The sequence below is a fragment of the Erpetoichthys calabaricus genome, chromosome 12 (assembly GCF_900747795.2).
Source record: "Erpetoichthys calabaricus chromosome 12, fErpCal1.3, whole genome shotgun sequence".
Taxonomy (NCBI): domain Eukaryota; kingdom Metazoa; phylum Chordata; class Cladistia; order Polypteriformes; family Polypteridae; genus Erpetoichthys; species Erpetoichthys calabaricus.
In genome coordinates this window covers 107,612,629-107,684,717 of record NC_041405.2, presented here as the reverse complement: position 1 = coordinate 107,684,717, position 72,089 = coordinate 107,612,629, and the positions used below count along the sequence as shown (strand labels likewise).

Genomic DNA, 72,089 nt, shown 5'->3' with positions numbered 1-72,089 from the left:
GAGCAATTTTAGCCACAGGCTTATTCCACCACAGTGTGCTAAGAAGCACCTCGGGGGGGTCTTTTCTGCTATCAGGCAATTCAATGCTTCCTCCCGATGTCCCAGACTAAATTCTTATGTGGTTTCATTTGCTATTTATGAACAATATACATTTATTATTCATTAATTTATCCATCAATTGATTGGCTGTATTATTTGTCTTGTGAGAACATATCCTTTTTAAGGTTCTACTGCAGTATGCATCTGAATTTATTCTTGGCATTAATAAAGTATATCAGAATTAATCTTGTGTAAAAGTTTTATATTAGTCTAACTTTTATTGCCACTTTATTCTCTTATATTATTATAAACCTGACATATTGCTCATACAAGGATCAGCACAAAGCTTTCTTTCAAAATTTGGGAAGAATTCATTATCACTGTTCTAAAATAGCCTGCTGGTTCTTTTGCCTGTCTTGTTTTGTATTAGGTGTACAGTATATGGTTTTTTGAACTGGGTAGGACTGGGGTGTTCAGTGTTGAATATTGTGAATGGGCAAAGGAGCAGGGGAGTCCTTGAGAATCATTGGGATGCCAATCAGGTTAATGACGAAGTCCAAAAGGCAGAACTTAAACAGGTGCTCGAAGGGCGCGATGAAAGAAATAAGGTGAGTCAGTTGCCCGATAAGCCAATGGGGCTTCTCAGTAGGATGATCTCTATCAAGAGGGTCAAGATCGGGGATGTCCAACATAGAGAGTGTCCTGTTCCAAACCGACACAGCTTCTTCTGTATTTAAAAGGTCTGACCCGAAGGAATGTTGTAGCCATGGCTGAGTTGCCCTCACGGGGTGTCTTCTCAGTATTGTGGAGAGAAAAAGAGACGATACTGTTAGCGACAGCTCCACCTCTCGCCCCAAGGTGGTCCCACATGCCTAAGCAGAGTCTGGCAGGTGATCCTCAGATGCCCATTAATGACAATATGCATTAATATATGGCAATTTCAGAGTTAATTTCCTGGCTTAGGTGTATTTTCTATTTTATTGCTTTATCATTGTTTTTGAATGATTATTTTTCATGTCTTTATGAAATTTCTATTAAGTCTGATTTTTACTGTAAAAATTCCACCATTCCTTGCAACATCACTGGGGCAGTGTTTTGCCTCTGCCTTTATTTTGTGTCCACAGAGTCTTTTACATGTTTTTTGTGAGTGTTTTTTGTTCTTACATTTTTCCTGGTTTCTGAGTTCTTCTTTTCTGCTCTTTGTTATGATATGTTCACTTTGAGAATTTTTTTTTCTCTTAAAATAATTTTTTACAACAAAAATATACGTGGAAATATAGGTTTCTATTTCTCTAGAATTTTTTCCTGTGGTTTTCTTGCGTTATAATGTTTTCTGGATATTAATTAACTCAAGGTGCCACATTATTTTGTTTTGCAATTGGACACAGCCATGTTATGATTCCCGTCACCAGAACGTTGCTCCAGACTGCTATGAAACAACATGCGCCTTGGAGGATTATTGGGAAAAAGTTTCCAGTTCTGGAGGACATTTATAGCACATGCTGCAGCCTTAAGGAAGACCACCAGCATTTGCATGGATTCCACTCAGCCATACACACAGTCTATTTGAACTTCTCCTATCCGGCAAACACTTCAGAGCCTTTCCAGCACGGACCTCGGGGCTAGGAAACAGTTTCATCCCAAGAGCTGTAAATGCCCTCAGTCAGTCTATTAAGTGCTCCTGGTAGAAATGTTTGTACTTGTAATTACACTACCTCACCGTAAACACTACAAGTGTACTATTGCACAACCTGAGACACTTTATGAAACATTTGCACTACCTGAACTATATGCACATTGAATATTGTATATTGCATGGTGGCACAGCGGTAGTGATAAACTAGCACCCTGTCCAGGGCTTGTTCCCGTCTCATATTCTATGCTTGCTGGTACTGGCATGACCCAGGATGGAAGGACGGAATAATTAAATATGTATAATGAAGATTTTACACTGTTTTTCTTAAAGGTTTTGAAGAACCAGCATTCTAAGCTTAAGTTTTACATTTATTACAGATGCTTATTGTGCAGCGATTGGTTGCATGGAGAGAGAAAATGGAAGGACAGGAATTGGGGGTTGGTATGTTTGTCAGAGACAGTACTGCTGCAATAAATTATTCCATTATCCTTCATTCCTCATTGGTACTGCTGTGCCACCATGCCCCCACATTTTTAATGCATGCTTTAATGTATTTCATCATGAGAATGATATCAAGTATAAATCTTAGTATTCTAAAATGTAATATCATGAATGTAATGTATTCTATGTGGTGATCACTGCCTGCACACTCCTGTCAGCATAAGAGAAAGCCCATTTAAGAAGCATGTAGTGATTAACGATGGTTTTTGCTTTTGTCTTTACTATTGGGACTTGTTTTGTACTGGATTGTCATTTTAGGCAATTCCTTTTTGCCCTGTGATACTGTTTTTGTCATTTTTCCTTTAAACATTATTACATTGAACTTATCTCATCTAGACAAAGGTTTTAAAAGCACTTCCTCTCCCTAGGAAGTTATTCTTGTATATTTTGAGACTTTAAAGCCAGCTCTCCATTTTTGGGCATTTGTTAGCACACCCACATAGAAACACATTGAATAAACAGGGTTTGGTTCGCATCTGGGACCCCTATTCTTCATGTATTTCCTTTGTTTTCTTTCACAAACCCATGGAAGGCTGTCACTGGTGCACTGAGAAGGTAGAACATTAAGTAAGATTTACATGTCTCTTCCACACTAACTTCCCCTTCCATTAGGAAAATATTAAGAGGTATCCCAGTGGTAATCCTCAGTTATGCTTACTGCCTTATATTTATCACAATTAACCACCTAAATTCACAAAGTGATGTCAGTCTTGAAACAGTACCTTTGGACCAAGTGCTCAAGTTTGACAGTCACCTGTCTGTCTGTGTCTCTCCAGTCTGGAGTCTCCTCTTGTCTCCCACTGTCTCCACAGAGAAACTGTCAGAGAGCCCCTTCATTTCTTTATTGCAATGCAGCCCAGCTATGCCCTCCTCCCTATTTAAAGTTTTATTTATCTGCTGGTGTCACTCAGAAATTCAGTCTTCTAGTAAATGAATTTCCACCAATCCAGACACCTAGTGGGATTACATTGTTCTGATTTTTAACATGCTTTTGGCTTAAAATGCGTTACCACCTCCCCTTCTTTAATTGAAATAACTTACATTTTCAGTATTTTACACCTGTCACTATTGCTGATTGAATTTTATCCAAGTATTATGTGCTTTTATTTTGTACTGAATTTAATTAAAATATGAGCATGCCATTCATCTTGCTTACAGATTAAACTTCAGATAGCCAATAGGTTTTTCTACCTTGCCATTTTACTCATCCTTGCCTGTCTTTCTGGTGTATTTATGTGATCTCCCTAGATTTCCTTGACTGAAGATGAATTAACTTAATTGCTTAGAAAACACTTTCAAGCCTTTTTACTCTTTCCCATGCTTTTGTCGTCACCTTTGATTGGTTTTAGTACTGTGAATGTGAACAAGATTTAATTTATTACCACACAATCTTTTCAGCCAACTCTCCACATAGGCATTATTTTCTCCCATTTTTTTGTCAGTAGATATGTACTCCATTGTATTCATCTGTAAAGAATTCTAACCTACTCCCTCTCATGTGTAAGATTTGCTCCTGAAAAAATGAAAAAGAACTGTTTAAGAAGCAAAACACTCAATCTACAATAAATGCAACTGCTGAAAATTCTGAAAATTAATGTCATCCCTGATCCTAATGACTAAAGAGTGATGTCCTGTGTCAACATCTCCATGAATGTTAGTAATACACAAATCAAATCCTTGAATTAGTGTTATTCACATCCATTTTAAAGTGATACAGTAACTATACAAACTGTGAAAGAATTTGAGGAAAGACCTTGAGAAGGCTGATAGTCAGGATAAAGGACAACACAAGAATGAAAGGGCAGGTCTTCAGGTCCTGGATTTCACTTCATTTAACCCCTTACTCCCTGGGTGCATTTTTAAGCAATATCCACCTGGGGTGGGTTCACTAAAATAAAGCCTTATTATTTAAAAAATAAAGGCAGGATAGTCAATTTTTCACTAAAACCTGACAGATAACTTCTCAAATGTGATAGAATCTGTGTTTGTGTCAAATTTAAATATTTCAGACTGCTGCTAAACTAGAATAAGAGGCACACATAGTAATATTTTCACATTTTTGTTTTCTAATACAATGTATCTCATGTACAAGTAAGGCAATTTTTTCACCTCTGAGGTGTTCCCAGACATGTCAATTCTACCTGTATAAAGTTTCTTGTTGGTAATACAAAGAAATAAATAGTTACAGCATTTGACACCATGGGTCCCACTTCCCTATCCAAAAGCTCTCTTAACGGGGATCCAGGTTCAGATCAATTTTATTGCGCATAAAACAGTAAAATATATAAAAACTGTAAACCCTGTCCCCAGGGAGCATTAAGCTTTGACAATTTATGGAAAAGATATCAATTAGACACCCAACAATGACATTTCTATTCCAGGTGGGCTGAATACCTTTTCAACATCTAGTTCAAAACATAGAATATTCCATTAAGGCTCTTAGTGAATGGAGTGAATTTGTAGTGCAATTATCTGAATGTAATGTACATGGGACATTTAAGAAGGTAAAGATGGTGATTACATCTTATCAATAAAACTTTTCTCAGATCAGCTAACTCCGTAATTGACAGATATTGTCTGTAATGATCATTGCCCTGTGCTACTTTATTTTTGATGTTAATAAATGCTTAGAAATACAGTGCCCTCCATAATGTATGGGAGGAACACATTTTTCATTGATTTCCCTCCTCAGTCTATAATTACAAATTAAACAATTCAGATGTAATTGAAATGCAGATTACAGACTTTAATTTAAGGGTATTTGCATACATTTTGGACACACTATGTACAAATCCCAACACTTTCTCTACATGCTACACCCATTTCAGGGCACCATAATATTTGGGACAATTCGTGTCACAGGTGTTTGTGATTCCCCAGGTGCATTTCATGACTTCTTAAGACTCCCAGGCTTGATACTATCCTTTAGAATCTGTAGTTTCATTGTTAACATGAGGACAAGAGCTGTGTCAATCAAAGTCAATAAAAGCCATTGTGAGGCTGAAAACTGACAATAAAATCAATAGAGATATCAGTAAAACCAGAGAATTACCTAAATCAGCTGCCTGGCATATCATTAAGAAGAAAGAAAGGTCTGGTGAGTACAATAACCATCAAGGAACTGGTAGGGGCTGGGGCTGTATTTGTTCACTTTGAGGGTTTTTCCTCTTAAAATACATTTTTTAGATCAAATATAAATGTAGGAATATGGGTTGCTTTTTCTTCTAGAACTTTCCTGTGTGTTTTCCTTACATTATAATGCTTTCTGAATATAATTAATTAACGAGTGGCACTGCATCATTATTTTGTTTTGCAATTTGGCCTTGACATGTTATAATTCCTGTTACTGGCACACCATGGAATGTTGTTCTGGACATCACTGTGCCCTGTGTCACAAAATGTTTTATTCTGAATCCAACATCAAGAGTGGCAAACCACCATCTTAAATACCCATTGAGTAATGATGTCACAACACGTCACTTCTGGGCATCAGAAGGTAGCAATAGGAATGTCTTGCCAACAACCTGGCCATATGACTTGAAAATATAAAAAAAGGTGACAACCATGATAATCAAAATGGTGGCAAAAATGTGAAGACAATTAACAATAAAAATAATAACAACACGAAAATAATCAAATCAAAAGTAGACTGGTCTTTTGTTGTATAAGTTATACTTGACTGGTTGCAATGTTACTCTCTCGAAATAAAATCTCTCTATTATATAAAAAAAAAATCCTGGGACTAGACGAGACTTTTTAGCCTGGGACAAGTCATGACTTTTTCAGAGAGATACTTTCATGTCCCACGAGACGAGACTTTGTGCCAATAGATTTAACCACGTCCGGGGTCAGATATAAAAGACAAAGAGTAGATGACAAAGTAGAATGTCATAAAGAGGTTTAAAAACATTGGTGTGATACACATGCAGAGCAGGTTAGAGATAATGAAAGTACTAAAATTCAAAAGTCTCAAAAAAAGGATAGTAAAGAACAAATGGAAATTATTACTCGGTGAAATAACAGAACAGCAAAAAGAGATTGAATATATTGTTCAGATTTAAACTTTAAGTTGGAGACTTGTAGATCGTCTAATTCATGTTGCCTTCAGGGAAAAGTAGTGTTTCTTCCAAATGAAGAGGCGTATCTACGAGAATTAAAAGATTTGTTGTTTGGTGAAAGTGAAATCCACATACGCGAGCAGCAGAGATGCGAAGTGGCTGGCGCGTAGCGCAGGTCGGGGGGATGGTAGTTAATAAATAAAAATTAGAAAAAAAATGTAGAAAGGTACAAAATTAGAAACTAAATTGTTCAAAAGCCCAAAATCATCACAGGAAAGGCTAGCAAGTATTTTCATTGACACCTTGACCACCATTTCATCAATCAAGTTACTGTACATACGTAATGGATTGATCTGGGGACAAGCATTGCTCTGAAACACGCAATGTCTATGCTGGGCTTTTTTACTGAATACAGTGCTGCTTCAAATGCAGTTTTTCCTTCAAGTTAAAACTTAAAAATGAATGCTGGATTTCCTAAAGTGCAGACCAAAATATTGATGCCTCAGATTCCTCAGGTTGCAGACTGAAGGTCAATATTGAAGAATCAACACTGAAGTCACACTGAACAAAGCTCAAGAGTACTGCCATTTCCCGAACCACACAATTTAATTATGAGATGAAAAAAAATAAACTGTTGAAACTTATAAATATGAAGAGGAAGAATATCTTGTGACATCCACACAAAAAGTGTGAAGATTTATGTCAAAGGCTGCTAAAATAATAGAAACAGATAAAGTCTCTCAGAACACAAAGCTGTTTAGTCAAGCAGGTGTGCAATAAAATAAAAGATGAGAGTAACAGGTCACATAGTTAGGGCACCCTAATTGTCTGGTGCTATCATTTAATACCAGGACTGTCAAATCTTGTAACTTTTTTGACCTAGATCCATTGTGCTATTTCCCTTCATTATTTTAACAGCTTCAATCATGTTTCAATCTCCTTTTGCGTAAACAGAAAACGCTCAGCTCTTTTCAGCTTTTCTCTTAATTCATCCCCTGTAGCCCTGGAATCAGCCTAGTTGCTCTTCTCTGGACTTTTTTTGAGTGCTGCTATGTCCTTTTTGTAGCCTGGTGACCAAAACGGCACACAGTACTCCAGATGAGGCCTTACCAGTGAGTTATAAAGCTTAAGCAGAACCTCCTTGGACATATCCTCTACACATCAGGGCACTATATAACCTAACATTCTGTTTGCCTTCTTAATGGCTTCTGAACACTGTCAGGAAGTTAATAGCTTAGAGTCCACTGTGACTCCTAAATCCTTCTCATAAGGTGTACTTTCAATTTTCAGATCTCCCATTGTGTATTCAAACCTAACCTTTCTACTTTTTATGTGTAATACTTTACATTTATTTAAATTAAATTTCATTTGCCCAAGTAAACACACAGGACAAGATAAAGGTTTGGAGTTCCATTGTGTAAAGCCCCACTTTTATTTGTTGGTGGAAGCTTCTTATAAGGCACAGCGGCGTTTTTTCATTCTTGCATTGTCAAGCCTATCTTGAGGCTTTTAAAAAAGCAGGGTGGTGCAGAAATCAAACTTGGTATCCCATTTAAATTCACTGAAGGGAGCACACCCCAGGAAGTGTTTAGGAGGCTTATCTTTTAAAAGTCAACCAATGGAAAATGCCTCATAATTGTAGGGGTACCCAAAGGGTACAGTGGACTTTACTGGTCGATTCCTCACCTGACAGGTCAGTAATGGAATATCACGGAAGTAAACGCAAACAAAAGGGTATAAATGGCTATATTCATTGAACATTCAAAAATAAGCAAAGATTCCTTCCTCAAAAAAGCATAACCAGAGAAGGAAAGTGATGAAAGGGGCATCAAGATTCTGTTTCGATGGACCCCAGAGGGTCTGACTGCGATTTTTTGACTTTTGGCTGCTCTTTGCTGTTAGAGTAGAGCTTGCTACCATGAAATGTCTGACTTTTGATGTCATCTGTCCTAAAAGAAATGAATCAACAGAAATTGCTGCTGACACAATGAACTCTGTGACTGTAATTCAGTCTTGGTATTCTTCAGAATACAGATTGTATTGTAGAAATGTACGCATGCAGGTCTGCACTTATCTTTAAGATCTTAAATCCCATTTAGAATTGTAAAGAGTCACTTTCCCAGTATTATGATTCTTAATATTTTGATGCTATTTGCATGTATCTGTCATGATTGCATGCTAAAATTTCATATTTCTGTTTTATTTTAATGATTATGATGGTGATGTCAAGATACTGTAATTCTGATTGGCCTTTCTTTTTTTTTTTTTTTTTTTTTTGTTGGGGCTCTGCCATTTTGATGTTTTGATTTTCAGCAATGGAGGCATCCATCTTGTTTATGGTTACTGCACTTGTTGTCAGCCAAACCGACATGAAGATCAGGTTTATTGTGATTTGGAGTTCCAGACATAGCAGATGGATGTGAGGCCTCCAAAAAGTTGCACAAAGGGCGGTCAAGAAACCATTACTGGCCTGCCCAGAAAAGGCTCATTTTAGACACCATTTGCATTCTGACCTAGTGGGCCCCGAAATGCCAAGCTGACTTTGAAAGTTCAAAAAGACTATAATAGTCCAAGAACATACAAAAGAGAGATACAACCATGAAAACTTTGTCTTGACAGACAATTCCAACCTATAATCCTTATAAATGAAGAAATTTATTTATAAATAGAGCACAAAAGGTCAAAAGAGCAATATGGATGTGCCTAAAAAGGCAATCTGATGCAAAGAAGTTTCAATATACAGTATAATCTGTGAGCTACAAACCAAAGCCAAAACAGAAATAAAGAAAATCTAGTAAATCCATAAAAAAAACATTACTTACTATAAAGTTTCTCACACCTACATGCAGAGCTGCTGGCTGTTGTCCTGTGGGTCACTTATCAAGCAAGAAGGAGAACACCGCACCAGCGGCCCCGCCTCCTGTGGCTCCACCCACAAAGAATAAAGAATGGAGGCATATATAAAAGTACTGTATATAATTGCAAACATAACAGAAAATATACAGAAATATGAACAATAATAATTAAAAAAAAACAACAAAACAAGAAATAAATATGATCCAGGGAGAAAAATATGTAACACAACAATATTACTCCCTCCCATAATTCACTGTCTTTTTAAGATGACTTTGCACAGCTGCACACGTCCACAAGTGTTCAAATAAATTGAAAGGATCTTCTTTGCATGCTTTAAAATCTGGTTTTTGGTTAGAGGTTGCTGTCATGTCTCACCCAGGGTTCCTTCTTTGGCTGGAGTTCAAATTCGTGTTTTATGTCTCTTTTGTTAATTTTTTATGCTTTGATTCATGTTGATTATGTTCTTTTTATGTTTCTCGATTATGTGCATTATTCTTTGTTTGTGATATTGTTTATGTATGTAAACTGCTTGTGTTATATTCCATGTGTTTTGTGTCATTAACCAGTAGGATCTGCCCTCCACCCTATACATTTGGAGGGTCTCCAACAGTTCCTGGTGGTTCATTGTGGATACACTAGAGAGTTGGTGAGTGTACTTATGTTTATTAAGCTTTTTAACTTTTGCTCTGTTTTTGAACTTGCTTTAGGAATCTGTATTAGGACTAGTTTGATTTGGATTGCCTTTGTGTTTCTGGAGATTCCATTTTGCTTTTGTGCTTCATTGTGTTTGGAATACCATTTGTGAAGAATAAATCTTTTATCTGAATGAAAATTCTGCGCTTGCCCTTTTCAGAAGCTGGAGTCTGATGGTGATATCCCCCTCTAGTGGGCATTATTGGAAATGTTTTGAACTAAATGCTTGGGACAGCTAGTTGATAGATAGATAGATAGATAGATAGATAGATAGATAGATAGATAGATAGATAGATAGATAGATAGATAGATAGATAGATAGATAGATAGATAGATAGATAGATAGATAGATAGATAGATACTTTATTAATCCCAAGGGGAAATTCACATACTCCAGCAAAAGCATACTGATACAAAAAAACAGTATTAAATTAAAGAGTAATAAAAAATGCAGGTAAAAAACAGACAATAACTTTGAATAATGTTAACGTTTACCTGAAGGTGGAATTGAAGAGTCACATAGTTTGGGGGAGGAACGATCTCCTCAGTCTGACACTCATCTACTGTTTTTGCCTTTTAAAAATTGATAGTATTAAATTGCTTTTGTTTTGCTAGTTTGCCTTTACATTTATAAACCCAGCCTGAATTTTGACCATACTCTTTAATACACAGTTATACTGATTAGTGATTATATTTGGCCCATCAACGCTTCTGCTTCTTTTTCATTTGCTTACAGTATACCACGCTTTCAGTGCAGTGCACAGCATGTGCATTAGCATAATATTAATAAAAAAACTGCTGACAAATAAAAAAACACAGGTCAGCTAATATTCTTTTTTTTATAATGTCACCAAATTTAAATCATTTTTAAGATTTTGAGGTATTTAGGTTTTCCATTGGTGGTGGTGGTTGAGGGAGGGGTTACATATATGTGGCAATGCGCTGTATCAGTGTATACCAATATATATAGATAGATAGTGGCATGGAGGATGGACGGGCATCCAGGCTGTGATGAAGACTGACTTCTTGCCAAACTGGTATGCTACAATGTATGGACTGCAGGAATGGAGACACAACCCAGCTGGAAAGTCCCTTACACTTTGTCCCAGCTAGGATCACGGTATAATGAATGAACTGATTGAATGTGCATACAGGGATATTTTATACATCCACACAAAAGGTGATAGTGTTCCTCTAGGCTGATCCAAATCAGGACACCCACAGGACTGCATGGGAATTGGAGTATGGAACTGTAACCCTGTAGAGGTCCTTGGGTGCAGCCAGTGGGCGCTGCTGGAGGAGGGACAGCATTGGTTTCCACATGACCTCCAAGTGCGTCTGACATGCAGTGCAGAGACACCAGAAGGATTCCCGGGTCTCAAGTGAAAAGGAGCTGAAGAATAACAGATCACTTTCATTGACCAATGCAAAAGAGGTGTTGCTTTCAGTGAATGCTTAACACCCATTTCTCTCACTTGTCTTTCAATTTTGATCATATTTTCTCTCATTTCAACCATTTCTAATAACTGTCTACCCTGCTTGCTACTTATCTCCATCTATGGTTGTTTTCCTGTCAGTTTAAAATCTGATAGGCTTCCCTGTGTTGGGTTGTCTGCTGAATATTAGACAGATGTTTGGGAATGGTGGCTGAGAAAGGTGTGGTTCACTTTAGTTTTCCACTCCCCAGAAACATAATCCTGGTTTGCTGTAATAATTCCATAATTAAGACAGGATTGTCTGGTTGGTTACATTGGTAAAACACACAATTAAGTGTTTTCAGCCAAGTCCCTCTGTCATGTCGAAAATGTACTAATCAAAGGTTTTAGATCATTGCACTATTTATTAACATGCACGCATTTGAATATCTTAAGGTTTCATCATTTAAAGGCATACAACAAAGACCGACTGGTAAGTGATAAAATAAGTCAACGAATCACTATGTGGACAACATTTTATTGGAGCTTTTCACTCATCAACTTTTTGTGGAGCGAGAAGAGACTTTCTACTAACTACACCTCAGGCTGGCAACAGCTATGCAGTATTGCATATTTTTAATTTTTTGGTCATGAGCATGCATATGATTGTTTTCCTGTCAGTTTAATATGTAATAGGTTTTCTTGGGTTGGTTTGTCTGCGGAATATTATACAGATGTTTGGGAATGGTGGCTGAGAGAGGGGCAGTTCATTTCAGTTTTCCGCTCCCCAGAAACATAATCCTGGTTATCTCAGCTTCCAGAAGTAGTTCCAAAATTAAGACAGCATTGCCTGGTTGGTTATGTTGGTAAAACGCAACAATTCAGTGTTTTCAGCCAAGTTCCTCTGTCACGTCGAAAATGTACTTTGTGGGATATGGCTCGGACACAGACAGGCGGACACCATAGGTTTAAAACCCAACACACGTTTATTATACATTATATATACAAGTGACAGCACACAACCCAGTACTTCCGTATTTTCACCCACAAAGTCCAGGCCTCTCAATAATGCCTCTCTCCTCTGGTCCGCCTCCACTCCACTCCTCCTGAGCTTGTCCTACTTCCTCCCAACTCCAGCTATTGAATGGAGAGAGGCGGCCCCTTTTATATCCACCCGGACGTGCTCCAGGTTCCTCCCAACGACCTCCTGCCGGCACTCCCTGGTGTGGCGGAAGCACTCCGGGTGTCCCTGGTCTTCATCCCCCCAGAACTTCTGGGGGAGGCGGAAGTGCTGAGGGCCAGGGCTCCTCAGGCATCTGGGCATCCCCTGGCGGTGACCACGGGCCTCTATAGGGTTGAGCTTCCATGCTCCTTTCCCATGGTCCCCATAGCCACCAGGGTGGTCGTCCCCTCGTGGTCTGGAGGAGACGTAATCCCTCCTCTGGTCCTTCTGGGCATCCCGGCTGGGTACCACCACCAGCCACTCGCCACAACTTATTAAAAGTTTTAGATCATTGAAGTATTTATTAATGTGCACACATTTTAATATCTTAAGGTTTCATCATTTCAAGGCATGCAACAAAGACCAACTGGTAAGTTAAAAAATACGTCAACGAATCACTATATGTACAAAATTTTATTTGAGCTTTTAAGTTTCTTTCTCTTTCCCAGGACTTATGTTTATCATTGTTCAGTTCACCCACTCGATTTGTTTTCTTCCTTTCCTACTCTTTACTTCATTCCGAGACCACTGTGGGAAACTTGTGTCTTCCATCTATCTTATCATGAATCTCACATGAACGCAGTGCCATTTGCCTTCCTCTTTTTATTTCTTGCCCTTTTGCTCAAGTCACCTACCCTGTCATCGTATCCTTTATGTCCCCAAAGTGTCATGTTTTTAGAAAACTGAGTAGTCCTGACACATGGAAGCGAGTATCCTCCCAGTCAACTACAGCTTTATTATTCAGCAGGAAGATCCAGTGCAATGCACTTAGAAGACAGTTCTTTAGATCAATACCTTTAAAGGTGCATTCTTACCACAAAAGAGTGACACCGATTGAATTACTTGAACGGCCCTCAGGTGTCCAAAACATGTGGTGTGTCATTGTGCTTATTACAGTATATATTCACCGATGGGTCATAAAGGAATAAAGATGAAAAAAAAGAAAAAAACAACAACAACTCATGGTAAATGTGTCTTTTTATTTCAGCATCCCCTGTGAACAGGCGATTCGTGGGCTGGGATTGCAAGCCAGCACTTCGGTACTGCACCTGTGGCAGCCTACCCAATGACAAATTTAAAAAAATGTCTTATTAGTCCAATAATAAACGAAGCAGTGCCTAGTTGGTTACATGGGTAAAATACACAATTGAGTGTTTTCAGCCAAGTACCTTTGTCAGGTGGAAAATGTACCAATCAAAAGTTTTAGATCACTTCACTTTTCACAAACATGCACGCCTTTGAATACATTAATGTTTCATCATTTCAAGGCATATAACAAGTAGCGACTGGTAAGTGAAAAAATAAGTAAACAGATCATTATGTGTACAAATTTTTTTTCAAGCGTTTCACTCATCAAAGCAGCCAAGTTATATAATAATGGTCAGTCTCATTTCGTTTGCTAATTGCCATTTTCTTGCCATTATCAGTGGAATTTACAACTTTCAACTGTGCAATATTGTCCTGGTATTATTACAGAGGGTGTTCTCATCCAACTCTGTTTCAATACAGGCAGACAGTTTTTGAGTAATCAACAGAGGTTGGGGCTCCTGTGCATATTATTGACTTCTACTTGAAAGGCTTATTTGACTTTAATTGCTGCAGAATATCTGTTTACCCCACCGTCCCGTGACAGGAACAGAAAGTGCCTTAAACCTATGGAGTAAGTATCTCTGTCAAAAATAACTCGTAATAGTTTAAGTCAAATTTACATTTCACACGTGAAAATTACGCTTGCACTTCTGGAAATTACATTTGCTTCTAAAAAATATGCTTGCGGTTCTGAAAGTTACACTTGCTTCTGAAAATTTTGAGTATAATTCTCAAGCGTTCCTGTATGACACTGGACGCACAAGGTCTTCTCTATCAAAGAAGAAACAATCGAGTTTTGTTACGACCCATGTGCCACATAACGAGAATCAATGGGAGTTATTTTTGACAGTGATTCAACTTCATCCCATCTGTCACTACCCGATCTGCATTCCTGTCCGATTCTTGCATGCATGTGTATTGAAAGCCTAACATACCATAAAGTGTTTCTTTCCGGCATCACAGGCAGTTGGAGTTGCTGTAACAGACAGCTGAATTGCAGGGGGGCACCACTGCAATAAACTGGAAAATGAAAACAGAGAAAAACAGCAGAAGTTACTGCCCAGTTCAGATCTTACAAAATGTATACAGTACTATTTCTAATCTACTACAACCAATGCGAGTAATTAAGAAAAAGGCAAACTAGAAAAGTGGGCTTGTTGAAAGCTTTTTGAAATGCTTGACATTTGTAGCCTGGTACTTCTCTATTGGCAAAGCATTCCAGTTTTTTTTTTGCATGAGTACAGAAAGCTGCCGGTTTTTATGGTTGATCTTGGAATAAAAAGAAAAGCAATTTTTGTGAAAAGAATTATTGGGAGCAGACACTCCAAAATAAAAATAAAATACTCAGAGCCTTCTATATATTTAATAGAACCTTGAAATCAATCCTACATGAGACAGGCAGCCAGTGTAATGAGACTGAGACAGTTTTCTGAAGTTGGAAAAAACAAAACAGGCCAATACCCCCTGATCACTTGGCAAAGGCTCAGCAGATCAGACCAGAGATACAGATGGAGGATTCTAGAAGTGCCAGACAGGAGGGCCACCCACTACTTCAACATGGTACACACTGCTTCCTTGTTCTTCAATTGCTGCCCCATAACCTCACTCACTGTAACTGTTAAAAACATAAATGATGTTTATTCACTGTGTTCAAACATTAATAAATTGAACCCTTACTTCTTGTTCTGCCTCCTCTCTTGGTACACCTGTACAGCAATCATTACCAAAGTAAACCATCACAATTTATAAAGTTCTGCTTAGAGTAAAGTCTAACTAATAATATATATATATATTTTTAAATTACTGTGGTTTTGTGTTGGATTTGAAAGAACCCCAACTTAATTGTCATTACCCTGTATATGTAGCATCATTTCGTTTTGTTTTACATATACAGTAGATACTGTGTTACAATCTCTGTATATCTGAACTTCTAATGTGAAGTGTTCAGATGTCATTATTTACATGAAAACATCTTCATTTTTCTCTCCTGCCTTAGTTTTGTTTAAAATTAAGTCTTAGTTCTTTCAAAATCCAACAACAAAGCATAGTAACATAAAAAAATAAGTGTTATTTTGCAACATGGAATAACATCCCTGTTTAGTGAGTTGGCACTAATGTTCCTCAGTCTCTGTGTTTGTGAGGATTCACACTCTGAGGCTTTCCTGTCTAAAATTAAATAGCTTGTGTTAGTTACTGGACAGAGTGAGCAATCATAGATGACAGTATTCAAGCTATCAAAATATTATAGATCAAGCAATAAATATGAGGATTCTTTGCAGGAATTGTGCACAAATCACTTCTAAAACTGAAAGCCTCAGTAATCTTTCCTGTAGAAATAGCAAATCTCACATGAACTGCACATTATCTCGTACTGGGAATCTTAAAAGCAGAAGAAAAGGACATCCAGTTGAGTCTCAGAATTCGAGTACACTGGCATCTGTTCAGCCACATGGAAGGCTGATTACCACTGGGCATCCTGTAGGGTCAAGAAAAAAAATACAACAAAGGGGCATTGTTTTTCTAACTGCAGCAATAAGAAATAAGTTATTTCTAAGGAGCAAGTCTTCTCCATTATATTCAGTTAAATGTATGTGTGTGTACGTCTCCTAAACCAACAGCTTAAATGATAAGCTAATGACATGTGACAACAGCAGGTGCCCAGCCTGTCACTGAGGCACATCAAATGCACACCATACTTCACTGATACCTTTGAATATAAATTTTAAAATTGCCTGCTTTGTGCCATAGAAGTTTTTTCTACCAAACAAGGTTAAAGAAATCCATTTTAAAATTATGAATAAATAGTAGCCAACTAACAAATTAATTCATAAATATAATAATAATTCTTTGCATTTATATAGCGCTTTTCTCACTACTCAAAGCGCTCAGCAATTGCAGGTTAAGGGCCTTGCTGAAGGGCCCAACAGAGCGGTGTCCTTTTTGGCATTTACGGGATTCGAACCGGCAACCTTCCGATTGCCAGGGCATATCCCTAGCCTCAGAGCCACCACTCCATCCAATATGGTATTAATATATTCCCAAAATGTAGTTTTTGTGCAAATGAAGACAAATCCTCTCTCACATTTCTTTTACTTCTGCTCCTATTCTAAAATGTTTTAGAAAGATTTATTTCTGTTGCTGTCTTGAATGACAAAACAATATCTCACTGTTTAATTATTGTTCTTTTTAAAGACAAATGACTAAGACTAAATTTTGAAGACTAAATGTTAGAAAATGTAGTAACTGTGGTTTCCTTGCTTGGTAAATTTCATATACATAAGTGTTGTAGCAGTTGAGGCATGGAGCCACCTCTAACACCCTCAGGTACCACTCTAGACACGAGGTAAAAGTATAACAACTATTTATTTTGTAAATATACTGTGCACAAAGCACTCTCCACACCACACTCATATAAATCACAATTCTCTCAATAAACCAATCCAATCCTCCACTCCCAGACACTTCGCCCTCCTACCTCCCAGCTCAGCTCAGTGTACTGGGCTTCCCACAGTCCTTTTATAGCCCCTGACCTGGAAGTGGTTCCTGGCACAACCCACAAGTCCGTTTCCTTCTGAGTCAGGGCAAACAGTCCTCTTCTTCATCTCGGGAGCACGTCGTTCCTTCCGGACACGTGATGCTGATGCACTCCCGGGTTACAGGGCACACAAGAGCCCACTAGCCTCCCTACAGCGACTCCCGGTGGTTCCCAAGGTATCCAGCAGGGCTGTGTATAGAAACTACAAAGTTCATGAGGCCCTGCTGGAACTCGGGGCACCATCATGCTGTCCGGAGGGCTCCTCCTAGCGGCCTGGGGGTGGAGACCGGAGTCCGTAGCCGGTTGTCCATCACAGTGTAAAGTTCAGAATGTTAGACCCTCTATTACATCTTTGTGTATAGAAATTAATATGCTAGAAATAGCTTTAAAAAATAGAAAAAACACTAAAGTAATTAAAACATGTAAGATTCTGAGCTGCTGCATTAACAATTTGTAATGCTATTATCTGCATCCCGCTTTCTTGTAATAATTTAGCTGCTGCTACACTTGTATGTAATTTAGCCTTCATTATTTATCGTTATTTATTTGTTAACTTTATTATGGATATACTCTTGTATTCATGTAATCTGATATCAACATAATAAAAAAACACGAGTAGTGTCAGATGTGCACTCCTAATTCTATTCCTAATTAGACAACTAGATTACATTGTTTTTCTTAATTATTAGCATGCCGTTCACTGTTTATGATAAAAATATTTTGACAAATTGTAAAAAAAAACACACCACCAAATGCTAATAGGGTGTTACAAAAAGAATCACATACATCCATTAATCCATTAACCCTAATATGGAAAATGCTGTAACCTTTACGTTTAAACCACAAGATTACGAAGGTCATATTGCAACTGAAAATGAAAATCCTTATTGCCTTTTTCATCAATATGATGTACTTACAAGAAGCTGTAAGTATCCATTATAAAGTTCATAGACACATGTCGCATTTCATTTCGCTCTCTTTTTATTCGACTGGAGTTACATTTTTCAGGTGACAAATATTCTTTCAAGACGTTATAAAATTCAATAGTGCCCTCTTTTCCAGTAAAAAGTCCACTTATAGACGGAGATAAACGGCAGCAATTCAAACCTGACGAGTGACATGTGTCGTAAAACATTAGACATGCGCAGTACAAATTGGTCAGCATTGTGAAATCAATTTTTATTAAGCAGAGAGCGTGTGCGCAAGACAAATCAGAATGGGACTCATGTCGCAAAATAAAAAAATCGGGCATGGTTGTAATAGTAAAGTTCTGCATATTGCGCGCTCCTCGGCTTGTCTTTGTGCGCATGCTTGCACAGATCAGGTAGTTACACCATCTTTCCACCTTTGAGGCCCATGCATAGTAACAAAAATTGATTGTTAGATCAGAGAATGCCTCGTACATCCAGTGACGTATTTTTGACAGTTTGTTCACGCTTGAGAAATGTACTCATAATTTTTAGAAGCAAGTGTAACTTTCAAAAGTGGGTGGGGCTGGGTTTCTAGGTGTTGGCACTGGCCAATCATTGATCACCTTCATTGATATACAGTATGCAAATCATGTGTTGGATTTAGTGAATGCTTATTACCCATTTCATTCCCGTGTCTCTCCTTTTTGATGTTATTTTTCCTAATTTCAAGCAGCCATCTTTCTAGCCTGCTTGCTGCTTTCTTCCTAAGGGTTTCTCCAACCTGGCAAGGAGCCAGGCGCGAGAAGCCACTTTCCCCGAGTGACCCCTCCAGGCTGGTCCCTGTTATGCAGTGTTGCATAGTGGCAATTATTTTGCAAATAAATGTGTTTTTGGGTATTTTTTTTTTGCCAGTTTAGTATCTGTGCCATTCTTGTACCAGTGTTCAATGTGATGTATGCAATACTTTAAATTTCTTTTGTAGAAGGCTTTTGCAATAGATCTGTTACTTAGAAGCTGATATTGTTTTGATTTTGGTTTCATGCTGTAGTTTTCTTTTAAGAACATCACTTTTTTGTTGTTTTCCTGTACTTAGTTTTTATTGTTCAATTTTTAATCTTCATTTTGCCATTTTCTTTTTATTCTGAGAGCACCTTAGGAAGCAACCTACAATATTTCCCATTTGTCTCTTAAACCTTTTGTATTGTTTTGGTGGACTTTTCACGTTCTTTTCATGTCTGTGAGGCTTCCCACAGGTCACTGCTTTTTGTGTTTTTTTTTGTTTTTTTGCTTGCATATCCTCAAGATATACAACACTGTTTCTGCCTCTCACCTAAGCTGAATGCAGTGAAATTCTCCTTCCAGTTCTTATTGCTTGCTGTTTGGCTCATTTCACTAACCCATTAATCCCATTAACAGCATTGTTTATTTGGAACACCGAGTGGTTCTTATATGTGAGCAGTCATACAGTAAACTACTGCTTTGGTCTTCAGCTTAAAGATGCAATACACTTAGCTGACACTTCTTCAGATGAATAAGCTTACAGTTGAAATGTAGGCCGTCCTTTCTATTAAACGGTAACACTGTTTGTATTACTTGACCCAAGTCGAGGAGGGTGAGTGGGTGGTGCCCATGCCCATAGGCAAGTTTTGCTGACATCAGGAAAACGTATAAAATCCACACAGACATTGATCAGATCGGCCTGAGTCTGCCAGGTCGTCAAAACATCAGGGGCCTCATGTATAAACGGTGTGTACGCACAAAAATGTTGTGTACTCCCATTTCCACACTCAAATTGCAAAGTATAAAACCCAAACTTGGTGTAAAGCCACGTACATTTTCACGGCAGTTAAATGCTTGGCTTATGCAACTTCTCCGCTCGGTTTTGCAAACTGGTGGCACCCAGCGTCAAAGCAGTGCTTTTGTTCAAGTGTGGTTTCCCTTTCTTTTTTAGATGCACATCCCTGAAGCGGCTTTATAAATACAGTGAAATTAACCGCATATTGTTTATTAGTTTAAGGCATCTGATTGTAATTAACCTGTAACAATATAATGGTCCACGCAATAGCCAAACTATTCCAAATACCATAGGTGCTTTAGCGTTGTTCCTCTCAAGTATTTATCCCACTCTATCTGAGTCTGAAATCACAGCTCTACAGCAGCTGATCGGAAAGAGAATTATGGGTATACAGCATTAAGCACACTCTGCCTCAGCCATGTGCACTGTCTATTGAACTGCTCTCAAACGGCAAATGCTTCAGAGCCTTCCTCTAGGGACATTGCAGTTCAGAAACAGTTTCATCCCAAGAACCATAAACGCACTCAATCAGTCCATCAAGTGCTCCTTGTAGAACTGTTTGTATTTTTTAGTACAATTACCTCACTGTAAACTTGCACTACAGTTATAATATTGCACAACCTGAGCCACTTTATAAAGCATGTATTTACATATGATAACGATATCATTTTTAAGATGAAAATGGAGCAAAACATGTTTATTACATTATAGAGATAAAATGTTAACATCATTTAAATATTCTATATTGTTAATAATTAAACATGTGAGGACATGGTGTCGCAGCGCTAGCTAGTTCAGGGATTGTTCCTGCCTCGCACTGTATTCTTGCTGGGCTGGCACAACACTGGATGGATAGATGGATAGAATAATTAAACATGTACTACGAAGATATTTCAATGTTCCTTAAAAGTTTTGAAGAATCAGCGTTCTAAGCTTACAGATGGCTTAACATCTATAACAGAGCTGATTGTGTGGCGGTTACTTGGAGAAAGAAGAGGAAGGAAAGGAGTTTGAGGTTAATACATTTGAAAGAGACAGTACTGCTGCAATAAATTATTTCATCAAAGGTCGCACACAGCACAGCAAGCATCTTGCGGGAGGCAGGAACAATCTCTGGACACGGCGCCAGCTCATCACTATCACTGCGCCAACATGTTCCCATGTTTAATATATGCTTTAACTCCTATCATCTTGAAAATGATATCAAGTATATATATCAGTATGTTAATTATTCAGAGAGCTGTAATATCACGAATGTAATGGATTCTGTGTCCTGTTGGAGGAAGAGATAGCTCGTTTAAGAAGCACGTAGTGATTCACACACATAGAGCACATAGAAGAACACATACAAAACAAAGCATTTAACGTGCTACTTTAGTTTCGATGGTATTTGAGAAACTAGTAAATTAAACGATTTAAAGATGAAGTTTATGATGTTCTACTTTAATGACAAAATAAACTACATGATTAAAGTGGAAATTTCGAGTTTAAAGTTGACATTTCTAGCTTTTTTCCAACTGTGTCCCTATTTTTTTTCTTTTCTCTGTACCCTAATAAGCTTTCATATAACACTCAGACGGTGGGCTACAACTCACCTTTTCACTGTGACTTTGATATCTGACAACTTCTTTTTTATTTCAGGCACTGTGCAACTTTGTGAACTTCAGCTTTCGAGTTTCTCCGACACTCTATGTCACTCGATCAACTTCCTTTTGTTGATTATACCACTGTTTAAACCAACAAATAGTACGTTTTTCCTTGCCTCCACTTGGTATTCGCTGAAATTCTTCTATTGCCCCCCGTGCTTTTGCCATTGCCTTTTCACAGAATGCTGAGCTTAAGGGCTATTTATACTGATTTGCATATTCAAAGAGGAGTAATTCTAGGAGGATTTGGGGTGGAGCAGCAGGCACGTGCACGTGTGTTACTTTTCACGCTGACTGGGATTTATGGAGTAGAAGAATGTGGAAGTTGGTTGAACGCACAGATTTATGCATGTGGTTTTTTTTGTGCGTAAGCACATTTCCACTTTTGTCCTTACACCATGTTTTAGTGTGAATTCTACGCACGGCATTATACATGAGGCCCCAGGTGAACTTTTTATATATGAATCAAAAGATTATCAAAGAATAACAATAGAATAAACATGATCAAAGTGTTTATTTATTTCAGCATACTCATTAGGATTTTACAACATTGCCTGGGCAGTCTTCTCTGGTTCAGATGTTGGTAAATAATTTGAAACTTTGAGGTCTGAGTTATCTTTTCTAATGTAAGGACAATGAAATTAAGTTCCTTTATTTATTGGTTAGTATGTTTAAAGAGTTTTGTAAATTGACTGTAAACTTGTATTGGCAAGGACAAGTTAAAATCCCTTTTCTTAGATTTACAGTGTGCAATTTTTCTGTTGAAATGTTAAATTGGATAATTGTTAATTGTATGATGTTTTGTGCTATGTTTTACTTAAAGGTATAAACAAGTAGCCATAACATATAACACTGGAATCGATTTTGCATGTTCTCACCACTTATGCAAGAAGTCCTGAAAAGAAAAAAGGAGTAAACAACCCTGGTAGTGGATACGTGGTGGCTATACATGAACTACTAAAGGATGCAGCTAAATAAGGAGTCAGAATGGGGCACAAACTTTGGATACGTGAAAATGAAATTTCAGTAAACATCATAAATGCTTCACACCTTTCACATTTTCAGACCATTATGCATGTTTCATTATTGTAATGTTTAAAACATTAATAGTTCATATATGTATTACATTTTATGATATTCTGCACTCTTCCATTTTTGAATAACTATTTCTTATATTACTTTGACAGGAATCATCAATGCTAAAGGACATGACAAGTGCAAGTCATTGGGTCAACTAAAATAAAGACATTTTTTTCTGGAATAATATGTGAGTCTTTAAGTTAGACGATTCCAAAAACTGTGGGGCTGAGGAACAAAGGGAAGAGAGTTTAGAGCCTTTTATATTTACTTCTATAACTCTATAGATATGAAGACATTTCTAGCACATATATAAGAGACAAACTAAGACTTTGTGTTTTTACATTATTAATCACATGAAACAAAATAATGTGTTATTTTCAGAAATGTATATACTACATGAGTAAATAGTTGATTTATGAATCATTAAAAATGTAGTTTACAACTAAATGTTTATGAAAAATGAAACATAGATGGTATTTTGACTTAAATCAATGCATTTTTTTGACAAATTTTCAAAACCAATTGAACAATCTACCTTGCAATGAGCTGGGCAATATTCAAGTGGAATTTAATAAAAGAATCCATCTTTTGTCAAAACTCTGAACATTAGAGTGTCCCAAAGGCTTTTAACCTTTTACAGTGCTCATCAAACTTCAGAGATAATCCCATTCATTAGATCGGATATTATACCAACTTTGCCAGTCCATTTAACCCTTACACTCACATTGGACAGTGTAAGACTACAATTAAATAACGGTATCCGCGTTTTGTCAAAATTGTGAAAATTAAGTTGGCCTAACAACATTTAACCCTTTGCAGTGTCCATTAAACTTCATACTAAATATTATTCATTAGATTTGAAAGTATAGCAACTTTGCCAGTCCATTCGACTAATATACTGCCTTGGGCGGGGCAAAACCCAACTGCAATTTAACAAAGGCATATGTGTTTTGTCAAAACTGAAAATTCAGATGGCCTAATGGCTTTTAAGCCTTTAGAGTAAGATTTTACTTTGAGACCAATGACATCTCCAATAGCAGAAAAAACAGCAATATTCCTATGTACGTTTGTGAGTAAAGCGTACACACATTTAAGAGACTTATGTCAGCCCACCAAACTGTCTCAGCTCACTTTTTCTCAAATCATCAAGTGACGTACAGATCATTTTGCCTCCAAGCGCAGAATGATTGTTACGTTGATTTGATACAAATTTCACTCTAAAATGAGGAAATCAGGCCAATCTGTGTCAGATTTCTGCAATGGCCGTCTGAGTTTTGGAATTTTGGTGGAAGCTTAAAGGACATGGTAAGAGACAGACTTATATGCAGCATAGATGATGATTGAATGCAATGTTGGTTGCTTGCAGAAGTGGAACCTCCATTGAAAAAGGCCGTGGAGATTGCACTGGCTATAAATACAACAGACATAAATGTAGGAAAGTTATAAAAGTAACAGCAGGAGACTTTAAAGTCCCTAAACTTCAAGCATCCCAGGCCAAGGAGAAGGATACAGTTTCCTGATTTCGTTGTGGGGGTAAGCACAACATTGTTTCGTGCCTTTTCATAACTGTAGTATGTCATTTATGTCACAAGAGGGGGAACTTAGCAAGGAAATGTTTAACCAGAGCACTACACACAGGCAAACAGGATGGCAGAAAAAAAAAAATAGAGCAAGTTTTCTGGAAGATGAAAATAATGAAAGTGAGGATGAAAAGGAATTTACACTGTTTACAAAAGACAAAGACATCCCATTTGACAGAGGAAAACACCAGGTTATTTGAAAGACTACTTCTGATCATGGATAGGATTATTTTATTTTTATAGGAGGTTAGCAAAGTCAGTGCACTCATTAGAGCACAGGAAGTTAATAAAATGTTATTATTTTTTACATTTTTGGTTTTCTTGGAAGTTTTTTTTTTCTTTCTCCTATTCAGCATTACTGTATTACTGGGGGATTGCAGTGGGCTGGTGCCCTGCCCGGGGTTTGTTTCCTGCCTTGCGTCCTGTGTTGGCTGGGATTGACTCCAGCAGACCCCCGTGACCCTGTAGTTAGGATATAGCGGGTTAGATAATGGATGGATGGATGGATGTATTACTGGGAGGGTAAAGTCAGTTAAACGGGGGAGGTGTTGGATTATTAATCAGGCAGCTATGGAAACAAACTAGGCAGCAGGGGTCCTAGTGGTGAGATGAACAAAAAGAAATCCAGTCAATTCAGGATTCAAGGAGTAATTATGTGTAGCGCCTGTTGTTTCAATAAAGTTTAAAATATATTAATAGCTTAAGAATTATTCCAACTGGTCATTGAAATGTTACACTGTCCATGCAATCAGTGGTGATACTAGCCGTTTTGAAAGGGCAATGCAACATGTGTTCTTGAGGCCCTTTTTCTGCATGCACTTTATAACAAAATATTTGTAGTAGTCAAAACCTGGACAGCTTGTTATCAACATGGGGGGTTTGGGCAAAAACAATTAAGGCTACATCATAGACAATGATTCAAAAACAATAATGGTAAAAGTGGCTTAGCAAAAGAGTCACAAATGCAGCAAATGAAAGTTAAACGATCAGCAGGGCAACAGGTCTGCAGCTCTCTTTGACGCTATTCCCCAATGTTGGTGGAATTGAAACATCTTACACAAAATACTAGCATATATGCTGTACAAAAAAATTGTCCTCCAGTGTTCATCTCTATATATGACTTGAGTGATGCACTTCTCACTCCTGGCCCGCTTAAAAAAATGAACCTGTTTGTGTTGGTATGAGTGCACATTACACATACAGTACAGTACTATTCCGCACAGCAGCTGTGAAAAAAACAAACCTCAAAGCGCACCACTTGGAAAAAGCTTTTGCAGGCATGCAGGCAAACATGAATTTTGACATCCAACAGAAAGCACGGTTCTGCAAAATTAATCTATTAAAAACTGTTTTAATTGTAAATTGTTATGGTTACTTGTGTTCATTAACACAACAAAAAATATATAATTGGAATGCTTCCATCATGTCACTTTTAAGTACTAAATTGAAAAGTACTTAGATCATAAACTTGGGTACAAAATATTAAATTCAAGTAAATTATTAAAGTATTGATATTTAATAAGTATACTGGTAAAAGAGTATATATATATATATATATATATATATATATATATATATATATATATATATATATTGTCACAAGAATGACAAAGAGTCATTGGAAAGGTTTGGGGCAGCCACCCGTATAATATTTCCTGGCTGCAAAATTGATTAAATAGAACAGACATGTTCACACGACTGAGTCCAAAACCAAACTGATTTGCTGCCTTAAAATGGCAGCCTTTAAATGCAAGTAGAGGAAGTGATGTCATTGGCTGCCCTGGAACCAGGCGGGATTTCCCAAGAATGGCCTGTAAGGAATTGAGAGAGAGGATTAATGAACCCTGCCAGGCATGGAATTAGGCTATTATCCAGGGCCTTTAGTTGTCTCCTAATCACACGTGAGTGACAATATACTGTATATATCATATAAATTATATATATATATATATATATATACAGTAATAAGCGCTATATAGCGCCCGACCTGGCACAGACTGACGCAGAGGAACGTGTACAATAAACAGACCTTTTTTATTTCTCTTCAGCCGTGGGGCACTCCTTCCCCGTGTCCCACAGGCCCAACACAGTCCCACAAGCACTTTAACTGGCACAAACAATAAACAAGTCCTTCTTCTGGCACCACCACTCCTCCCAGGCAACCTCGTCCTCTTCCTCCTGATTCTGGCTCCTGAGTGCTGGATGCTGGACCTTTTTATAGCCCACCCGGAATTGCTCCAGGTGTTTGATCACCTGTGGCTAATTGCACTTCCGGGTGAGGCTGCAGAGATGTCCAGGTGGGTTCCTGGCTCTATGTAGCACCCCTTGGCGGCCACCCCAGATCCCCAAAGGGTTGTGGAGAACTCCATCTCCCATGAAACCCTGCAGGAAACTGAGGCACCACAAAGCGTCCCGGGGGAGGTAGTGAGATGTCCATGGCTGCTCCCCCGGAACATATGTAGAAGGGGCGTCCTGGCCGGGCATGGGACCCGGCCACCCGCCACAGTGCCCCTCACCCAGATGAGCCTTGTAGGGCTCATCGGCATGCCCCGCGAGGGCCGGTCCTCTCCGGGACAGGGAGTCGCCGTCCTTGGCTCCATGGCTCCGCCCTGTGGAAACATAAGAAACAGGTCTGGGGGTGCTGTTCCGACACCTCTGCCACTCAGACGTCCTCTCCGGACAATACCTCCAGACATGGCCACCACAGTTGTAGCACGGCCGACTCCCTCCAGCTCGACCCTTGCGGGAGCGGAAGCAGGCAGGAAACTCCTGCCCCTTCACCCGCTCAGTTGAGGGCACATGACGTTTCCGCCCCACGACAGCGTAGCCCTGCTGTGCCCTCACACTAACAGGCTTTCGCTGTGTACTGTTAGGAAACCCCCATTTCTCTCCTCGGGTCCTCCTCTTTCTCTGGGGCGCACTGCCGGTCTGGGTCCCTATATGGGAAGAAGATGGACCCCTCACCGTCTGCACCCCTTTAAACGGCCGCAAGACCGGCGCAGGCAGTCGGGCAGAGTTATTTGGCAGCCGACATCCACCAGCTGCCTTTCCGGACACTCCTCTGCCACACTGTCGGTCATTGCAGCAGCCGTTGTGCTCCGCCCCCTTTCCTCTACGGCCCAGGTTTCACCTACCTGTGCCGCTGTGTCCTGCAGGCTGGAGGACGCCCCACGTGTGCGAAGCCACTCGGTAAGGGCTCCTAACGGGGCACCGAGTTTCTTCTTGAGTTCCTCCTTCATCTCCTGCAGGACCTGAAAATGTTTCAACAAAGACTGCAGAGGCAGAAGGACGGATTCCACCTCCCGTGCAGCCCAAGAAAAATTAGAAGTTTCGGTTGGCGGTGGACTTGGGCTCTCCTTGTCCCCTCCCGCTGACCATGAGCCATCGAGACCCTGCGGCTTCTCCACAGGCCCCTTCAGGCATTCCGGAGGTGTGGGGAGAAGGTCCTTCGTCCCCGCCTGCCAACCTTCATCGGCGGGTGACTGACACCTGCCCTCCCCCCTGTTCCCTGTTGTAAGGAGCTGCTCCTGCTCCACTTGCGGGGACACCGCGCTGGGAAGCTCGTCCGGGCTCTTCTCCCCCAGCCGCTGGATCAGGCTGAAGGGAAGTCACAACTCCACCTCGCTCTCTCCCGAGCTGGCTCCGCCGTTACGCCATGGACACATGTCCCCCTGCCCGCATCAGGTGCTTCGCCCCTTGGTGTCTAGGAGGTAGGATGACCCGCATGTAGAAAAACAGACCCGCGGCCCTTCAGCCTTGGGTCCATCACCTACCTCCTGCTGTAACCCGTGCGGCGGACTAGCATGGCGGCATCTGCCAGTTGGCCTCTGTGTCCGCCCGGCTTTTTTCTTCCCCATTCAAAGTGGTGTCTGCAGCAGCTCCTTGGCGGCCTCAGTCGCTTCGCGCCTTCCTCACACTGAGCCGCGCGTGCCGGCTTGCGGCCCCTGCCATGTGTGCGCGCTTCGTTGCGCTGTGCTGTGCTCTCCACTCTGGGCCATGCGTGCTTGCCTGTAGCTGCGACGGGAGCGTGCTCTCCGCGCAGCTTGAGTCTAGCACGTGCCTCGCGCTGTTGGGCTTCGCTATGCCGGGTCTCCACACAAATTTTACTGCAGGTTCCGGTCCAAATGGACAGACCGGGATCCTGCCGACTATGCCAAATATAAAAGGCACTATATAGCGCCTGACCCGGCACAGACTGACGCAGAGGCACGTACTTAAATAAACAGACTTTTATTATTTCTCTTCAGCCATGGGGCACGCCTTCCCTGTGTCCCACAGGCCCAACACAGTCCCACAAGCACTTTAACTGGCACAAACAATAAACAAGTCCTTCCTCTGGCACCACCACTCCTCCCAGGCAACCTCGTCCTCTTCCTCCCGATTCTGGCTCCTGAGTGGTGGATGCTGGACCTTTTTATAGCCCACCCAGAAGTGCTCCAGGTGTTTGATCACCTGTGGATAATTGCACTTCCGGGTGGTGCAGCAGAGATGTCCAGGTGGGTTCCTGGCTCCATGCAGCACCCCCTGGCAACCACCCCAGATCCCCGCAGGGTTGTGGAGAACTCCATCTCCCATGAAGCCCTGCAGGAAACTGAGGCACCATCGTCAGCCAGGGAGGCTGCCACCAAGCGTCCCGGGGGAGGTAGTGAGATGTCCATGGCTGCTCCCCCGGAACATATGTAGAAGGGGCGTCCCGGCCAGGCATGGGACCTGGCCGCCCGCCACAATATATATATAATATATATATATACTTGTATATATATATATTATATATATATACAAGTATATAAATAAATAATGTATATAATATATATAAATATAAATATTGTGAGACCCAGTGGCCCATTTAGACTGAACCAAAGAAAACCCAATTCAAAAATATGGGTGGGACACCCACCAGACAACGGCAGGCTTACCGCAGCACCAATGACCTGGCCCACTTTTTGTCTGTCCTCTTTCCTCCAGAGCAAAAGGATTTGATTTTCTGGGAACAGTTTTCATCCAGCACTCTTAAAGGTGTCTGCCAGAACCTCAGTGAATTGTTATCCAGTTGACAAATATCACATTTTACACTTTTCACCAAATACTAATTTTTTTCAGGTTATTTTCAGTATGTGCAATTTGTTCTTTTTTAAGGATACAGTTGGATGGAGTGGGGGGGGGGGGGGGGGGGGGGGGGGTGGGTGCAAACACTTTTTGGATTCCAGGCTAGAAACCCTATTCCTGTGACCTAACACCCTTCATAACACCACACGTCTCCCCACCTCCACAACCACTGACACATGGGGTTTCAACTTGTGTTGCTATGTTGCCATTCAAAAACATGCTTTAATTACTTGTCTTCCTTCTACTTTTTCTCAATTTGTTTTGACTCTGCTTACAGAAACACATTTTGTGAGCATTCAGAAATTCCTCTAGTAGTACAGACAATGAATGCAGCACTCCACATAGATGAGCAACATTCAACTCACAGTGCAGTATGTTGTTGTGTGTCTAGAAGTGGTGGTGGTAGTCTATGATACTGTGATGACCTGTTGAGTAAGACACACAGGAGCTGCTTCTCCAGGGGAATTCAAAATGTCAACAGTCTTTTTATTTCTTGTGCCATGCTTTAAATGGTGCCCTACCACACCTTGTCAGAGTTCTGGGGACACCTCCAAAATAAAAAAAAAAGATAGCCCTCTGCTTTTCTGCCTCTTCCTGCTCTTTTTACATCTCTAAGGAGGTGCTCTGAGCCATCACAAAGTGCTTTCCCCCAAGACTCCAACCTCCACAGCCCAGGCAGTAGCGAGACACATCACAATATCAACATGATGTGAGCTGTGAAACAAAGCCATACCTATTCACACATGTGTTGATTCACACACTATTCACACACTGTTCACACATGTGGTGCGTTAAGACAGAGCTCTGTTCCCTCAGTGTGCAGTTGATGTTGTATTCATGTGTGTTAGTTACTGTTTTCACTTGTTACAGGTTTGTGCACTGTTAGCTTTGATGGCATTAATATTTCTTTTTAATTCTGTTAAACACACTTTGTGATGTGCCTGGGTCAGATGTGAACATTTTTTTTATTTCAAAAAGGAAACAAATGTTATTGCTAATACTGTACACTATTTTGTTTTTATATACTTTGAGATGTGCCTAGGTCAGATATGACCAAAATGTTTATTTTTTTTATTTCAAAAGTGGAAAACAAGTATTGCAACTACATACCTCAGATTATCATCAGTTATAGCTTTGTATTTTTTATGCACTTTTTGATGTGACCAAATTTTAAAGGGACACAATGGAAAACATTACTTGGTTTTCAATACATGTATTTTCGTTGGTTTAAAATTTATTACCTGCTGCTTACCAGCAGCTGAAAATGTCTGGCTCAGCTAAATGTCTTTGTTCAATAATCTAATCCAACTAAATTTGTAATTGAATAGGCCTGATCTATATATTCCTATTGGCGCAGCGGAAGATCACTCACAGGGCCTTTGATTTAGTGGTACGTAAAATTTTGAAGTTGACGTGGCATGCGGGTATTGACTGAAGGGTTTATTTTTGTCATGTGACACATCTTGTTCTTTTGTATTGAGTCTATTTAGTTGTGCGACTCTTTTATTGATGCACTCCTATTGTTTGAATTGGGTTCTGTGTCATCTCAGTATAAGAGCTGGATGCTTGAATACCTTCCCACAGCAAGAGGTGCTGAGAATGAGAGTGTCAGGATTGTGAAGCCCGACTGTGTTGTTGTTGCTTGGCCTTGTGAAATTGGCCTTTGAGAAGGATTTGACGAGCCCTCCAGGTTATTGAAGAAGAGCACTGCTTTATGTTAGGGCTATGGGTTCGACTTACCAGAAACACATTGATTAGGAAGCCAAGCAGTTTTAAAAAAGGCGCTATGTGATGACACCAAGGATCAAACCCAAATCAGCAGATGGAAACTGCAGCACCAATCGGACAAGCCCCTAGTCAGTGCAGCTGCACCCACCAGACGGTGTTTTATTGGGCTTTCCCACGTGTTCAGAGTGAGAAGAAGTTAAGCACAGGAGCACTAGATTTTCACAATGGGCTGGGATGCACTATTACAGTACACATAGAGCCCACATTACTTGGTAAACAGTAAGACATACAAAATATAGGTAGCATTATGTCAGTATTTCACTTCACGAGAGTGACTTGAACAGGCAGAGACAGCCACAGTTGATATTCTTGTAGCTAGTTAATGAGTGTAGAATACAGACCACAAGTTCATCTAATAGACACATCTATGATGGTGTTTTTAATAAAATGTAGCAATATACGATACAAACTATGATCTAGCAATCATCACATTCTATCACATTTTTTTTCCTCTGTTGACTTTAACATGGACGGAAGAAAAATATGATGGCTAGCAAATTAGGATGCACCAGCAAATTTCAGATTGGGTAGGCAAAGTTGATGGAAAATATAATTTATTTAGAAAGGGACTGATTGCTGATTCAGAGATTACTGAGCTTAGAGACCAACTTAGAGGTGATAATTGTATTGCACAGCAAACTGACATCAAACTAAGGTCAATAAACAGGATCTTCACCTAGCTATTGCTGTTATGCAGTGTCAGGCCTGAGTGAAATTCACTTAAGACAGCATCATCAGTTGACCTGTTTGGATGATGTCCAAACTGATAGGGATCCAATGTAGGATGCAGATAGGCTTTGAGGTGGGCCAGGAACAACTTCACAAAGCACTTCAGAACATTGGGGGTGAGTGCAATGGCTTGAAAACTAATTGATGCCCATTGCAACATATTGTTTTGGTACAGGCATGATGACCGCTGCTTTGAGGCATGTGGGAACTAATGTCTGGGCTAAAGATAAATTGAAAATGTTAGTGAAAACCTCAGCCAGCTGCCCAGTGCAAGTTCTGAGAACATACCCTGGGATGCCATCATGGCCAGCAGCCTTGCAAGTGTTCACCCTATGCAGAATAAACACCACTGACAGGGAGCATAAGAAACAGGTCATCAAGGGGTGGTTCGGCTTCATTAGTATCACATTCTTATGCTTATCAATGAGAGCATAGAAGAAATATGTGGGCTGGTGGAGAAGTGCACTATTAGCTTTATCATCTGTACTATAATAGCCTGAATACCTTGCTACACAAGTCAGGGGGCAAAATTATTATAAAAGTGTTCCTTGAGTCACAATTTATAGTCATATTTGGCCTTGATGGTGCCCTGTTCAAGTTAGCTCTGGATGCACTGTAGGCCTTATAGTATATCTCAGACCTAAAAGCAGCATCACAATGCTTTAGCAGTAGGCAGACCTCCATGTTCATCAACCGTTTTTGATTAGAAAAAGTTCTTATATGGTTGAGTGCCCTAACAATATCAACACAATCATTAATGCTACAATCCATCACTGAGCAGACATACAGTATGTATCAAGGTCTGTGTAGGCATCCAAGGTATCCTGATCAGAAAATGTGCTCCAGTATGTGTGTTGAAAATGGTGGTGCAGTGTGATCTTGTTGCTCATATTGCGCTGTTTGTGAGTGATTCACACTGCTTATTCCTTCAGTCATTGTTGCTGGTATTACATGGTTGGTATATAAGCCAGACTGATGTGTCTTAGGCCACATTTCTATGGTCTATAAAATATTGGTAACAATGGTGTGGCAGTTAGGACTTGCACTTATAACCTGTTGACTTGGGCTCAAATCCCAATGTGGGAAGAAGCTGTGTTGCCTTTAAGCTTTCAAGTACCTAATGGATGTTCTTCTAACATACTTAACCTGCTCATGGGAACTAAAATCACCCCTGCTAGTGTCATGGCAGTGACTTAATGCAATCCTGGTCATGTAAGGCTTAGCAATGTTTCTTTAGAAGTTCTCCAGGATCCTGACTTCTCCGACTATTGGAGCAGGAAATATTTGGGTGAAATTTGAGCAATATAGTTTGCAGGGTATTTTAAACACTTCAATCTGAAACCATAAAAGCTCTGTCTGGAGAAGAAGTTTGTTGCTTACTAATATTAGCATACAGATCATTTATCAGTTACTACAATAGAAATAAACTCTCCTGAGAAATAAATTAGTTAATACAGATTAGCAGAATAGTGATTGTCAGTCATAATAGTGTCCTTACACCAAGCATGTGTGTTTCCAGTAAAAAAAGAGCAAGATTATTTGTTATCTCTGATTTGTAATTAACCTTTGAAAACTTTCAAAATGTCTGTAAGCAAAGTAAAATGAATGTTCTTCAGTAATGCAAATGTTTCTACTTAATATGCAAGTTATTTTATAATGATGATCTTATGCATGAGCACATCTTGAGCAAATTCACCTCAGGACATTTGTTACAATCTGAAAATACATTTTGAAGCCAATGTTTTCAAGCTAGTGTTGTGCAGGAGCGATTTGAAATCAATTACTGACTTCAATAAATCATAAATTCATGGCAGCCCCCATAACCTTAGTTGTTTCTCAGGACATAGACTTAGCTATTGTGATGGACGGCCAGCGTTTCAGTTTGGCCGGGATGTCCCTCAACTAAGAGAGAGAGCCTTTTTAGGACACATCTACATCCCCCAGGACGCTAGATGGCAGCTCCCCTGGAGGGAAATGGTTCCCCGGATTCCCGCAGGGCAGCATGGGACATGGAGTCCGGTTCTTCAGCCCTGTTGGGTGCCATGGGTGCCGCCAGGGGGAGCTCACCAAGAACCTGGGGACTATTATGGTGACGTTAACCTGGAAGTACTTAGGAGTCACGAGGACGGAAACCCGCAGTACTTCTGGGACACCTGAAGAAGGCATTTGATCCGGAGATGGAATACTTCTGGGTCAGAGACTTTAAAAGGACAATGGGAAACCCCAGCAGAGGGAGCCGGAGTTGGGTGGGAGTGTGACGGAGCTGCTGGGAGTTGAAGGAGTGATTGTTGATTGTTATTGTATTATTGATTTATTATTGGAGACTTGTGGAGTGTGCGGTGCTTTGTGCACTTTATAGAAGAGAAAATATTAGTAATTATGAATGTAGTGAGAAGTCGAGTAATCATTAATTACATCTTGCCTGAAGAAGGGGCCTGAGTTCCCTCGAAAGCTTGCATATTGTAATCTTTTAAGTTAGCCAATAAAAGGTGTCATTTTGCTTGACTTCTCACTGTCAACAAAATTGGAATACTCAAGATGTTTTTTCTCACTTTTTGCTTTGACTTTTGTTGTGCACTACCAAGCATTCACTAAAGTAGTAAGTCAAATTCATTATTTTCAGAACTCGACAGCCAGGGTCATGACTTGCACTACAAGATAGCACATTGCAAACTTTTTTCATTGTCTACCTGTGAAATAATGTACTCATCCCTCCATTATCAAGCCCACTTAATACTGTTCAGAGTGGCTGATTTGAGGGAACATATTGATAATATTGGGTAGAAGACTGTTGGCCTGTCCTGAAAGGGATCTCAAATACCATGCATCTTTCAAAATTCTTCTGTTCACATATGAATTCCTAATGGCCTTGAAAATAATGTCGTTTTGTAATAATGGTGTCATCTGGTGAATATGTAAAGTATTACAACTGACTGACTTATAATTGATTTTATAAATGCCATTAATCAATTTGATTTGTACTGTTTTTGTTGAGTATTGATAAAACTGTATTTTTTTTATAGTTCACCACACACATCTCTATGCAGCATATAAATACCAAAAACCAAATGTACTAATTTGTATTTATTGTGGATTAACTTCACATTAAAGGCTTAGACAGAATTCTTTATCAGAGGGTCCTCACTAATATGCAGCTGCAAATTCCAGCTATTCTTGTGGGACCAGTCAGAGTCATTTAAAGGCTTCCTTCCGTGAGCTACCTGAAAGCCTCTTGCCTAGACCACCACAATTACATTGCACATGTGATTTTATGAAATAAAGTGCAATCTGTAAGCAGTGGCCATACAAAGCAAATATCTTATACTGGAGCTTAAGGTATATATTGGAGATGAACACAATAATGTTAGGGATGCTTGATATCCACAAGATATTAATGTTTTATAACATACTGAGTCCAGACTTTCCTGAGGTATGGACACTTCCCTCATAATATCCCTTTTTTTCTTCAGGGAACATTGCAGTAATGACATCACAATTAGTTTTAAAAGAGCAAATGCACTCTAAAAATACAACAAAAAAAAAACAGATATCAGACTTAATTTTTTTATTCACAACAAACACTAGCTCATTTTGGTAATTTGTTTTCTATGTTTGTTTCATGATCTGATCTTTTAATTTCAGATGGTGGCATCCTTTATTAGAATCATTCTTTTATTCAGAGTATGGGACCCTATTGTTTGAAGAACAACAGTTTAAAAGTAGAAGATGCTAACCTCAAGGAAATATTGTGTCAGTCTTTTGGCCTAAACAGGAATCCGTCAGTACTGGGCTGCCCGCCTTTCTTGTGTAAGAAGGTAAATATAATTAGAACTCAAAGACATTATCCCATGAGAAAACCCTGAGCGAGACTGAATTCATCAGAACATTAAAAAAAGTTTGACCAGAGCATATTGGTCCTTCCAGGTATCTGCCACAGGAGACAAAAGGTACAACTGAGGTAAAAGGAGTCAAAATTGAGAATTTGGTCTGAAACATATGTTAGGTTTTGCGAGATCTCTTTCTAGTCTTGTTTTCATCTCTACCAAGACATCACATTTTTGTACTTATTATTGGACTGATTAATTTATCCAAGGTGACTTTTATTTTGCTTTATCAATTGGAACAGCAGGCTTGTGATCATACAGTGTCAGTAGAAGGATTTGAACCCACAACCTCAGGGCTCAAAACCTAAAAGTCTGAGCCACAATTCCACACTATTCTTACGGAATGATTTAATCTAATTGGAGCACAGCAATCTAAATTACAGCAACTAATGTTGTTATTCAAAAGCAAAGACTACAGTTTTGTAAAGCATTTTATTTCCAAACATTGGCCCATACATTTCATCATATATTACTGAGCACACAATGCAAATACTTTCAAATTGCAAAACAATATCAATACATTATTTGGAAAATCTAAACCCATCATGTGACTTTGCTGAGATCTCTGCTGAAATTCAAGAGGAGACAAAGGTGAGAATACTGGGGTGCTTTTTTCTTTTCTGAGAAGAATGAAGCATTTTATTTCTTTTTGATCTCCATTGATGTCCAGGAGAAATGTAAAGATATTAATGAGATCTTTTTTTTTGTTTTTGATTTTTCATTTCTATGGTAAGACTATAAACTGAACCTCGGTTTTCCATTTATGATGTCATCACCCCAAATGTAGTTCAAAAATGCTGTTGTGTTACAGGTCTAAGGCCTAAACTGGAAATGTTCCAAAAGAGGTTGGAAACCATCAAAATCCTGGCCTAAGAAAAACCTATTAAAAGAATTTCATGGAACTTTTTTTTTATTAAAAATTTCAAAAAAACAAAAAAGGAACAAGAATGAAAAAATCCAGGGGTCAAAATAACAGTCTAAAATGCAAAGAAAGAAAATAAGAATTTCAAGAAATATGCACATGTGAAGTTTGGAAACTTACAAAAGAATTTGGGAAGAAATCAGTCTAAAACTAATGGCACTCTATTTACAGAGTAGCCAAAAGATCTTTAAGTAGTCCCTGGGTGCTGTGAAAAGGCAAGTTAAAGCACCTGGGGTTTGTTAAGTTAAATAGGTTCTTGCCCCTCCTGCATTAAACACAATTATATTATTAACAAGTGACTAAGCAGACAAAAGCAATCAAACACCAGAAAGAAGAAAGAAAACGATTAACAATATTATGGGGAGTATTGTGGTGTTGAAGATGTTTGACCGTAGCATCACGTTATTCATCTTCTTCAGGACATCCCCAATGATGGTGAAGGGAGACTGAGCCACCTGTGCTCATCTCTTCATAGCTCCATAGAGATCACTGAGCATTGTGAGGTGCTATCTAAGATAGATGTATTCCTCGTTGCTTCAAATGTTATCATCTCCCAGTATTATTGAATTGGAATCGATAAAGTATTTCATAATTGTTTGTGTCTTGGTGCAGTTAATTCAGAGTTCTCAAAGGGAGTTTGCATGCCTAAGTTGTGAGAGCACTGTTGAAGTGCATTCTTTAGATATCCTACTGATGAAGACAATGTGTTTGGCAAAGTGTAGATGGTTCCCCTTCTACCCATTGACGTTGCCGCCAAAGTCATTCCATTCGAGCTCCCAGATGTCTTTCAGGCATGCCAAGAAGATTTGGGGGCTGATGCTCCTTGCCTTTGATGTGCCTGGATGATTTCTCTACGCTCAAAGCCCTCACAAAGTCAATGAAAATGAATAGCAATTCATCCTGCTCTTCAGTCCTTGGGAGTTCAGTAGTGTCCTCATTTGATAATAAGTTAGTACAGAATTCCTCAACTGTTTTTTCCATGTCTCACCTTGTTGTTATCAAGACAACAGAACTGCATTGACCTCAATCAGGTCTGCCTTCTTCTTTTGGATGCTTGAGTCTCTTGCTGCAGTAGCTCTCCATGTACACCTCCATGTCTCTTTGAATGCCAGAGTTCAGTGAGAAAACAAAACTTTAGGTGTCCTGACAGATCTTTAGAAAATAGATGGAATTGGTGTAAATGATGCAGGTTGCCTCAAATACCCTCATTTATTGGAGGCTTGGTATGCACATCATTTTCTGTCAGAATTTGTTTAAACAGAACATGACATACTTTTTTAGGTGCAGTGTCATATCTGCTCTTAATGGGCATACAGAATGTGTTTACTATATTTTAGTTGTAAACAATGATCACATCGGCAGGATAAGCAAAACATAAATAACTTTAAATGATAGATAATTTAAAAACAGTTAAATCAAATAACAATTTGTTCTGTTGTAATTATTTTTCCCCGCCATTTTATCAGTCTTGTCCAATTGTTGCTTTCTATTCTCCTTTGATCAAATCATCACCCCTGACCTTCTAACTTCACCTCCAAGTGGATGTTAGGCATTGAGATTAAGATCTCACAGATTTACCTTCCCCAAGGCCTCAGTGCACAAGAGTTTTGCTTTCTTCTCTTTTGTTGCTATCAGGCCTTGATTTAGATCACTTGACCATTATCCATTCATCCATCCATCCATCCATTCATCCATCCATCCATTATCCAACCCACTATATCCTAACTACAGGGTCACGAGGGTCTGCTGGAGCCAATCCCAGCCAACACAGGGCACAAGACAGGAAACAAACCCCAAGCAGGGCACCAACCCACTGCAAGGCACACACACACACACACACACACCATCCATCCATCCATTATCAGTGGCGCTGGCAACCTGCCTGGGGTTTGTTCCTGCCTTGTGCCCTGTGCTGGCTGGGATTGGCTCCAGCAGACCCCCGTGACCCTGTGTTAGGATATAGCGGGTTGGAGAATGTCTGACTAACTTGAATATGTGTGCTTGTGGGTTTTCACATGTATGTCTATATAAAGCATTTATCACACCATTTTATTGCTTTGCACCCTCCCTCACCATAACCTATAGTCTATGGGAGAGGAGCAAAAGCATTAGATTTATCAAAAATTTCAATCTCCAGTTTTCGACAGATCTCGATGTTTTAGGGTCCCCTGATGCCGAAAACACTAATATCTTGATGATGGGTGCTTGTCTGTCACAGTTTCTTGAGGACGGTCTAGAGCTAAAATGGCTGGATGGAAAAATACCAAATTCAAAACTTAAACCTGTTATGAGATGGCGATGTGACGATTAGTTTTGAGCCAAATCATGCAAGAGGAACCCTCAAATACTGTAATTCTGCAATTAATAATGAATTCTTCTTGCTATCGTATTTTATGATCAGAATGATCAGCATCACAGCGATAAATAATTACTGACATGTTATAGAATAGTTTGGGTAAGTTGGTTCCTAGGATGCAAAGCCTACTGACGCTCATATCCAAATTATTTTTAAAATTTTTAACTACTGTATTTTAAATGTGAACAAAACAATCAGTTAGAAGAGAACAGAATAAGAATTTAATTAATTAATTCTAATGAGTATAATGCTTCATTGAAACAAATATTGAATTAAAGAAAATTTTGAAAGCTACAGATTTTAAAAAATGCAAACTGCAGACTCCTATTATGTAGAGTCTGTTGCTACATAAAATAGGGAATATTTTCTATAAAAATACTTAAAAATACAGCATTAAAATTGTATTTCTATTAAGTATGTCACAGTAAGAAGACCTGGGTTCATATCCCGGGTCCCCCCCCCCCCCCCCCCCCCCCCTGCAAGGAGTTTGCATGTTCTCCCTGTGTCTGCGCAGTTTTCCTCCAGGTGCTCAAGTTTTCTCCCACTGTCTAAAGATCTGAAACTTAGATGGACTGAAGATACCAAATTGGCCCTAGTGTGTGTGTGTGTGTTCACTGTTTCTGCCTCGCACCCTATGCTTGCTGGGATAGGTTCCAGCATGTCCGTCAACCCCCTCCTCCGACCCTGTTCAGAACTAAGTGGATTAGAAAATGTCTGAAATTATTTCTGTTAAGTTAAACAATACACTTTTGAAGTTTTGAAAAGTAGTCCTGTCATTTTAAACATGCTGACAAGCTTACACACTTACTGATCAGATTGTCTTATCTTAGTTTTTAAAGTTGATTTAAGACATTTAAAGCCAGGTAGAAACATCTTAACAACTTAAGTGCAGGAAAACAGTAGGAAAATGTAACAGGCAAATATGAAACATACTACACCAAAATCTACCACCTCATCTGAACTTTCAAAAAAAGGTTATTTTAGATAACTCTCAATTTCACGTGGTTGTATGCAGTTAACAATGAACAGACCTGTTATTCTCGACTTGAAATGCAAATTGGACACAATGCATTTATGAGTCTTTGGGTTTCCAGTGTTTACATTTTTTCTGGTGTTAGACTCATAACTCACTTAATGTGCTAAATGTTTTGTCACTCTACAAAGAAAATATTTTTGCCTTACTATCAGCACCTTTCCTCTGACATTCCTTATACTTGTCAACTTCTTGTAAGAAATTCCCTCAGTTTACCATTCTTCATCTTGCATACTGAGGTCTTGCACCCTTTTAAGCACAGTTAAACATTTTTTCCTAAGAGGTGAACTAAGCTACCTAAAGATAAAGTCAGAAAGTTTCAAAAGCAGCTGTGGAAGAACATTAAAATACCTTTTAAATGGCTTTTGCCTGGAGATGAATGTTACTGAAGCATTAGAAAAATGTTGAACTGCTGGTTAGTTGTAAAGGTCAGAAAGTCTTAGCCCCTGGGAGAATCTGGGCATTAGTTAGAAAAACTGCCTACTGCAGCTGGATGGCTGGATAATAATTAACTGTGACAAAATCATTGTATTATACCTTTGAATACTTCACCATTGAGGAGCTGGCTGGTTCACATTTTACGGCTTCCCTTCAGTGAGCCTCCCAACTACTCCTGGATGTTACCTTGTGGCTGTGGAGGTGGCCATCTTCCTGTTAGTCTCAGTGTGAGTGCAGCTTCTCATCACCTCTCCGAGTCTCACTTTCTGTTTATGTGGTACACTAGTTATGCTGCACCAAAATGCTTCTGGAGTAAGATATGAGGTCAAATAATTATGCAATATATGTTCTTTTATAATACGTTACTGAGGCTGTCCGTTTGCCTGTCCAAGATTTTAAATCACCTGTAGCTCGGAAATCGTTTGAACTGAAATTTGGTACACATGTACTACGCTGAAACTCTGCACTACAGCTTTATATTAAAAGCGAAGAGTTTTGGAATTATTCCTCTTTTTATTTTTATCTTATTTTATTGTAAAATCAATTCTCAGCAGCGGCCAGCAGGGCTGCCGTGCAGCGCATGCATATGGGCGCCATTCTCATCTCAACCACCTTCACCGTCACTTCCCTTACCTCTTCATATCTTAAATCATTCTTGAGGCTGACTGAAGACTTAGGCTGACTGAAGACTTAAGTGCCAGCTTAAGTGAAAAATGAAAGAAAACGTACTAAGTAATTGCAATACAAACACTGACTTAATTAGTTTTAACGCGAAAGATGCCGACGAAAGAAGAGAAGAAGCAGGCCGCTTGGGTGGAGAAAAGAAGAGCTGCTCAGGAAGCAGCAAGCATATCAACCTCTGAGCAAATGAATGCTAAACGTACAGAGAAAGAGGATGAAAACTAGGAATGCTCAAGTCAAGTATATTCACTGCACGTTATCGTGGAGTGCGCCGTTACTGGTATATCATATTTGTGCAAACATTTAAATAAAAGCAGTTTTAAATGCTGGTATTTTCTGTTGATGTATATACAGGAAGTTGTCCTAAGATCCTACAACACGGCTATTCAATTACAATTTCAGTTGGGCCAGATTTTCAAACCAAGAGATTTAGCTAGGCCAGACATTTTCATCAGCTGGTAAGCAGCAGGTAATGACAAATTTTAAATCAACACAAATGAATGTATTTAAAAACAAGCAATGTTTTTTCCCTTTTAAATTTGGTCACATCTGACAAAAGCATATCAAAAAATGTATTAAAAAAACAGCAAAGAAGCTATAACTGAACAGAATCTGAGGAAGTAGCAATACTTTTTTCGACTTTTGAAATAAAAAAATAAACATTTTGCTCACATCTGACCCAGGCACATCTCAAAGTGCATAAAATCAAAAATGTGCACAGTATTAGCACTAACATTTATTTCCCTTTTGAAATAGGAGATCCTTCCCCAATTTAAAGGAGTGATCATGACAGGTAAGGGATTCTATTTTTTCATAGATTTTAAACTATTTTATTCACACGATTGTAGTCACTCACATGACGGGGGTTAAATTTGAGTTCCAAAACAACACCTTTCCCGTGGATTTGTTTCCCTAAAAATAACTGCTTGAGTAAATGTTTAAGAGCAAGGCTGCACGTATTGCGTGAAAGTGGTTTAGTACATATATTTTAAAATGTCTTTGTACAGAGTTCCTGGGTGTCAAGTAATAAATCATTAATTATTACTATTGTTATTTTTACTAAATCATTTTCCATACTCATTTGTTGATGAGCTCCCATTGAATGATTTATTGGTAACAGAACATATTGTGCGCATACCAAAACAAATGATGTAACAACTAACAAAGTGGCATTTTTTTATGCCATTTTAACAAAGTTTACTGTCCACCGTCAATCACAGAGCAGCTCAGTAAAGTGACAGTAATATACCTGCAACCTTAAAACGCAGACTTCATCACATCGATGTGTATGATGTGTTTGACAGTTCGTACATGGTTACTGATAGACAGGTCAGTATTTTGCATAAGGTATGTATTAAATCAAAAGAGAAACGGCATGCAAAGATGCGCGAACACAAGGAGATCGATGACAATCACACCTTAGTGTGCCTGCGTGAAGTCAGAAGGGACAACTAAATTCCACAGGACATAGATACAGTATCTTTATAACAGGGGACCTATGTGATGGGCAGAGGAATTTCAAATGTTTTACATGCCTACCTTTGGTTTTGATGACTGGTTGCATCAACTTCAGCCCTTCGTTCATTATTCTGGCACAAGCGTAACCATCCTCTTGTGGGGATTCATGGCCATCCCCTCAGCAGCGGCTTATACTTAGAAATATTTTTCCATGCGTGTCTCCACCACTGATGTCATTTTCAACGTGACTCCCTCACACCCAGCACTGGATATACAGCAAACCAGCCTTAATGCAGCTCAGGGATATGTAAGGGGAGTTCAAACCGACACATATGTTAACAGCACATACGCTCAACAATTAAAAAATGGCCTTTTGCATCTGTTACAATATAATAGTTTAAAGTTTCAATGATTTCATTTACCACTGGTGAACTAAGTAGAAATGATAATCGCCAAACCTATTTTTGGTCCCATTTGCGATCATTTCAGTTGCAGTCTGGAGCCCTAGTGGGCCACTCTGAGGTTGCTTCTGGGCCGCATGTGGCTGGTAGGCTGCCATTTGAATAGGCCATTTGTTATACAATACTGAAGCATCCTGACCAGGTTGAAGCCTGTGCGGAGGGCTGTGTTGGGGATGTAATTGATGAGAAAAGGAGTTCATACTCTGAACAGATGAGCGGGAAATAGAGGCAGGAATTTCTGCACTATTCGGGTATGATGGGAATGTGTAGAATTAAAGATGAGGTTCAAGCATGGTGGAGGAAGGATTCTGATTAGGGAAGATGTGTTTTCTTCTATGGCATCTCTCAGGACCATAACAATGAGAGATTTATAGATAACTGTAAATAGTTCTAGTTTAATTTCAGTCGTTTTTTTGTTTTACATTTGTGTATTCTTCCTAGACTGTTATGAGTGAACTGTTCTGGAATCACTTCTTTGTCCTGCTGTGCCTTAATTTTCGAACCAGTTACAGAGAGGCCACGTCACTATTATTTAGGTAAAGGCAGAATGTGTTCGGTAACTTCCATACAAATGTGCACAGGAAATGCTGATCTGTTTTTGTGTTGTACATATTGCTTTTGAAATGGAGATGTCAGCTATGTGTAACATAATACATATTTTTTTTATTGAAAGTTCACCTATAATATTTCTTAATTCCACATTTCACGGGGAATCTTTATGCAGGTTTTACTCTGTTTGCTAAATTATCTGTTTCACCAAAAATGAAGGCCATTATGTGCAATCTTTATTTAGCATTCCCTGAAGGATTTACGCCTGGTCTTTTCATTTTAATATTTACCATATACTATTACTTGTTAACTCTTGTACTAATACAGCTTCATGTTAAATGGATTTGCTGTTAATGTCCAGCTGTGCAGATCACTCCTTGATGGTTCAAATCCTTTCCTTCCTCAATAATGTTAGAGTTTTAATGTGGCAATTAAACATGACTATCACCTCCTAGATCACCATAAAAATTACAAAAGCTTGACTCACCTGGAGCTTCACATCCTTGCACGAGGCAAACATCCTGAACATCTGGACTTTTTTGGCTACAACAGGTGTCAATCTCATGACAGTCATTTAGGCCAAAATGTTCACCAGACTGTGAAAAGAAGTACTTTGAGGTAGTTATCTAAAATGTTAATTAGCTTGTTGTTTGCCTGAGCTGTACCATATGAGTATTGTTTGTTAGTGACGTATACTAAACATTTTTATAACACATGTCACATATAATTTGCATTTGTTATCTATTTTTAATTAATTGGAATGGACTGGAATCTATTTTTTTTTGCAGAATTCACATCATCCTGCAAAAATGTGATGCTTGGTTTAAAAGCAAGAATTTGAACTGTTTGTGCAGCCTGCTTGAAATTGGTTGGAACCTGATTATCTTCATTTAGCAAATAATCATAATATTGTGATTCTGAATTTGGAAATGTCATTTTACTTGAGATTTGTGTTTTGCTTTGGCATCATAGGAAGTGAAAATCAGTAATATGAGGTGGGTATAATGTTGAAATGCACACATGGTATTATTTGATAAAGGTATGTGAGTAGCAGCCAAATATGTCATGGACTCTAAAAATGAAGATTTTGTTTGATAGTGCTCTTTGAATTTCTATAAATGCAAACTTTCAGCAAGGAGTAAAATTTTAAATGTGAGAGTTGTGACTGTGCTTAGTCAGTCAGTCAGTCATTTTCCAACCCGCTATATCCTAACACAGGGTCATGGGGGTCTCCTGGAGCCAGTCCCAGCCAGCACAGGGCACAAGGCAGGAACAAATCCCGGGCAGGGCGCCAGCCTACCACAAGGCACACACACTCACACACCAAGCACACACTAGGGACAATTAAGGATCACCAATGCACCAAACCTGCATGTATTTGGACTGTGGAGGAAACCGAAGGGGGAGAACATGCAAACTCCACGCAGGGAGGACCCGGGAAGCGAACCCAGGTCTCCTAACTGTGAGGCAGCAGCGCCAGCGTGCTGCCCCTAATTCTTAGTGCTAGATTGAAATTCTAGCTATAACAATACTCTCTTGTGTTTATGTGTTAGAAGCCTAAAGGACCAATCTATCATTAACTGTAACTGGTAATCAACAATTGCCAATGTGGAACATGGATATCTTTATCTCCAACACTACTTGGCAGGGTTTTAAGTAATTAAAAACATAAAACAGTACATTAAATATACAATTATCACTTAAAAAGAATATACAGTAAGAGCTTGTCATAAGATCCCTTTATTCTTCTCACCTGCTTTAGAATAAGCTGGTCTACCAGCAGGTCATATCATTAATATGTGTGTTTACAATATTGATGGGTGTGTAAAGGATGTCTGTTTTACATTCCTGTTGGAACTCCAGAAATATGAAATAATCTATACAATTTAAGAATGAAGTTCATAAAGAAGGCAAAATTGGGTTGCAAGAAAAAAAAAAGTTTAAGGAACACTGGCTTAGCTAGATTGTTTTCTCTCCTACAGAAAAAGGCAAATAACTTAGAAATTCTTTCAATCCATGTTGTCAAGATGGATAAGTTCCTTAGCTAGTTATAAAGTTTATTGTGCCTTCACTGTTAAGATGGAATTGATTTGCTCATTGCTTGTCTGCACGGTTTATGTCCCCACTTGCAGTTTGTGTGTGTGTGTGACACTCTGCTCTGAAATTCCTACTGGATTTAGGAAGAGAAGCCTATAACAGCTAAACATATATCCTTCACAAAGGTTATTATTACTTTTTAGTTACGGTGATACCAATACCATAATACATTAGCTAGCTTTTTCCAAACTATTAAATTGCAATTAATAATTCTCAGAATCAAAGTAGATGTAGTTATGGTTTGATGTAGGTGAGATGTTGCTCCTTTCTTAGTCAGGTTTCTCTTTTACAAATGGAAAGTTCACTTTTCTTTCTTTGTTCAGGAGCTTTTCCCCTTCTTTGTTGCACCTTCTGGTTGTGGGTAGTACCTGCAGTTTTCTCCTGAAGGTTTTTAAATACAATGTCCTTGGTTGCTAGCAAAGTTACCTCTAGTGGACACTTACTTTCCTTAGCAAGGTTTGGACTACTGTCACCCTTGTCTAACTCAATTACAGACAGGTCTAATACTTTTCCAGTTCAGCACCATGTTGCCCTTCGGAGTAAAGGGGATCGCTCCAGCCTTTATTATGGCCACATCCTAGGCAATGGGGTTCCTCCCGTAGAAAGCAGAAGTTATGGCGAGGTTGCCAGAAGTGAGTGTATAGAGAGACCACAGATCTAGTATTGGCAATGGTTTTTAAAGGAAGGAGTAGACATCTTGTCATTGGTTTCTTAAATGCACATAAGCCCATTCTTTTTGGTTGACTATTGGTGCAAAGATTTGTCCATCAAGGATGCCAATTGTTATGGTTCTTTGTTCAAGTCAAATGTTTTAACTGGTACCATAAGAAGATATCTCTTAGTTATCACTTGATGATTGATCGTTTCATCAGATAAGGCCCAGAGTCAACATTCCAAAGGGGCCCTATAGAGAGAAAACTATCACTCTTGCTGGAATAAAGAGCATCTGGAAGCTTTCTTTTTAGCAAATGTCTTGTGTGCCAAAGCATAGCAAAATGTCATAATGTAAGTCTGTCCTACTATAATATTCATCCATTAATCATTTTATTAGCCCAATTTTTAATTTTCAGGGTTGTTCAGAACTGAGACCTCCCTTGAAAGCAGTAGATACAAGGGAATTCTTCCCAGGGTAATTATGTGATTGTTTAATCATTTCCATCCATCCTTGGACTTTATAAATATCTTTATTGCATTACAGGTATGTGGAGAGATGCCCCCTGTGATAGCTAAATTGGATATAATGCTGGAAGCTGCTCAGGATGGGTCCATCGCAGGGCACCTCATAAACACCATGATCAATTCAATATTTCCAGTCATGTCTTCAACTTGAATGTTTGCAAGAAACTGGAGGAACTTGAGGAAGCCCACATGTACTCTGGGAATGTGCACAGACAGTGACCAGGCTATATACTGTGCCAATTTACTGTAGATACATAAATTGTCAAACCTGCTTGCACCAATTCAGGATCACAGGGAAGGGGGAGCCTGCCATGGAAATGCTGGGCATCAGGTAGGAAACAACTCCAGATAAAGAGCCGGTCTATCACAGGACACAAAAACAAACACACACACACACACACACACACACACACAGACACACTCATGATCACTTTTTCTTACACTGGACCAAAACAGAGTTACCACCAACTTTACCTGCATGTGTTTGGGCATGTGGGAAGAAAACAGGGATAGCAAGTTTAGGTGTTGGGAGAGGCATCTATAGACAGTGCATACTAAACTCCACACTGGCAATGACCAGACAAGATGTGAACCCACCACACAGAATTTGTGAAAAAGCAGCGCTAAACGCTGTCCTGATACGCTCCTCTTTAATTCATTTTTAATATTTCTTTATCATGGAATATTTTAACTAAGTGCCATTTGAATGTGATGGATTAGTTTCTGATTACCTTTGCTCATAGTTTGTATTCCAGTTTTTCATCTTACAAATCAAGATTTCTTACAATTGTTTAAGAACCCCTTACCTTCACTCTTGAAGAGCAGAAGAGGTCCAATAATTGCTTGGTTTAATAAAACACATATTTGGTTCAAACTATAATTATTAATTATTTTTAATTATTAATTAATTGTTAATTATTATAGACTAATTTTTGTAATTGTGTTTTAATTCCAAGCATCATGAAGCACTTAAAGAAGACAAATACTCCACATATTTTGATTCCTGTAATTTTATTTGAGTTTGCTGTGCTAGAAAAGTCAGAAAGGTAGGATGCATTATATACTTTTACAAATCCACAAAGAGGTCCTTGTTAGATAGTTTGATGCCCTTTTGTTTCATTATCCACTATTAAGTAGGAGGAAGATGCAGTCTTCTTTTGTGTCCAGCAGGAAATATCACATTGCAGGTGCAGCTGCTATAATAGAAGGAAAAAAAAGTCTGGAATAAGAATTTAAAATGTTTTAATGACATCTAATTTGCCCAAATAACTTCTAGTCAAGTTCTGAATATCCCTAAATTACCACTGTCTACCACACTACTTGATAGTTTATTTCTGTTCCTTGTTCATCTAAAAACATTAGGAGATGATCGTGAAACTGAGCCTGAGGTCTTTAAAGGTGGAAACTACAATGCAACAACACAAGCTTTGAAGGCTTTGCATTAATGGATGTATTAGAGCTGCCAAACCACCTGCTGTACCTGATAAGAATAACAGTGAACACTGACGCATAAAATGAAATATTGACAATTAATATGACAGAATTTGTGATAGTGGTCGCTTAGCAGGATCCTAGTGTGATGTGTCCCATTTTGAAAAGGAAACCTGTTTTAATGGTTATGTTTTTCATCCATGTCTCTCACATATGGTCTTTATCTACAGTACTTACAGGAGGTATCTGTTAGCAAAGAACTGACTTGGTAACGATAAGTAGGCTTCCATGCTACCAAACCAGTCTGTAGAGTTTCATTGTCTTCTCCCCTGTTATTATTAAAGATATTGCTTTTTCTTTCTTTACACTTCTTGCCCTAAAGTCAAATAATAATAACTATCTGAAAATGATTCCAATTGCTCACTTGCTTCAGTTGCACTGTGGCATCGTAAGTCTGGTTTTGAAATCTTACATAAATGTACTCTGCCATACACCTCATGAATAGACTGGTCACACATGACATAGCCTTAAGTGCTAGTATGAGAAACAGTTATATAATAGAAATAGTATTTTTACCTCTGAACCATATCTGTCTAACTGATGGCTTTTCATATTTGAAATAAATAGTCAACGAGTATGAGGTCAAAATGATGAGCAGAGGCTACAAAGTGGTTTAACCTGTAAAATGATCTCAATTTTATGTTGCTTTCCCAATTTTCCACGTAATCTTGTATTTCTTTTGTGTAGTGTTTCAAGTTGATTGACATACTATATATTACCAACTATTTGCATTTATCTTCTGGGAAAAATGTTATAATGTAATTTGCATTTTATAGTATGTTGGTTTGTGTTTGATTAATGAATTTATAAAGTGCTAGTTAAAAATGCTAATTTTCCCCTGCTCATATTAAATTAATTGTTGTCCATGGTTTATATTATATTGTTAATATGCAATGGTGGTCTACACTATCCATCCATTCAGCATCTAACCCGTGCCCACATTTATCAATCATCCCAGAGTAGGAAAATAGTCCTAACTGGCTCAGAGAGTGATGAAAAAACACAGGACAACACTGAACTCACAAAAAGATTCCAACTTGACAGAGACAGAATAATATCCGTAACAAATGTGGTCACTCCATCTACACGAAAAAGTCAGGCACTGTCAGCCAAAATGAAAGTTTTGGTAACGTTATGTTTCTTGGCCACAGGGAAAATTCAGCTTTGTAATAGCAATGATTTGGGTTTGTCATCGCCAGCTATTTTAAGAATTTTTGACTACCCTTGCAGTGCTTGAGGTAATACGCAGATTTATACATTTCCCCACCACTCCACGTGAGGTGATGTTAAAGCAAGCTGCATTCATGCAAATCTCTGGTTTTCCGGGAGTTGTCGGTGTGATTGAGAGAACACACATAAAAATCGTTGCCCCAAGTGTGAATGAACACATGTTTGTGAATCACAAGAGATATATCACAGTATTAACAGACAGGCTGTCAAGTATGCAAACTCTGTTATTTTTGATGTTGATGTAAAGTGGCAAATGTTATGCGCAGCTTAGCGCAATATCCTACATTATTATTTTTTCTTTCTTCTGCTACTACTTTAAATATTATTATTGTCATTATTGTTATCTTTGTGGTAAAGCCTCTGTGTTAGTATCAGAAAACTGTAAAATGTCATCATAATTTTCATGGAAAAAACAAAACACCTTCATAAGTACCATTTTTTGGCTTGCAGTTCCATAAAATCGTGATATCATTCATTCTCAAACGTGAACTCCTACTCCTAACTGGGAGAATGTGTAAGATGCTTTATAACTACTTCTCATGTCCTACTCTGAGGTAACATAAATTCTTATCTAGTCTGACTTTTGTGCAATTCCTAGAAGTTCTGAAATGCTTGATAAATATGGGCACTGGTCAAACTGATCGTCAGACTAGTTTATATGGATGATATGACACACCTACATTCACTCAAACCAGGCTAATTAGAGTCAATACCTACAACCCTATTATAATTTATTTTAAAATGAGTCATATACTTCATAGAAAAAGAAAGCATATTAATTCACATATTAAAAATGACCTCTTGGAATCTTAGTATAAAAAAGACATATTAATTTTTGCAGCAATATCTAATTGCAGTCCATATTCTGAACCCGTTTTTACCATACAGGGTTTCAGAATCCTGGAGCCTGTCCAAGCAATATAGGTGGCAAGGAAGGACCTATAGTTTTAATAGGAAATCCACCATTCACAGGACATGTTGATACACCTTCCATCATCACTCATAACAGACCAACATAAAGTCACTAGCTGATTTGGTACAGACCCCGCTGGAATATTCAAGGTACAGTAGCTGTCAAACACTGAGAAACTCGTGAAAACATTGGGAACCTTTTAAAAACTTGAAAAAGATAGTGACCACGCAGCTGTATAGTACTGTGAGGCCACGGTGCTAACCCCTTGACGAACATGAACCACTTTTTTTCAGTTATTACTTGCTTTCTATCTAAATTATCCAACTTGTACTGTAATCATTTTTTTCAAGATTATTAGGTTAGTTTACAGAAAATTTTCAAAATGGCCTAGTCACTGGTTTATTCAAATTTCCTCTAAGCAATACAAAACACTTTCAAAAATTCTTTTTAAAGTAAATGGTTGCCATTGCTGAAAATAATGAAAATATAATGCAAAACATTCACTATTGTCCATTGTGTTCTTTTTTTCTGTTGTTTTAGCATTTTATATTATCTTTACATGTACATATTTATTTCTGATACCATAGCTTTCAAAAGAAGAAGAAAACTTGAATCCTTAGGAAAAATGCAAATAAATATGAGGCGAGCATACAAATTCCAGAATGAAGGCCTCCCACCCTGGATCCAACCAAGGTCAAGTACTTGCAATGTGAACACTTAAGTATTCCACTTTTGTGCTGCTGTCATATTAAATATTCACTATTGTTAGATAAAATTTCAGTATTAATTCAATTATAACAAACTTATTACAAATAATGCAGAATATCTACTTATAGTACAAAAATGTAAGTTGCCAGATTTTTTCTTTTTGTTTTTAACATTCATAAAAGGGCAGCATGGTGGCACAGTGGGTAGCATTGCAGACTGATGGATCCAGCATCTTGAGTTCAAATCTAATGCCCAATTGTTCTTTTTGAGGAGTTTGCACATTCTCCCTATGTCTGTGTGTTTTTTTTTTTTTCCCCACATGCTGGTTAGGTTAGGCTTAATGATTGCAAATTGGCCCTCGGTGAGTGTGGGTGTGTAAGTTAGTGGACAGCACAATGTTCATTCTTGCACCCTGTAATACTGGGATAGTCTTTGATGACCTTGAATTGAAAGAAATTAACCCGATGACATTAACTTGACCTGCATGCCTTTGAGGGACATGAGAGGAAAATCGAGGCTCTTAATATTTTGCAATCCTTCAAATAGTTTTATGGGATATAATGTCTCAATTTTAGCTGACAGAAGGTATTTATACAGGTTTATATACTTTTGTTGTCATTATAATAAAAGTTTTTTCTAAATTCATGTAATCGTTTTCATTTATTCCATATAATTGTTATCTTAATATTTGTTGATCTGAAGATGCATCTTTTCAGTTAGTTAGTTTCACAAATACAGTATGTGGTCGTCTGTTGTACCACAATGCACAGTACAAGTTTGTCAAAGACTGAGATAACTCAAACAATTGTTAGGAAATACTGCAGGTTGACACATTTTGTTTGCTTTGGTTTTTATAACTTTTTACATGCTGTTAACAGATATTTAATCAGTTTTATTGCCTAAGAATTTATTTGATGTCATATTGATTGCAGTAACATAGCCAAGGTAACCAGTCATAGTGCAATCTGCAAATTAGGACAGATTTTACCATAGTCTGTTCTTGAATGTGAGACATATGAGGAGTGCTAGTTACAATTTACTTGCAAATCATTTATTTACTCTGTAGCCTAGTTTATGTGTACATAGTGTTTTACTTCAGCAGAGAAGAAATGTTATATTGAAGAATAACATCAGAATATGCTGTGTTATAGTGCTTGAAATCAAAGATGTTATCCATTGACTGGTATCACTGATGATGAGTATGAAATGATTAATGCTAATTAATGAACATCTGGCAGATTTAATAATGTGTTAGCTCTTTACATTTTCATTGTACATGCATAATAGTGAATAAAGGGTAAAACCATGTAGTATATGTACAGCACACACTGAGCCAGCTGATAGATTTTTTTCCTCAAAAAAACAAAAGCAAAGCAGTCGTCTGCCAGAATACTGTACTTAATGATTTAGTTGAAAGTAAACATATTATTTTGCTTTCAGTCAAAGTTATGTCTGCATTCTGGTAACATTTTCATGACCATAAAGCAATTTAGATACAGTAGATAAGAGTAACATCAAATTATCCATCCATCCATCCATTTTCCAACCTGCTGAATCCGAACCCCCGAATCCAGGTCACAGGAGGTCTGCTGGAGCCAACCCCAGCCAACACAGGGTGCAAGGCAGGGAACCAATCCCGGGCAGGGCGCCAACCCACTGCAGACATCAAATTATATAATTTAAAAAAGAATATATAAAAAAATATGTAAAATATATTGACATAGTTAAAAAAACTTCTATCTGAAATACTAAAATGTCTGGATAAAGGCTAATATAATAAAGTTGTGATATGCAAGTCAATAAGGCTTTGTGCAGTTAAGTGAAAGCAACACTTCTGGAAAGTACCATCCACACATTGACTTTCAGAGGTCATCTAATCCAAATTCGGGCCACGCACTCTTTCTTGGTGGGAGACACCAACCCTGGGCAAGACACTAATGCATTGCAGAACACAATCAAACATACACACATATTTTCTAAGACAGGTGGATTCTGAATTAGCTGTCAGATAAACCTACATATCTTCTTTATGTAGAAAATAAGCAACAGAACCACAGAAAACTCGCAGAGCAATAGGGAGAGTGTGCACATTGCCCACCGAAAGTGGTTGGGACTGCTATTTATACCCGGATACCTGGAGCTGTGCAGAAGAAGTGCAAACCACTTCTAATAAGAGAAAAAAGTCCATTCATCCATTTTCAAAACCTGCTTAATCAGTTTCACGGATGAAAAGGCTGTGATATATGTACAACTGGAAGTAATAGGTTCATGCTGTTTTAGTACTACAGAAACTGTTTGATTGGAGTTATAATAATAATAACTAGCCAACCCACAGCGTAGCATACGCCACATACTTATGTATTGATGGGTGAACACTTCCTGAAAGTCACTGTTGTCCAAATGGGGTGGGTTTGAGGATATGACTGTGGGTGAATGAAAAGATGGAACTGTGGAGAGAGCAACATACAAATGTCCGTGACTGAAAACTGGAGGACCGCCTCTGCGTCCCCACCTCCCAGAGCGAGGGACAGGGCTGGACGGCGCTCGGGCGCGGAGGGCGGAACGGGGGGGAGAGGGGAAGGACGCCCAGGGAGGACGCCCACACCGCCCCGCCCCCCCGCCTCTCCGGAGAGAGGGCAGGGAAGTGGGCCCGAGAGGTAGCAGAGACGAAAGCAACTGAGGCGGTGTTTGGTGAGTTGTTGCATCCGGGCACATGAGCAAGCAGTGCCTCGAGAGCATCTGTCGTTCGTATCCCATGGTCGGGCGACTTGGTGGATTATATATAGAAAAGCAGCCGGAACCGAAAAGAATAATGAAAGGTCAATGTGGCTGAGAGCTGCATGTGGACTGTTCTTTTCAGTTACGACGCACGACCGCGTCCACCATCGCAAACTGTTTTACACACTGCATACAGCGATTCGCATCCGCGACAAACATGCTTCTTCTTAGATGGTCCTGCAAGAACACGGCAAACGTTTGTCTACATAAATTCATACCATACTCCTTATTCCCCGGCCTGCATCCACCCTCACTGTCGAGACATTCACAATGCCTGCTCATGTGCCCGGACACAACAACTCACCAAATACCGCCTCAGTCGCTTTCGTCTCTGCTACAGTCCACATGCAGCTCTCAGCCACGTTGACATTTCATTATTCTTTTCGGGTCCGGCTGCTTTTCTATATATAATCCACCAAGTCGCCTGACCATGGGATACAAACGACAGAGGCTTTCAAGGCACTGCTTGCTCATGTATCCAGGCGCAACAACTCACCAAACACCACCTCAGTCGCTTTCGTCTCTGCTACCTCTCGGGCCCGCTTCCCTGCCCTCTCTCCGGTACACTCCACACTCCACTACATTGCGGTGAATGCTAGTAACAGTCAGGCAGGCGGGCAGGCGTTCTCGTCCCATGGTCTTAGAGTTGGTGGGCGTGGCTCTGTGAGTTGTCGTCGTATCCCATGGTCTTAGAGTTGGTGGGCGGGGCTCTGTGAGTTGGCGGGCGTGGCTCTGTCTTGCGTGCTCCATGGGTGTCTTGCGTGCCTTAGTCGTGCCTTAGTGAATTATATATATAGATAATTCTTTGCATTTATATAGCGCTATTATATATTAATAATATTATATATTATTAATTCAATTCAGCATTATGGAGTCAATCCTAAGAGTAACACAGAAACCAGCCCTAAGTGAGGCTTCAAAAATTTTCAGGATCTGTCAACCTAACACACATACCTGTCAGATATTGGAGGAAAACTGGAAAGTGTCTGAAAACTCACAAGTAAATAAGGAGAACATGAAAACTGCACCCAGATAATGATTGGGTATGAGATTAAAATTCACAATACTAGATCATAGAGGCAGCAAACCTAACCACTATGTTTTGGGGATTATTATGCATGACATCCAGAAAATGAGTATACAAAATGAAAATTGTATTTATTACAGTGCTTCACTATTTTTTCCACATTCTATTTCAATATATACAGAGAGGTAGATACAGGGCTGTAGCAAGATGTCTTCTAAGCAAAGCATGCTGATATCATCTGATGGTAAATGCTTATTTGTTCCTTTATTGAAAGCTGGAAGACACTATTTAGTTATAAAAAGGATGAGGTGTATAATGGAAAATTCATGTAATCAATTAGGCAGAATCCTGTTTTGTCTGCTGGAAACTCCGGTATAAAACAAATAAAACCATCTGCTACTTAGACTATATGTTTTGTGCTGTGATGAGTATAAGTTGGCTAAGCACCTGAATTGCTGGGAATGGAATAGTAAGCCAAATGCCTGATTTTGTCTGCTGGCTATGTTTCTTTTTATTTTCAATCATTAGCAATAATATATTGGATGCAATTAGTGCATGTGATAAATAAGTAAATACATAATAAAGTAGGAACCATAATAAAATCTATCAATCATTCTGTTATCAGACCTTCATCAATCCATTCTTTTCCTAAACTCACTCATCTAGAGCAGAGTTGTGGGAGAGCTGAAGCCTAACCTAACAAGCATCAGGCGCATGGCAGGAACAAACCCTGGACAAGGCACTTGTCCATGTCAGGGTGAACACACTCACACACATGGGCAAACTCAGCACTCTCAGTTCACCTAACCTGCATGTCTTTTGACTGTGGGAGGAAAGCAGGGTGCCCTACTTAATCTAATTCAGGGTTGTGGAGGCTGGAGCCTCTTCTAGCAGCATTTCACATATGGCAGGGCATGCATAACACACAAATACAGAGTCAAATTGGGGCCACCAATTAATGTAACAAGCCCATCTTTTTTGTAATATGTGAGCCATAACAAAATTTCTTGAATCACACTTGAATCTTAACCTGCATGCTTTATCCTGAGATAGTTGTCCATCCATCCATTATCCAACCCGCTATATCCTAACTACAGGGTCATGGGGGTCTGCTGGAGCCAATCCCAGCCAACACAGGGCGCAAGGCAGGAAACAAACCCCTGGCAGGGCGCCAGCCCACCGCAGGGTGCGCACACACACACCAAGCACACACTAGGGATAATTTAGAATCGCCAATGCGTGTCTTTGGACTGTGGGAGGAAACTCATGCAGACACGGGGAGAACATGCAAACTCCATGCAGGGAGGACCCAGGAAGCGAACCCGGGTCTCCTAACTGCAAGGCAGCAGCGCTACCCACCACGCCACTGTGCCGCCTGAGATAATTATATGTTATCTATTGTATGATATGCAATTCACATAGGAAGAAGAAACCTGATTTAGTTGCCAACCTGAGTAGGACATAAGACAAATTCAAAATGTAGGTCTTTTAATTATTTGCAGCTGAATTATGATGTCTGCGGTGGGCTGGCACCCTGCCCGGGGTTAGTTTCCTGCCTTGCGCCCTGTGATGGCTGGGATTGGCTCCAGCAGACCCCTGTGACCCTGTAGTTTGGAAATAGCGGGTTGGATAATGGATGGATGGATGAATTATGGTGTTGGGATCCTGTTCTCTTTAAACCAGGCTAGTTAGGATTCTTGTAGTTTATACATATGAGGCAGAAACATAATTGAGAATGACAAAAAAGTGGCTATATTACAAGCAAACATGTTTTTCTTTTGCTTAGTGCCAACACACTTGGCCAAAACATGCAAAGTATTTTTCTAAATGTACCATTTTGAACAAACATTTCATAGCATAAAACCCAGAATATGTAATATAACATTACATTTAAGTAATATTATGCTTAAATTACCTTCAATTTGGTTGTGATGTACGTGAGCAATGTTGACCCCTCTTGCCCTTTTTTTCCATACTGTTGCTGAAACAACTATGGTCTTCATGTGAATAAACAGCAGCCATACCTGTTCCCTGACCTCTCGTTGCCAACAAGCATACACCAATGGATTAAGCAAGGAGTTGGAAAGTCCCAAGAGCCATAGGTAGTTCTCTATTACTTGATACAGGTAACAAGTCTCACAACAAGCTTGTATAGCACAAACCACAAAGAACGGTGCCCAAGACAGGGTGAAACAGCCCACCTGGATTGTCACTGTCCGCAAGGCTTTCATATCTCGGTGAAAGTAGCCTGGTTGCTGATGAAGGCTGCCAGCAGGCTGAGCCTCTCGGATTTGACGTTGGTGAGAGTAAGCAATTTTTAAGATATCGCAGTAGAAATAGATGAACACACATAATACAGGAAAGAAGCCCACAGAAAATACCAAGATCATGGCCTTAGGACGCACTACAGAGAAGAAGGTACAGACGTCATTGTAGGTGCTTGTCTGGAGTTCTTTCACCATTACTGGTAGGAAACCTATCAAGAAGGAGAGGAGCCAGTGTCCACAGATGCAAGCAGCTACAACAACAGCAGTCATAATCTGCAGGTAACGGAAAGGCTGTTTAATGGCCAGGTAGCGATCAAAAGCAATTAGGAACATAGCAAGAATTGATGCTGTTGAAGATGAAGTAACCCAGGCCATGCGGATGAGACACGTTGTTTTTTGAGTTTGCAATGTATTAGAATTGAAGACTTCCTTTACGATCCCAATTATTGCAAACCCCACCACGATATCTGCCACAGCCAAGTTAAATACAAAGTACCAGCTTTTATTCTTTTTTCTCCGAATGAGTAGTAGAAGAGCTGAAGCAATCAAAAGATTTGTAGTTACAATGAGGACCGATGACACTGTCAAAATCCAGCCGAAGATTTTGTAATTCATTGTTTAAAATGAGTCCAGCCTTACGTTTCTAATTTATCAGCAAGCAATGTGTAGGAAGAAATATTTCCATCATTCATCCATCATTTCTTAGTCTGGAGGTTGGAATTTGAAATAAATGCTGTTTGTTTTTTGAAGTTAAGAGAAAAACGCATACTCTTGAACGTTTCTAAATGCAGGAAGTCATGCTTAGTATGCGCACTGACTTAAGTCCTTGTATTCTTTCTTCCTCACTTCATCCTTTTTTAATTCAACTTAATACATTTGTAACTCAGTAACAAAACAGGAATTTATCTCCCAGTTCAGCTGCCAAGAAGAAAACATCTGGCTAATGCGAATCCCTCATTACCAATATGGAAAAAAGGATGCACGCCTACTCCTGCACTAAATGAGATAAAACTGCAGTTTGCTGTCGGCATAACCCGTTTGAAAAGCTGAGCATCCCAGGCCTTGTTTACAGTATATTCAGCCTTTAGAGACTTGAACCTGACTCTTAACCCAGAAGAGAGAGAAAAGCTGCTGGGAATCTGGCTTCCTTTCAGATACTAGTCTTAACTGCAAAATTTCACTTTGATAGGCAGTTGCTAATGATGCACTCCACACAGCAGTTAACATTCTGAAAGTAGTTCACATCATCAAAGATCACATCCACCTGTTGCCTTATCAAATGTTCTCGAAAGTCTGCTTTACCTGGTAGTTGACATATCTTCTTGGTTGCTGTAACTAAGAAAAAATGCGTCAGCATGATCACTTATTTCCATTCTTTTCGCAGATTACTCCCTCAATGTTTAATGGAGTTGTGAAAGAGAGAGAAAAAAGCACATGAAGCACAGCCCATGGCAAATGAAAAGTGACTGCCTAATCTAAATTGCAGCTGCCTAGCTTTGTACAGTTGAAGGGCTGCACTGACAATGGTAAACATCACTTGTCTTCATTATGTGTAGTTCACAGCAGGTAAAACAGGAAGCACACCACGTTCTGAAACAACCAAGCAGATTCCATCTCTCGGAAACAGATTGGTAATGACTGTGACCTAAGAAGAGCAACTCAAGCATCTACAAGTCAAGTGCAGCTATAACAATATTTATTATGTAGCTGTCTTGAAAGAAAACTTGCTCAGAACGTTCTAGAGGCCACTACAACTACAAAACTATCAGTCCTTACTGAAATTAAATATAATGTGTAATTCATGAAAAAAATGTAATGACAAAAGATAAAGACGACAAAGACAAAAATAATCTAGCACACTTTCACTTTGGTTCTTAAGGAAATTGTCAACCATACATAACTAACTAACCCCTACTCTCTCTTCTGTTTCCTTTTCCGGTGTCCTGTTGGTGGTGGCGTGCGCCACCACCATCTACCCAAAGCACCATGATGTTCCAACAATGATGGATGGATTAAAAGCCAGAAGTCTGTATGACCATCGGCATCAAGTGACTCCGTGAAAAACCCGAACTACAAAGAGGACTATTTCATTTATGTTAGGTAGAATGCCCAGAGGGGACTGGGTGGTCTCGTGGCCTGGAACCCCTACAGATTTTATTTTTTTCTCCAGTCTTCTGGAGTTTTTTTTTGTTTATTCTGTCCCTTCTGGCCATCGGACCTTACTCCTTTCTATGTTAACTAATGTTGCCTTATTTTAATTTCTTATTTTGTCTTTTATTTTTCTTCTCTTCATTATGTAAAGCACTTTGAGCTACTTTTTGTATGAAAATGTGCTATATAAATAAATGTTGTTGTTGTTGTTGTAAAGAATCTTGATGTTGAGTCTCTTCAGAGTAATGCATTTTTTGAAAAGCAGAGTAAGACCATGGTACATGAGGTTATATCATTTATACAATATCATATCATGATTACTTTAGATTTTCCTCCTTGTCAGTAATCAGCCATACTTCTCTATATTATGAACGAAAATCTTGAGACAAGACTTTTACCAAGAGATTTTTTCAAGTCCCTCCCTCCTCTCAACCATTTATGGTTAGCGGCCCATGCCCACGGTGCTCTCACCTCTCATTTGTGTGAATGTTTTTGGCACACACAGTTCCTGTGCTCTCAGTTCTTAGAAATTTTAATGTTTTTTTCACTTTAAGTTCCCAATAAAAGAAGACTTGTTATGTCCAAATCGTATTGAAGAATTTCATTTCCGAAGGGTTACCAACAGAAGAAATGAGTACAAGGGCAATCCTAGCACCAAGAAATGATGAAGTGAAACGAATTCACGTGAAAATTGTTGATCAGTTACACAGCAAATTGGTAGTACTAGGGTGTTGTACCATGTTAGCCATTATGAATGTAGAGAAAAGCCAAGCAAAATGACACCTTTTATTGGCTAACTAAAAAGATTACAATATGCAAGCTTTCGAGGCAACTCAGGCCCCTTCTTCAGGCAAGATGTAATACAGAAACTGGAGTTCCCTGTGTTTATATGCACACTTTAGGACAAGAAACAACATTGGTAAATCTTTAAATGAGAAATTTTAAATGTAAAAAATTAATAGATTCATTCAGGCTAGGGTTAATTTAACAAGAGAGAGAAGAACAATGTATGGTCAAGGTCTTTGGATAAGATAACTGTCCAACAAAGTCTTTTGAAGTTTGTAATGAGTTTTTCAAAACAATGTGGATCTGTAGACAGGTTGTCTGTCATTCTGAGAGATGTAAACAATTCTCATATCTGGCCATAAAACCCAGGGAGGCCTATAATCTCAGGAATTGGCTCCCTTACAGAAAATATTTCAGGTTGGGTGGAGCACATTCTTAAACCCCTCATCCGTAATACAACCAGCTACATCCAGGACACCACTGACTTCTAAAAAAAAACTGTCTGCTTTAGGCCCCTTACCTGAGGGAACCTTACTGGCCACAATGGATGTTGAGGCACTTTACATAAACATCCCCCATGATGATGGCATGTGGCATATGGGCCGCTAACCGTAAATGGTTGAGAGGAGGGAGGGACTTGAAAAATCTCTTGGTAAAAGTCTTGTCTCAAGATTTTCTTTCATAATATAGGGAAGTATGGCTGATTACTGACAAGGAGGAAAATCTAAAGTAATCAAGATATGATATTGTATAAATGATATAACCTCATGTACCATGGTCTTACTGTGCTTTTCAAAAAATGCATTACTCTGAAGAGACTCAACATCAAGATTCTTTATGTATGGTTGACAATTTCCTTAAGAACCAAAGTGAAAGTGTGCTAGATTATTTTTGTCTTTGTCGTCTTTATCTTTTGTCATTACATTCTTTTCATGAATTACACATTATATTTAATTTCAGTAAGGACTGATAGTTTTGTAGTTGTAGTGGCCTCTAGAACGTTTTGGGGGTCATCTCATTGTTGCCCCTCTAGTGCACCTGTTATTAATTTCATTAACATCAAAGCAGTTGAAATTGATTAACCCCCTCTGCTACTTAACTGACCAGATTAATCACCCAGAAGTTTCATTGACTAGATGCTATACTCGGATTAAAAAGGGTTCCTTTAATTTTTTGAGCAGTATATACATATATAAATATGGAAGTGAAGGTAAGCAACCTACCAGGAATGATCCTCAGAGAAAAATTATTACACATACAGAAATCAAAGATAATAATATATAGTAAATGAAGGGGGGAGGGCTGGGTGTAAAGTGGGGGGATAATAAGTTGGGGTTCAGAAGGTGTTGGTCATAAAGTCTTATTTATTATGTGGATTTTTTTTTTTTAAGCCTGCATATGCTGGGTTCATGCACAAATGTCTGTTAATGGTGTTTTCATTGAATAGCCATGATTCAGCCTGCTCTTTGGTACTTTTAGTGTTAGTAATGAATTTTACTTACACTGTGTCCCAGTTAAACTTGTGTATGGTTGAACTTGTATGTGTGTATATCAGAGATTGTGGGTCCTTCTTCTGACAGCATTGAGATGTTCTTGTATACATGCTGCAAGTGTTTCAGATGTTTGTCCCACGTATACAGCTAGGCATGAATTGCATGGTATACTATAAACAATATTCTGTGTCTCAGCTGCAGATTTCTTGCTTTCGGTATTAAAAAGAACTGTCTGTAGAGTGTTTGTAGGTTTGTGCGCTACTTTGATGCCAGATTTGGAGAGGATGCACACTGTACTTTCAGATACACCCCTGTGATAGGGAAAGGTGTGGTAAGTATGACATGAGATCTGGTGGGAGTTGGTTATTTGCTCAGGTCTGTGGCATCCCCTATGTAAACATTGCTTGATTAACATATTGGGTAGCTGTTTGATGTGAACAAGTGGAAAGGATAACATCTTTTTCATTTCCTTAGTTTACAATGGGATTCAATCCTTCTGAATAGTGACTTAACACAACTCCATTTATGCGATGATGGGTGATTGCTAGAAAAGTGTAATATCCTATCCGCATAGCATTCCTTGTGATTAACACTCGTAATTAAGGCAGCGTCATTACCTCTTTCAACAGAGATGTCCAAGAAGTTAACGTGTCCATTCATTTCTTTTTTCATAGTGAACTGAATTGCAGGGGATATTGTTGAAGTGGCTATGGATTTCATTCAGCTGGTTGCTTTTTAATATGACAAATGTGTCATCGACGTAGCAAATCCAAAGTATATATATTTTGGCCACCAGAAGGAGCTCCAGCCGCCTAAACCCGACACAGACAGACGCAGACACAAATCTTGCCACACAGCTCACCTTTATTATTGTGGGGAAGTGCTTTTCTTTCACTCCCCACTGCACCACAGTTCCCAAGCACCAAAACAAAATGCACAGTAACCCAAGGGCCAGACGCTGCCTTCCCCCATTGGGCTGGGCTACCAGTCATCTTTACATTGCCCCTCCAACAGCTGAGCATTGTGTGGCGAAGTATCCTGTCCTGCGAGGGCTGTTCCAGGGAAGTCGATGTCTGGTCCATAGCTCTTCCCAGAAACAAAAAGACAAAAAGGGGGACAGGGAGACACTGCACTGACGCCGTCTCCTGGCATCTATCAGTACTCTAAAGAGACAGCGCCTCCAACCGTACCCGAAATGGTGACAGTTGTAGCAGTGTCACTCCCCTACTCGTATCCACGCCCTGCAGAAGTGGAAGCAGGACGGGAAGCCCTGCCCTGCTCCACCACACGCCCAGCTGAGGTCGACTTCTCTCCCCGCAGAGAGTGGCCCTCCACCACATGTGAGCACACATGTTCATGTGTTGCACTGTTTGGAAACCTGGTTTTTCTTTTCCAGGACTTCCTTCTGCTCTAGTGTGCAGCAACAGTTTGGGTCCCTCTATGACATGAAGAAAGACCCTGTGCTGTCTGCACCCCCTTCGATTTCCATAAGACTGCCGCCGGAATTTGGGGCAAGGTGCTTTGGGCACCGGCACACGCAAGCCAGTCCCTTGCGTGTGCCTCACCTGTTTCCGCCCCCATCCTGAGAACAATCATCAAGCGCACATTCACTGTAGGGGTTACGTCTACTTGGCACCTGGTATTGTTTACTTTCAGGGCCCCTTCACTCTGCACCCTTCTTTCCTGTATTGTACAGCATATACCTACCTGTACTGCTGAATCCATTAGGGCAGAGATTGCTTCTTTAGGTAGGTGTCGACTTTCTTCATTGGCTCCACGACCATCCTCTCCATCGCTTCAATAAGGCTCCTTAAATCAGTAACACAGAGTGTGATGGTTGGAGGACCCTCTCCAGCTCAGTTACATTAAAGCCATTAATACATATATTGGCCGGTGGAGGACTCGCCCTTCGCTCCTCCTCCCAATTGACCAAAGCCAGGTGACATGGGCGTCTCCAGCATATTTTCAGTTGGGCCATCAGGAGGGCTGGCGTACCCTGCTGGCTCCACCTTTCCTACTTTAGCAGCGGAGCTTTGGTACATATACCCCAACTCCTTACCTTCTTCAGGATGGATCAAGGTTGTTTTTTTGAGAAGTTGGGTTATCAGAGCATGTCTGAAAATGTTAGGGAATGTTCCTGAGCTGAGTGAGGTGTTAATGGTGTGTGTAATTGCAGGAGTGAGAGATGGTCTGAAGGAGATGTGAGGGAATAGGATCGAGTGAATAGGTAGTGGGGTGAATAGAGAAGAGGTTGGAAATATTAGTGACAGGCAATGAAGAGAATGTGGAGAATGTTGGGTGTTGCTTGGAAGGAGACATAATGGGTGTTAGCAAGAGTGAGAACTGACTGCTGGGAAAAGGTGGCAAACTCATCAGCAGACAAGGAGGTTGTGGGAGGAGGGACAGGAGGGTTAACAAGTGAAGTGAAAGTGTATATTCTGAGCTTGGTCCATTGATTGCTTTGGAAAGCCATGGACAGGATGGTCTTTTGCATACAAGCCTGGAAAAGAGAAGACAAACATTGTCAAGACAGGAAGACAGAGTTGAGCATAAGGTGTCTGTAGCAGTGTTGTGGTCGAGATAGGAGAAGTGGTCAGAAGGAGGGAGAGCAGTGGAGACAGAGGATGAGAAATGGGAGAGAGGGAGCAGAGGTGTTGGTGGAAGGATACAGTAGAGACAGGAGAATAGTGAGAGAGGGAAGCAGCAGAGAGAATTGAATGAAAAAGTGATCAGACATGTGTAGAGGAGTGACAGTTGCATTTGTGGGAATGCAATTGTGTGGCAGAACCAGGTCAAGCAGATTGCCAGCATTGTGAGTGAGTGGGTTGTGGAGCTGTGTTATGCTAAATTATGAAAGAAGAGCATGGAAGTCAGCAGTAGGAGGGCTGTCCAGATTCATGTTCAGGTCCCCAAGAATTAGAAGTGGACTGCTATCATCTGGGAGGGAAGAGAGCAGTCAATCCATTTAATCAAGGAAGAAATTAATAAATGACTGTGTTTGCAAATTTGATTTTTGGGTTACTTTTTGGTGTAGACAAACCAAAGGATTGATTTTCTGGTTTTGAGTTTAGTACTTTCTCAGATTTTCAGTGTTTCACTGTTCGACTTGTCTTTCATTGCCTTTGTGGTCTTCCATTTTTTACATCTTGGCAGTACAACTTGACTTTTGCACAGTTCCCCTCTTCCTTTCTAAGATTTGTTTTTTAAATATTGAAGCTTTAATCCCTTGTTGTGAGGCCAGAGGTACAGGCCAAAGGTCTATTTCTAGATTTTAAGGTAAGGCTTACTGTATTACTAGGTCTCACTGAACCCTTGAAGTCTATAATTTCTGATAAACCTGGAGTTTGAGTTCACAAGAGCTGTGAGGAAAGACTGAGGGATATGAATCATACCACTTTATGAAAAAGGACATATAGAAGTGACAATAATAAAAATGTTTAAATATTATGACTGGATTTAGTGTAGCAGATGGCAAGAATTAATTTATAATGGGTTAAGGCAGTGGTGTCCAACTCTGGCCCTGGTGGGCCACAGTGGCTGCAGATTTTCATTCTAACCATCTTCTTAATAGTGAGCCGTTTTTGCTGCTGATTAACTTCTTTTGCTTTAGTTTTAATTGACGTGACTCAGACCCCTTAGTTGTTTCTTTTTCCTTAATGAGCAGCCAAAACATAATGAGACACAAAAGAAGCCCCCAGCTGACCAGATTACCTGAAAATAAAGAAAGGTGACGGTCTCAGTCATGTTGGTCTGCTCAGGTCACCAAAACTTCTTGATGGTGGTCTTAGAAAAAAACAGAAAATCAACAGTCTGTGGTGGCAGAAAAAGAGCAGCAACAAGTCATGATATTCAATAGCGGCTTTAATTAACAACAAGAATTGGCTTCTCATTAAGAAACTGGTTGAAGTGAAACTGGCTGGAGTTTGACATTTCTACATGTATATAGCTGGTCATCTGTTGGCTCATTTCACATCTCATTTCTGTTTGGCTGCCATTTAATGAAGAAACAAATCTATTCAGAGGACTGAATCCTTAAAAACAGGGCTATTAAAATGAAGAGAAAAGGAGTTAATTAGCAATGAAAACTGCTTGCTGATTAGGAAAAGGGTTTAAATGAAAACCTGAAGTCATTGACACCCACCAGGACCGGAGTTGGACACCCATGGGTCAGGGGTGTCGAACTCCAGGCCTGGAGGGCCGCAGTGGCTACAGGTTTTCATTCTAACCCTTTTCCTAATCATTGAGCAGTTTTCACTGCTAATTAACTCCTTTTCCCTTCATTTCAATAGCCCTGTTTTTAAGGATTCAGTCCTCTGAATTGATTTGTTTCTTCATTAAATGGCAGCCAAACAGAAATGAGACATGTAACGAGCCAACAGATGACCAGCTAAACTGGGATTTCAAACTCCAACCAATTTCACTCCAAACAGTTTCTTAATGAGAAGCTGATTCTTGCTCTTAATTAAGCCCGTTATTTAATTCAATGGCTTGTTGTTGCTCTCATTCTACCACAGCAGATATTTCCAAATTTGTCTATTTTTTTCTGTTTTTTCTAAGAACACCGTCAAAATGTTTTGGTGACCTGAGAGATCAACCTTACTGAGACCTTCACCTTTCTTTATTTTCAGATATTGTGTGATGGGCATAGGTGAGCTGGTCATATGGTGGCTTGTTTGGCTACTAATTAAGGAAAAAGAGACAATTAAGGGGCCTGAGTCAAGTCGATTAAAACTAAAGCAAAAGAAGTTAGTTAGCAGTAAAAATGGCTCACTAAACAGATGGTTAGAATGAAAACATGCAGCCACTGTGGCCCTTGAGGACCGGAGTTCGACACCTGTGGTTTATAGCATTATCTAGGTTTTAGTTAACCTAGTCTTCTAGTTTAGCAAGATTTTGAACAAATAAACTCAAACACTTGGCAGAGTTAGATATTGGCATAACTGCATAACTACATAATAACTACCAAATGGCACAGTCTGTACTTCATGTCACAAATAAGCTACTATTGCCAGGAAGTTCTTAACCAAAATGCATTAAATAAAATGTAAATATTTACAAATGAGTATGAATTTAATTCTGCTGAAGTGTGTCCAAATTATATTTTTTTAATTCTTCCACTGTAACAAAATTGAAACTTTAATTTTGAGAAATACACATTGTACTTCCTTTCTGATACTTCTTTTTATTTGCATGAGTCTCTTCCCCTGGAGCGCTAACAATGCCCATGTAATTCTTGTCATAGCAGGTCCAATGCCAGAACCAGTCTGGGAGGAGGATTGTTGCTTTTGATTTATTGTAAATATTTCACTTTTAGGAGTATTGTTAATGAGTTTGTGGCACACATTGCTGTGCATTTGCAATAGTTTGCATAAATGCCAAATTAATGGTCTTTAACTTGAATGAAATTAAACCTTCACTTTATTAAAAATTTCAGTATAATTTCATACAGTGCTAGTTAGTACATGTTATAAAATGTTTGCATTGCAGTAGCCACAGATGTAAACACATTTACACATCCAAACTGCTTTATTAGTAGAGATGACGTTTTTGTAAAAGAATGAATTAAATTTCTATTACTCATGGTCTTCGTGTTGATGAAGGACAGTAAGTTGCAATCGTGAGAACACTTTTTGAAAACAAACTGTGCCATATTGTGGTTGGGGCACCTTCAATTGTGCCACTTAATCTCTACTAAAGTGAGATTTGACCTGGCTTTGCTCAATTGCAATTGATGAGAAGTGGATTTAAATTAAATACATACAATACAAACATGTAACATACCATTTGCAAAGTGGCTTATTCCATTTCATGGATTAAGCAGGTTCAATGATATATATATGGCAAGAACCTATCCTGGATGTGGCAGTGTTTATGAAGCCCAGAGCCTGCACTGATGTGTTTAACACCTTCGCAGTGACATGACAAGAATACCAGTTTAAAACCCAATGAGAGTTTGATTGTACTGTACTATTCAATTCATGTTGATAATATCATCTTTCTGCTATTTGGTGATATGGAATGTTGTTGCTGTTGAGATGTAGAAATGACTGTGCTAGATGAACTTTGTCGTATCAAAGTAGGTTTAACTGCTCAAAACCATGCTTACAAAAACACATCACATTATCTCCCTGCCTTGCTTGATTTTTTTAAAACAGTATTTTGTGCCTACATCTTCTTACTCTAACCAAGAAATATAACTTTTTCCAGCTTTTCCAAACATGCTATAGCCCAGCAGTGGAACTCCATATCAGAATCACTTCCAAGTTCAGGCATCACCTTTAAACACCAACAGCCAACTATGCACTCTGCCTGGCAGTGGATTTATGCCTTTGATTCTTATCTGCTGAACCTAATTAATACAGCTGGATATTCCTGAATGCTTTTTTATACTATTGTGTAGTGTATTACCAGGACCCCAGGCTATCGGTGCTGCCACTGCGGGTTCACTAATAGACAACTGTAGGAAGAAATGTATAGAGTTGGTCTACGGAATTGTGCCAAAACACCTATGGCAGTATATCTATGTAGATTCCACTGCTATGTCTACTGAGTAAACATAAGAATCTCTTGCTTTCCAAATGATAAGGCTTGTCTGTTCTTGCTCTCCATGAAGCTAATGCATGCTCATATTCAATACACAAATCATCTAGTAGCATTCCTTTTACAGAAGATACTTGGAGCCTACTTCCCAATGCCTAAAATACAAGGGGTCAAAAAGTGTGGCATACAGGTAGTTACAAAAGAAATGGACTCTAAACCATAAGGTTGCTGGCTAATTTCTCATCTGTGATTCACTGTGTGACACTGAGCAAGTCACCGACCCTGCTTATGCTATAACTACACACATATTATGTAAACAGTGGTATTATGGATTAGTATTTGTAAAGTGCCTTGTTCCCCTAGCAAGGATTTGTCTATATATTAAAGATTATTTCTTTAAGATTATCTATTGGACTAATAACTTTGGCAGTATTAATGATAATAATAATAATTCATTACATTTATATAGCGCTTTTCTCAGTACTCAAAGCGCTATCCACACAGGGAGGAACCAGGAAGCGAACCCACAATCTTCCACAGTCTCCTTACTGCAAAGCAGCAGATTGATGAGAAACTAAAACATTTGCATAATAACTGCTTTGAAGAAAAGGTCTTTTGAAAAGCTTTGCACTATTATTAGCATAGACACTTTATGGAATTCAATTGGATAGAGAATAAAGAGCCCAGCTAACGCTGAGCACATTGCATGATGCAGCACAGCTTCAGTTTTTCTTAATTGGTAACTCTTTTTAATACCTTAGATGTTGCAACCAGAGGTTCTCATTTTTTGTTGTGCCTGCATTTTGACTTGTAAGCCCTTAACGTTTACTCCTCTAAGAATGTTTCTGTTTTAGCTGTGCTGTGGCAGCAAATATATGAGCTGATTTTCAGTGTGTATGGGAGACACGTATTTCAGGTTTAAGCCTTGACAGGACAAAAATTACAAGTTATAAAGCAAAATTGAGCTAAGCAATACTTAAACATGTCATTGTGATTCACATTTTTATCAAGACTGCTTTTCTTGCATTTTTATTTAAAGTTTTATTCATTCTAGTCATTGTTTTATACATGCTGGCACTGTAATGTCATCTTTCCCTTTGAGCGTGGGAGATGCATGCATATGGAAAGCAGTTTTTGGCTAGTTGAAGATACATTCTTATACAAAATATTCATTATACCTGAAATGTATTTAAATTACTTAGAATATGAATTCAGGATATAAACAAGTGAGCGAGTTGTTGAGTATTAAACATGCTGTAATTATTACTATGTGCTTTTGGGTTATGTTTTGGTGTTTTAAAGTCTAAATTTCATTTTAGGTTTCAGAACTCCATATATCTTTAATTGAAAATCATTATAGATACCTATAATTCTAATGTTGACTTGTTAGAGTAGTTAAAGATACCTGTAGTTGAACACCCTATAGAAGTCATTTGGAAAAATCCTTCATATTCCAAGTATCAAAATGAATGACTCTGCTGTGGAAATTATGTTAGTCAAACATATACAGGTATATATATCTGAATGTATATTGTAGCGTGTGGCCGGAGCCCTTGCCCGGCCGAGACGTCTCCATGCTGGGAAGACCGGGGGAGCAAGCGTGGTCAGAGCGTTACCTCCCCTGTAACACTACATGTCAACCCCCCTGGGTTGCAACAGTGCCTCAGACTCCCACAGGGCTTCGTGGGAGTTGGAGTTTGGGGCGGCCATGTTGGGATCCGTAGGGGTACTGCAGCAGGAGCTGCTGAGCCATTTTGGGTAGTTCTTCCGCCACACCTGGAAGTCCTGCCGGAAATAAATCATCAAGCACCTGGAGCACTTCCGGGTGTGTTATTAAAGGAGCCAGCATCCAGTACTCCGGGAGCCAGAGTCGGGATGAGGACGGAGAGTGGAGGAGAAAGAAAGAGAAAAGAGAAGAAAAGTATTGGGATTGTGTGTGTGCTTAGTGCTTGGACTGCGTTGTGCCTGTGGGAACAGGAAAGGTGTTTTCTTGTCCTCTGGTGAAGAAAAGAAAATAAAAACATTTATTTGTTTTATAAGTGTGCCACCCATGTCTGTCTGTGTCAGGTCAGGCACTGGTTATAGTGCCTTTTGTCACTATATATATATATATATATATATATATATATATATATATATATATATATATATATATATATATATATACACACACACAGTACTGTGCAAAAGTTTTAGGCAGGTGTGAAAAAATGCCGTAAATAAAGAATGCTTTCAAAAAATGGAAGTGTTAATCATTTATTTTCATCAATCAACAAAATGCAGTGAATGAACAAAAGAGAAATCTAAATCAAATCAATATTTGGTGTGACCACCCTTTGCCTTCAAAACAGCATCAATTCTTCTAGGTACACTTGCACACAGATTTTGAAGGAACTCGGCTGGTAGGTTGTTCCAAACATCTTGGAGAACTAACAACAGATCTTCTGTGGAGGTAGGCTTCCTCACATCCTTCTGTCTCTTCATGTAATCCCAGACACACTCGATGATGTTGAGGTCAGGGCTCTGTAGGGGCCATACCATCACTTCCAGGACTTCTTGTTCTTCTTTACGCTGAAGATAGTTCTTAATGACTTTGGCTGTATGTTTGGGGTCGTTGTCCTGCTGCAGAATAAATTTGCAATCATATGCCTCCCTGATGGTATTGCATGATGGATAAGTATCTGCCTGTATTTTGCAGCATTGAGAACACCATTAATCCTGACCAAATCTCCAACTCCATTTGCAGAAATGCAGCCCCAAACGTTCAAGGAACCTCCACCCCATGCTTCACTGTTGCCTGCAGACACTCATTATTGTACCGCTCTCCAGCCCTTCGATGAACAAACTGCCTTCTGCTACAGCCAAATATTTAAAATTTTGACTCATCAGTCCAGAGCACCTGCTGCCATTTTTCTGCACCCCAGTTCCTATGTTTTCGTGAATACTTGAGTCGCTTGGCCTTGTTTCCACGTCGGAGGTATGGCTTTTGGCTGCAATTCTTCCATGAAGACCACTTCTGGTCAGACTTCTCTGGAGAGCAGATGGGTGTACCTGGGTCCCACTGGTTTCTGCCAGTTCTGAGCTGATGGCACTGCTGGACATCTTCCGATTTCAAAGGGTAATAAGCTTAATGTGTCTTTCATCTGCTGCACTAAGTTTCCTTGGCTGACCACTACGTCTACGATCCTCAACGTTGCCTGTTTCTTTGTGCTTCTTCAAAAGAGCTTGAACAGCACATCTTGAAACCCCAGTCTGCTTTGAAATCTTTGTCTGGGAGAGACCTTGCTGATGCAATATATCTACCTTGTGTCTTGTTGCTGTGCTCAATCTTGCCATGACATGAAACTGTCTTCCACAACCTCACCTTGGTAGCAGAGTTTGGCTGTTCCTCACCCAGTTTTAAGCCTCCTACACAGCTGTTTCTGTTTCAGTTAATGACTGTGTTTCAACCTACGGGTATAAAAGGACCCTGGGAAAGCCCAGACATTGAGCTGAGCTGGGAGGAAGGGTGGCAAAGTGTCTGGGAGTGGAGGATTGGTATTGTGATTAGTTGTTGTATTGAAGAATTGATTATTAGTATTTATTTATGTGTAGTGTGGAGTGTAGGGTGCTTGGTGCACACTATTATCATTTAATAAATAATAATTATACTTTTACCTCGTGGCTGACGTTGTTCCCGAGGGTTCAAGGGAGCTCTAGCACCCCCTACTGCTACAATATATATATATATATATATATATATATATATATATATATATATATATATATATATATATATATATATATATATATATATATATATATAGGGCGGCACGGTGGCACAGTGGTAGCGCTGCTGCCTCGCAGTTAGAACACCCAGGTTCGCTTCCCAGGTCCTCCCTGCGTGGAGTTTGCATGTTCTCCCCATGTCTGTGTGGGTTTCCTCCAGGCACTCCGGTTTCCTCCCACAGTCCAAAGACATGCAGGTT

The 72,089-nt window shown here is 39.3% G+C and overlaps 1 protein-coding gene across 1 annotated transcript; it reads right to left on the bottom strand.

The window, feature by feature from the left end:
- Nucleotides 1–47,729: 47,729 nt before the first annotated feature.
- On the bottom strand, nt 47,730–58,410 carry LOC114661530 (glucose-dependent insulinotropic receptor). The gene is made up of 2 exons (XM_028814668.2): nt 56,800–58,410; nt 47,730–47,933 (listed from the first exon to the last, which is right to left on the bottom strand). Exons 1-2 carry the CDS (start codon nt 57,764–57,766, stop codon nt 47,914–47,916), a joined length of 987 nt encoding a protein of 328 aa, XP_028670501.1. The 5' UTR covers nt 57,767–58,410; the 3' UTR covers nt 47,730–47,913.
- Between the last annotated feature and the right edge of the window lie 13,679 nt (nt 58,411–72,089).

Excerpts from the sequence above, each read along its gene's own strand:
- LOC114661530 (XM_028814668.2), bottom strand. The coding sequence starts at position 57,766 with ATGAATTACAAAATCTTCGGCTGGATTTTGACAGTGTCATCGGTCCTC. Across the intron at positions 47,934-56,799 it reads ACATCACAACCAAATTGAAG|CAGCTGCACCTGCAATGTGA; the intron begins GTAATTTAAGCA and ends CTTCTATTATAG.